General features: G+C 40.1%; 2 protein-coding genes across 5 annotated transcripts; one reads left to right on the top strand and one right to left on the bottom strand.

The window, feature by feature from the left end:
- Nucleotides 1-18,259: 18,259 nt before the first annotated feature.
- LOC137281765 (ankyrin repeat domain-containing protein 29-like) lies at nucleotides 18,260-34,654 on the bottom strand. 4 transcript variants are annotated; one of them, XM_067813368.1, is made up of 3 exons: nucleotides 34,595-34,635; nucleotides 22,597-22,773; nucleotides 18,260-20,541 (listed from the first exon to the last, which is right to left on the bottom strand). In XM_067813368.1, exons 2-3 carry the CDS (start codon nucleotides 22,720-22,722, stop codon nucleotides 19,375-19,377), a joined length of 1,293 nt encoding a protein of 430 aa, XP_067669469.1. In that variant the 5' UTR covers nucleotides 22,723-22,773; nucleotides 34,595-34,635; the 3' UTR covers nucleotides 18,260-19,374. The 4 variants fall into 4 exon arrangements, with proteins under 4 accessions (XP_067669469.1, XP_067669472.1, XP_067669471.1 ...); XM_067813371.1 differs by lacking the exon at nucleotides 22,597-22,773 and having other exon boundaries at nucleotides 34,595-34,654; XM_067813370.1 differs by lacking the exons at nucleotides 22,597-22,773; nucleotides 34,595-34,635 and adding an exon at nucleotides 29,180-29,272.
- Nucleotides 34,655-34,829: 175 nt separating this feature from the next.
- LOC137281764 (elongation factor G, mitochondrial-like) lies at nucleotides 34,830-67,972 on the top strand. Its single transcript, XM_067813367.1, has 20 exons — nucleotides 34,830-34,996; nucleotides 36,336-36,371; nucleotides 38,374-38,496; nucleotides 39,799-39,931; nucleotides 40,749-40,953; nucleotides 42,154-42,270; nucleotides 43,320-43,393; nucleotides 47,114-47,190; nucleotides 48,930-49,087; nucleotides 50,230-50,311; nucleotides 51,924-52,061; nucleotides 52,762-52,863; nucleotides 53,536-53,730; nucleotides 54,419-54,501; nucleotides 55,558-55,627; nucleotides 57,928-58,020; nucleotides 60,933-61,008; nucleotides 61,651-61,719; nucleotides 63,567-63,727; nucleotides 65,208-67,972. Exons 1-20 carry the CDS (start codon nucleotides 34,937-34,939, stop codon nucleotides 65,391-65,393), a joined length of 2,238 nt encoding a protein of 745 aa, XP_067669468.1. The 5' UTR covers nucleotides 34,830-34,936; the 3' UTR covers nucleotides 65,394-67,972.
- Nucleotides 67,973-72,089: the final 4,117 nt, after the last annotated feature.

Below are 72,089 nucleotides of genomic sequence, written 5' to 3'. Positions count from 1 at the left end.
TGTTGGGTTTACAACAATTTGTTAATACTCCCGTTGTTGTTTCAGTGCACAAGACACTGAACACGAGCAGAGGCATTGTGAGAGATGTTGCTCGCTGTCTTTCTGATATGAGCGAGGAGGAAATTGCTGTTGAATTAAAATCTCAAGGAGTCACACATGTAAAACGTTTTTCCAGAAAAGCACAAGATGGTGTCTTTGTTAGAACCAACACCTATCTTTTCACTTTTTCTCAACCTGTAATACCTAAATCACTAAAGGCTGGATATTTCAACATCGGGGTGGAGGTTTATGTACCAAATCCACTCCGATGTTTTAAGTGTCAAAAGTTTGGTCATGGTGCTAAGTTCTGCCGTAGCAAGATGGTAGTATGCTGCCGTTGCACTGGAGCCCATGATAGCTCTGAGTGCACAAATGACCTCAAATGTGCTAACTGCAATGGTGATCACATGGCGTCTTCTAAATCCTGTCCATCGTTTGAATTTGAAGCCCAAATCTTAAGAATTAAGCACACAAACAACATAACCTACCAAGAAGCAAAAAAACTAGTACCATCTCCTGCTCAAACATATGTAAAAACATATTCCGCAGCAATTGCATCCTCCACTCGAGTTTGTAAGACAGTCTCCGTGTCATGTCAGACCGACATCTCCTGGGTCAAGGATGACCAGACTGTACTGCACCAACCCTCTGACATATCTCAGAAAAGTAACATGAAATCAACCACTTCACAAACAGACAATCCTACTCGTGATGTACCATCTCACTCCATGGAAAGTACACATACCGATGATGCAACTTTAACTAGAAAAGAGAAAAAGAAAGTACAGAAAAGACGAAAGGCGCTCACTAACGTGGAGACGCCCACTCAAGTTCTTGCATCTGTTGAGGTTCATAACTCGTATGAACCTCTGGAGATAGACGTTCCTCCTTCACAACCAATTCATAGGAGTGAACACTCCTCCCAATCACGATCTCCAGTTAAGCCTCCATGAACACTTCCAATACTATTATTCAATGGAATTGTAGGGGACTGAAGAACAATTTTAATGATATACATTTACTTATACAAGATTTTAAGCCATCGGCATTTTGTTTACAAGAAACATATTTTAAAGAAAACGATCACATCGATATACGACAGTATACTCCATATCACTGCTTTTCTCCTCCTGGGCCGAAAGCAGCTGGAGGTTCTTCAATATTAGTGAGACAGGGCACCATTCACAGTCCTGTTCCTCTAAATACCCATCTTCAAGCCGTTGCTGTCCGTGTAACGATGCACATTGTTTTTACATTGTGCTCTCTCTATCTTCCTCCTTCCTTTTCTGTGCAGCCTGGCGATCTGCAGGCACTTTATGACCAACTTCCTAAGCCCTGTATCATCATGGGCGATATGAATGGACACAATCCCTTGTGGGGAGGTACACATACAAACAGCAAAGGTAACATACTAGAACATTTTATTTCTGCCAACAATATCTGTCTCTTTAATGATGATTCCAATACTTATTTACATCCTGGTACAGGAACATATTCTTCCCTTGACTTATCAATTACTGACTCTATTCTGCTGGGTGAGTTTGAATGGTCAGTCCATGACGACTTGTGTGGAAGTGACCATTTTCCAACTATTCTTAAAGCTATATGTCCATCTGACGTCCCTCCTTTGTCACGAAGGAACTTTACCAAAGCTGACTGGCTTTTGTTTGAATCACTTTCATCCAACAGATTGAAGCCTGAACTGTTTATGGGAGTTCCTGACCCCGTCCAACTCTTTTCTGATGAACTGAACAAAATAGCCGATGACTGCATTCCAAAGTCCTCTACGATTCCACACATACGAAAACCATGGTTCAACAACGACTGCAAACAGGCTAGGAAGGCACGGAAAAAGGCTGAGCATTATTTCCGTCGCCACCCTATGGTCCATAATTTGAACAAATTCAAAATATTAAATGCAAAAGCACGACGTATCTTCAAACAAAATAAACGTCAATCTTGGCGAAACTATGTGTCGAAAATCAATTCGCGTACGCCGATATCAAAAGTATGGAACATGATCCAGAGAATCAAGGGCAAGGGCTCTAAATCTAGCATTAAACATCTTAAAGACGGAGACCAAATATTAACTAGTAAATCTGACATTGCAAATAAACTTGGAGAAACTTTGGCCAGACACTCTTCCTCGTCGAATTATGTACCCCGGTTTCAAAAGTATAAAAACCAACAAGAAAGGACACCTATCAATTTCACTTCAGATAATGGGGAAGATTACAATGAAGTATTTTCGATCCATGAGCTTCGTACTGCTCTTGACCAGGCTCATGATACTGCTACAGGAGCTGATAACGTGCATTATCAACTCCTGAAGCACTTACCAGAATCATGTTTAGAAACGCTCTTAAACATTTTTGATGATATTTGGACGTCTGGAAACTTTCCCTCGTCTTGGCGAGATGCTATAATTGTTCCCATTCCCAAACCTGGACGTGATCATACTGATCCTTCCAATTATAGGCCCATTTCACTAACTAGCTGCGTTTGCAAGACCATGGAGCGCATGATAAATAATCGACTTGTTTGGTACTTGGAAACCAATAACCTAATAACAGATATACAGTGTGGTTTCCGTAAAAACAGAAGTACTATCGATCATTTGGTGCGTTTGGAGTCTTTTGTTAAGAATGCCATAATTAATAAACAACACGCAGTGTCAATCTTTTTCGATTTAGAAAAAGCATATGACACAACATGGAAACATGGGATTTTAAAAGATTTACATGATTTTGGATTACGAGGCCGTTTGCCTCAGTTTATATCGAACTTTTTAAATGACAGACAGTTTCAAGTTCGAGTGGGTTCTAACCTGTCTGACCATTATAGTCAGGATCAAGGTGTTCCGCAGGGTAGTATATTGTCTGTCACATTGTTTAGCATTAAGATCAATAGTTTATCCAAGGTTTTAAACGATTCAGTTGATGGATCACTTTTTGTGGATGATTTTAATATTTCTTGTCGTGGTAAAAATATGCATACCATTGAACGGCAACTGCAGTTATGTTTAAACAAAATAAATAAATGGTGTTTAGAAAATGGCTTTAAATTTTCAAAGTCCAAAACTAACTGCATACATTTTTGCCGCAAATACAAACCGCATAAAGACCCCGAACTGTATTTAAACAATACACTTATCAAAGTTGTAAAGGAGGCCAAGTTTTTGGGTCTTATTTTCGACTCCCACTTGACGTTTTTGCCGCATATTAAATCACTTAAGGCCAACTGTCTGAAGGCACTAGATTTGTTAAAAGTTGTTTCAAATTCTAAATGGGGAGGAGATCAAACTACCCTGCTTAACTTATATAGATCACTTATCCGTTCGAAACTAGATTACGGATCCATCATATATGGTGGAGCTTGTGAAAGCAACTTAACACTTCTAGACTCTATCCACCACCAAGGTCTAAGACTTTGTCTTGGGTCCTTTAGAATTTCTCCCGTTGACAGTCTCTACGTTGAGGCTGATGAACCATCTCTTGAGCAGCGCCGTATAAAGTTAGCTTTACAGTACATTACTAAATTATACTCTAATGAATCTAACCCTGCCTATAACTGTGTTTTCAATCCCCTTTATGAGGATTTATACAACAAAAAGTCTTCTCTTGTCCCGCCCCTAGGACATAGAATTAAACCCTTTCTTTCTTCTGCCGGCATTGAGCTGGAAAACATAGCTCCATCCCGTCTTCTTTCTTCTCCTCCTTGGCAGTTGGTTAGACCTCAAGTCGACCTAACATTAACTTCATTTAAAAAATCAGAAACTAATGAATTACAATATAAACAAGAATATAATCAATTAAAAATTAAATATAGTAATTATAAAGCCTTATTTACAGATGGGTCCAAGGACGGTGGAGCAGTGGCTTGTGCCACTGTCATTCGATCAAGAACAATATCTTCTCGAATTCCAAATAACAGTTCTATTTTTACTGCAGAAGCGAACGCCATATTAACAGCTCTCAAATATATTCAAAGACACCCTAAACATAACCAATATATTATCTTTTCCGACTCTCTTTCTTGCCTTCAGGCCATCAAAAATATTTCTTGTAAACATCCACTTTTAATAGAAATAATTGAATTAATTAATAATCTTGCTACTGGCCAATACGACATCGTCTTTTGTTGGTTACCAAGCCATGTAGGCATTTCTGGCAATACAATGGCTGATCTTGCTGCCAAGGCAGCACTGAAGAAACCCGTGACTCCACTTCTTATCCCATACTCTGATTATAAAGCTACAATCAGATCGTACATCCGAGACCTGATGCAAAAGAGGTGGGACACCCAAGTGGGTATGAATAAATTACATGCAATAAAACCTTATATTGGTTATACCCACTTGGGTTGTCAGTCCAGATTTGAGGAGGTCATTCTGAGGCGATGTCGTATTGGCCATACACGATATACTCATGAATACCTTTTGAAAGGTGAGGATCCTCCGTTCTGCATCCCTTGTGATGAAAGAATCACAGTCAAGCATATCCTGCTTGACTGTGTAGAGTATTCCATCACAAGGGATCAGTATTTTAACTCACGAACTATGCAGGATCTTTTTACTCATACCAGCTCTCATTTAATTATTGCCTTCTTAAAAGAATTAGATTTGTTATCAGAATTGTAAATAGATAAATATTTTATTATTGGTAGTCTAGATTAATAACTGAGATTGTTAGTGGCTGTGCCCTCGAGGGGGGTTGAAGTATTGTAAAATTATTGTCCTCCTGAGAGGGTACGTAAGTCCAAAACATTCTATGTAAATTTAGTACGACCAAACTTTTAATCGTAGTATATTTGTTGTTTTTAATAATGGCTAACTTTCAGTATAATCGCCAACGGCTGAGGGGATGGTGTAAATCCATCTGGGGTCCACGCAGGTAGCAAAGGTACTGTAAGTCCCCATGGCCCCTAGTATGGTGATCTACCTTCAGTTGTTGGCGATCTGCAGCCCGTATTTTATGTTGTATTGTCCGAATAGTGGTAATTGTTTTAACTCTCCACACTAGTTTTAATTGTAAATGTGATGCTCTAGTAGTTTTACTGTCCTTTGACGACAGGATTTTATAATGTATACATATTTCATTTCAGTATCAAAATGTTCTCGTCACGATATGGCTGAAATATTGCCAATGTGACGTTAAGTATTAACTCACTCACTCACTACTGAATGAAGACACACGTTTCGTGGTTGTTTATGTTTGTTTAAGCTTTTTCATCACCTTCATCACATCAATCACATCACATCAATAGATGTTCCGAGTGATATCTCATTGTTCGAATCTGAAAATGCGCACACATCTACAGTGTGATGAAAAAAATATTCGCGATTTTTTAGAAATGGCCGTTTGGCTTCGATTGCAACGTCTCGTATTTTGTCTCATGCTTTGCAAATGTTGAACCTATTTTCAAGTTTGATACGTCGCTCGAGAGCTTGATATGCAATTAGTGCACACGTGCAATGTCGTCTGCTTGGAATGCAGAAATTGTCTGCTGTAAACAAAACAAAGAAACGCAACATCAGTACGAAAGGACTAATTGTCGATTTGAAACAGAATGGAAAGAAACCTTCTGACACTGTGAGAATAGGCTTACCTGAATAAACAATTCGGTATATTTGGAAAATATATGAATCGAAAACAGTCGACGAAGTGGTAGGCCGAGAAAAGTGAGTATTCGTAGTGAACATGTTTTGTTGAGGATTGTCCGCAAGAATCCTTTTTCCGTCGGATTGTTATAAACCGCCTTGTTGTGAAGGAAATGAATAGACAGAAATGCCTTCAGTGGAAAGGAGAATTTGGACAGTACAAAGTTAGAGGAAACAGGTGATATGTAGTTATTGATCAGAATGGAAGAGCTTTCGCTTGGAGAAGTGCGCGAGAAGCTTATCGTCCCGAATACACATGATTAACTCGAATGCGAGTTTTTGATGTGATGTTCACTACAGACAGGTAGCTGTCCGGCCAGGAGACGTTGGGGAGTAGTTAACGTTGGAGAGTGACAGCACCAGCAGTGTCGCGTTTATTTCGGCTATGTTCAAACTAATTGAATGGGACCCCGATGAGAAGCATAATATGACGGATGATGTCACTGTTGTCTTCAGTTTGTGGCACCCGTGGCGAGTCACCTCCACGTGGTGGGTGCTGGGTAACGCCAAGAGCTCGCCGACACCCCCGTTGTGGACCCGGGGGGATATTTGGTTCACCAACCCGTTTGCCGTGGGTTGCGGCCCTGTGTCGGTGGAGGACGGGAGTCTGGGGGTTGAGGGCATTGGGAGCCTGTAATCGTGTTCCCTTTGCTCAACACACTCCTTTGACCCTTACTTCACCTAGACGGGTGGTTGAATGGGCCCGGTTCAACCAATCGGCTGGTCATGTCGAGCCCTGTGCATTATCTGTATTTGCACGACTTATATTTTTAAACCGTATTGTTAAATTTAGGCCTTGGCTCTTTTGGTTTCTCAAACACTCCACTCGATTTGACATATATCTTCTTTAATTACCAATCGGCTGGTCATGCCAAGCCCTGTGCATGAAGTACTTTTTATATTTATCAATGCACACATGTCATTTGGAATTGTTGTAACTTTGGACTTGGTTTTTTTATCTAGAACATTTTTGATTTTGAAATATGTTGTTCTGTAATTTGCCTAGAGTCCTATGCCAGAAGGCGGTGGCTCATGGGCCAATCTGGTGGAATTATTGATCTTTTAATTCTTCTGCTGGAGTATATCATCCGGGTATCCTTGGTGCTGCAAGCTGGAGGCCCGCTTGTTTTTAGCATTGTCCTTGTGATACTCCGTGGTGGGTGGGGAGCTCGGATGATGAACCAAAATAAACTAACCATGGCTTATGAAAATCCAACAAAAAAACCAAAACGTCCACTTGATATTGACCCTGTTGATAGTGACCATAGACCGTCTGCATCGATTGAGTATTGGCCGCGTTTCATCGTGATTGAGACTCCAGACAAGACACCGTTGAAGTTGAACCCCTTTGCTGTATCCAAGGGTATTCAGGGTATTGCAGGGGACGTGAAGAACATAAGACGCTTACGTTCAGGTGGCCTACTAGTAGAGTGCGGGAAAAAGCAACAAGCAACTAATTTTCTTAACATCAAATCATTCGTGGGCATTCCGGTCACGGTCTCTGCACACAAAACCTTGAACTCCAGCAAAGGTATCGTTAGAGATCGCGACCGATTGTTTGATGATATGTCGGAACTTGATATAGGATCGGAAATGAAGGATCAAGGTGTACTCTACGTCAAGCGCTTTTCAACTCGCAGAAACAACGAAACCATCAAAACGAACACCTATCTGTTTACCTTTTCATGTCCTAATGCTCCCAAATCAGTGAAGGCAGGCTACTGTAATATTCCAGTTGATACCTACATCCCCAACCCGTTAAGATGTTTTAAATGTCAGAAATATGGACACGGTGTGAATACTTGCACATTGTCTGTTGTGTGTGCTCACTGTGGTGAGAAGACACACACAACAGAAGATTGTGACAGTGATTATAAAAAATGCACCAATTGCTCAGGCGACCATTCTTCATTTTCTAAACAGTGTCCAATTTGGAAAGAACAAATGGAGATCAATAAAATAAAATTCACACACAATATCTCTTTTTCTGAGGCCAAAAAACTGGTAAAGAGATCTGATCTTCCAGAAAGTTATGCTACAATAGCAAAAACATCATCGGGTTCTAGCTCTAAAACAACATCAACCACAGGCTGCCAAACTACCTTGACTTGGGTAAACTGTGATTCTCCACAGCCTTTGTACCCTGCTATATCATCACAGACTGAGGAATCACTTCCTAGTACCTCAAAGTCGTCTTCTGATCACAAATCATCATCATCTCAGTCACATTCAAAGTTTCAATCAACAGCTGATACTCAACAAACGGTGAAAAGTAAACCGAAGCCAAAGCCTGATGCTTCAAAACAACAAAGTGGCAGACCTCCTAAAGGGTCACAAAATAAAGTTCAATTGTTTAATAAGTATGGGTCTCTTGAAGACATGGACGTTTCTGAAAACGTCCATTCTAGGGCACATAGCTTGTCGCCCTCCAAAAGAGTGCGGGGTAGATCCCCAATAAATCCCCCCAAAAGATAGTTTATTCCAATAATATTGTACAGTGGAACTGCAGAGGATTAAGGACTAATGTACATGAATTACAGCTATTAGTCCAAGATTTCACACCTTCAGCGATATGTCTCCAAGAGACATATTTAAAACAAACAGATATTTTTGACCTTCGTCATTTTAATGCATATCATTCTTTTTCACCTCCAGGTGATAGGGCCACTGGCGGATCATCCATTCTAGTCAGACAAAACGTTATTCAAAGCCCTGTTCCACTTAATACTAATATGCAGGCTGTTGCTGTGAGAATTACTTTACATGTAGCGTTTACACTATGCTCTCTCTATATTTCACCGTCTTCGGTGTTTACCAAAACTGATCTTCAAGCTCTATATGACCAACTCCCGAAGCCTTGTATTATAATGGGAGATTTAAATGGACACAACCCACTTTGGGGTAGTGTAACTACAAACACTAAAGGTAAATTGTTGGAGGACTTTTGTTCTGACAATGATTTATGTATTTATAATGATGGTTCCAACACATATTTACACCCTGGGACAGGGACCTATTCTGCTCTTGACTTGTCATTGACAAATTCAGAACTACTAAATGAATTTGAATGGTCAGTCCACGATGACCTCTGTGGAAGTGACCATTTTCCTACTCTATTAAAAACCGTAGCTCCATCCGATGTTCCTCCATCATCAAGACGAAATTTTGAAAAGGCTAACTGGGCTTTGTATGAAACACTGTGTGCTGAAAAACTTAAACCTGAACGTTTTATTGACGTTCCTGATGCTATTAAATGCTTTTCTGATGAACTGAATTCCATAGCTGATGAGTGTATACCAAACTCCTCTGTAGTTCCACACATAAGAAAACCATGGTTCAACGTTGACTGCAAACAAGCTAGGAAGGCAAGGAAAAAAGCAGAACATTATTTCCGTCGCCATCCTATGGTGCATAATTTAAATAAATTTAAGATTTTAAATGCTAAAGCGCGGCGTACTTTTAAACAGAACAAACGCCAATCTTGGCAACATTATGTATCCAAAATAAATTCTCGGACACCCATGACCAAGGTGTGGAACATGGTCCAGAAAATAAAAGGTAAAGGTACTAAATCTACTGTCCATCATCTTAAACATGGAGATCAATTACTTACTGATAAATCAGATATTGCGAATAAACTGGGCGAAACTCTTGCTAAACATTCTTCCTCTTCTAATTATATACCTAAATTTCAGCAATATCAAAAACAACAAGAAAAGAAAACTATTAATTTCAATTCTGATAATGGGGAAGATTATAATGAAACATTTTCTATTCATGAACTCCATACTGCTCTTGATCAAGCTCATGATACTGCTACAGGAGCTGATAACATACATTATCAACTCCTGAAGCACTTACCAGAATCCTGTTTAGAGACGCTCTTATCAATATTTGATGATATTTGGACATCCGGGAAATTTCCTTCTTCATGGCGTGATGCCATAGTAGTACCAATACCTAAACCTGGACGTGATCATACTGATCCATCCAATTATCGTCCGATTTCATTAACTAGCTGTGTTTGCAAGACCATGGAACGCATGATAAATAATCGACTTGTTTGGTACTTGGAAACTAATAATCTTATCACAGATATACAATGTGGTTTCCGGAAAAACAGAAGTACTGTCGATCACTTAGTGCGTTTAGAATCATTTGTGAAAAACGCACTGATTAATAAACAACATGCTGTGTCTATCTTTTTTGATCTTGAGAAGGCATATGACACAACCTGGAAATATGGCATACTGAGAGATTTACATGATTTCGGTTTGCGAGGTCGTTTGCCTGAATTCATTGCTAAATTTTTAAATAACAGGCAATTTCAAGTCCGTGTGGGTTCTACCCTGTCTGATCATTATAATCAGGATCAGGGTGTTCCACAAGGCAGTATTTTGTCTGTCACTCTTTTTAGCGTCAAGATCAACAGTTTATCTAAAGTTTTAAGCGATTTAATAGATGGATATTTATTTGTGGATGATTTTAATATTTCTTGCCGCGGTAAGAACATGTATACTATTGAACGGCAACTGCAGCTGTGTTTAAACAAAATTGATAAATGGTGTCTTGAAAACGGCTTTAAATTTTCTAAATCAAAAACTAATTGTATACACTTCTGTCGTAAATACAAACCCCATAAAGAACCAGAACTATTTCTCAGTGGTACCCCAATCAAAGTCGTCAAGGAGGCCAAGTTCTTGGGACTTATTTTCGACTCACATTTGACCTTTTTGCCGCATATTAAATCCCTTAAAGCGAAATGCCTGAAGGCACTCGATTTATTAAAGGTAGTTTCAAATTCAAAATGGGGAGGGGATCAATCTACCCTTCTCCACTTATATAGATCACTGATCCGATCTAAACTTGATTACGGCTCCATCGTCTATGGTGGCGCTTGTCAAAGCAACCTAAAACTACTTGATCCTGTGCACCACCAAGGCCTAAGACTTTGTCTTGGTTCTTTTAGAACCTCTCCTATCGACAGTATATATGTCGAAGCTGATGAGCCTTCTCTCAACTTACGTCGTATCAAACTATCTTTACAATACATTACAAAATTAGCTTCTAATGAGTCTAACCCCGCATTTAATTGTGTTTTTAATCCTCCCTATGAAGATTTGTATAACAAAAAGTCTTCCCTTCTTCCGCCTCTTGGGGTCAGAATTAAGCCATTTCTTGCTGCTTCTAGCATTGAGCTGGACCATATAGCTCCTTCCCGTCTTCTTTCTTCTCCTCCTTGGCAGTTGGTTAGGCCACAAGTTGACCTAACATTAACATCACTTAAAAAATCAGAAACGAATGAATTACAGTATAAACAAGAATATAATCAACTGAAACATAAATATAGCAATTATAAATCGTTATTTACAGATGGGTCCAAGGACGGTGGCGCTGTGGCTTGTGCCACTGTCATTGGATCCAGAACAATATCTTCTCGATTACCAGATAACAGTTCTATTTTTACAGCAGAGGCTAACGCCATACTAACAGCTCTTAAATATATTCAAAGACACCCTAAACGTAAACAATATATAATCTATTCAGACTCTCTTTCTTGCCTTCAGGCTATTAAAAATATATCTTGTAAACATCCACTTTTAATTGAAATTATTGAATTGTATAATACTCTTGCCACTGGCCAATACGACATCGTCTTTTGTTGGTTACCCAGCCACGTAGGCATTTCCGGTAACGCAATGGCCGATCTTGCTGCCAAGGCAGCACTCAACAAATCTGTGACACCACTTCTTATTCCATACTCTGATTATAAAGCTAGCATTAGAACTTACATCCGTGATCTGATGCAGAAGAAGTGGGACACCCAAGTAGGTATCAATAAATTACATGAAATAAAACCGTATATTGGTTACACTTACTTGGGTTGTCAGTCCAGATTTGAAGAAGTTATTTTAAGACGATGTCGTATTGGCCATACTAGATATACTCATGTGCACCTTTTAAAAGGTGAGGATCCTCCGTTTTGTATCCCTTGTGATGAGAGAACCACGGTGAAGCATATCCTGCTTGACTGTGTTGAATTCTCCATCACAAGGGATAAGTATTTTACAGTTAAAACAATGAAGGATCTTTTTACTAGCGTTAATTCATATTTAATTATTGGTTTTTTAAAAGAGATTGATTTTTTGGTGGAATTTTGAATGTTATGTTGTGTAAATAGATGTATTTTAATTATTGGAAGTTTGGATTAGTAACTTGAATTGTTGGTGGCTGTACCCTCGAAGGGGGTTGAAGTATTGTAAAATTATTGTCCTCCTGAGAGGGTACGTAAGTCCAAAAGCATTTACAGTAAATTTAAACTTTCCACTGTTCTTAATCGTAGTATATGTGTATTTTTAATTTTTGGCTAGATGTGACTAAATTGCTGACAGCTGAAGGGATGTTGTAAATCCAACTAGGGTCCATGCAGGCAGCAAAGGTACCGTAAGTCCCCATGGCCCCTAGTATGGTGATCTACCTTCAGTTGTTGGCAATCTGTAGCCTGATTTTATGTTGTATTGTCCGAATAGTGATATTAGTTTTAACATTCCACACTAGTTTTAATCCCAGTTGTGATATTCTAGTTGTTTTACTGTCCGTCGTTGACAGGTTTTTATAGTATCCATATATTTCATTTCAGTATTTAACGTTCTCGTCACGATATGGCTGAGATATTGCCGATGTGACGTTAAATATTAACTCACTCACTCACTCTTCAGTTTGTATATGTATACTATTAAGGAGGTGATGACTAGGATGACGACTTCAAGTCTGAAGTAGGACTTGACAAGGTCAGTCACGGAGGGTGTTGTCACTACAGGAGCTGGAGTGGAGGGCGTCCACACTAGCTTGTTAGGTGTGGTTGTGACTGCCATAGCGGTTATACCCCGAACCATGAGGTGGACTCGTACCATACCGATTCTGCGATTCATTGAGAAAAGCAGGCAGCCAAATACAATCAGCATTCCCCATACTGAAATGTTCAGATATGCGAATGAGTCTGACCAATCAAACACCGAGGAGTCATCGCCCAGTCATTTCATAAAGAGTGGGTCTGACGGGTCGGTATATATAATTTGGTTGGCCTTTGCTTTGGCGACCACGTGTTTCAAGTTGGCACTGAGTTGTTTGTCCGTCTGGGTTTTGCAATGGTTCAGCCGGGGAGGGATGGTTTTATTATTTGCTTGAACTGAACAAGAACAGTACAGCGGTAGTGTGCAGAAACTGCACCCTTTATGGGTTCTGATGCCGTACGGGCACATAGAGGCACTATTTTGGACATTTTGGAGGACAACCGTGCCTGGTCGCAGTTCGAACATGTCAGTCACCGTACCGTTAGGTACAAAGTGGAAGGTACATAAGTCATGGACAAGATCGATGTCATTTAGAAACAATGCTAAGGTACATGGGGGTGGGGAAAAGGTGGACTCGGGGGGCAGTATATCACAGTGTATATGTGATTCACCGTTGCATCTCTCGAACTGCTGACTTTTAAACACGACAAACTTTTTACTGTCTATGGAAACAGAAAGATATGGGGCCAAATTCCTGACGATAGTAGCGGGGAGTTGACGTGGGTTGGTAGGGAAATTGTTGTCGTCCTATACACTTTCATGACCGTAGTGTCCAAGACTACTGGTATTAGTAGTGTCACTAACATCATATTGTTATGACGGGCCAGATGTACATCAACGTCTGTGTAGCACATCGTGGCGTCGAAGTTGGAAAGCTGGATATGTAGAAGATAGACGGTTTGCAATAGAGTTAATTGTTGATAGCAGTGTCTGTAATGGGACAATGTTGGGCGAAAGGCGACCCCGCAGTAACTGGAACAGTCCTGATAATAATGTCGGAGATTGACTCTGCACTAATTTTCTCTTCCTGCCATGTCTGAGTTAGTACGTTGCCTACACACCCGTACTATGTCAAGATGGTGCTAACATGAAAGCTTATATTTTGCATGCTCAGTCATCCTGTTTATGACAAGATGGAATCTCATACGATCTGTTAGGAAGGTAAAGCTCTGGTGACTCTAGCGCAAATGTAAGGGTCCAGGATTCGTCGAAAGCCGTGTGGGTGTGGGTGTCTGGTGCGCGTGCGTGTGTGGTGTGGCGTGCGTGCGTGCGTGCGTGCGTGGCGTGGCGTGGCGTGGCGTGGCGTGGCGTGGCGTGCGTGCGTGGTGTGTGTGGCGTGCGTGCGTGCGTGGTGTGTGGTGTGTGTGTGCGTGCGTGTGCTGTGCGTGCTGCGCGTGCGTGTGCTGTGCGTGCTGCGCGTGCATGGTGTGTGCGTGCGTGTGCGTACGTGTGCACTCTGAGAGTGGTTGAACATATGAAGTAAAAATCACTGGCCCCAGGACAGAGCCATGTGGAACTCCATACATGAGGGAACTGGGGTCGGACCGCATAGAATCAATTTCAACTCTCTGTGTACGTCCACTGACATAGGATCTAAACCATGCTAACACTGTACCTCGAATGCCATATGTTATTTCCATGTGCTTTAATAGAATTGAGTGGTCTAGCGTATCGAACGCCGCACTCAGATCCAATAGAGCCATCAAAGAGACGTGTCTTTCATCAACCTTTAGTAGTAGATTGTTGACAACACCAAGTGCAGCTGTTTCGGTGCTATGATTCTTCTTATAAGCGGACTGAGTTATTTCCTGAAGCCCTGCATCACTGAGATGTTCCAACAGTTGTCTCAGAACAACTTTTTCTAGTACCTTTGAGATAAAAGGCACATTCGACACAGGACGGAAATTTTTCATACTGGTTCTATCCAGTCCAGCCTTCTTCAGGTGGGGTATAACAATTGCCTCCTTGAATTTTTGCGGAACAACGCCAGTGGAGAGATGTGTTGACCATAGCAGTTATCGCAGGAGCCAATTCAGCAATGTGCTGCGTTGTGATCGAGGTTGGAATAGGGTCTAAACTACACCTTTTGTTAGGCGACTGTAAGATGATATCCCGAACTGTGCTCTCCGGAACTAATTCAAACTTCGAAAACACAAGGCCATCATATCTTGAAAAAGTAGGTGGGTTGGCAGGAGATGAGTCAAGGTCTTCTCGTATCCGACTTATCTTGTCCGAAAAATAATCACAGAATCGCTGTGGAAGATCAGATTTTGGAAAGTTGTTGGGAAGAAATGTATTTTTCCTTTTTCCGATTAATTCATTAGTGACTGAGAACAGTTGCTTTGGTGACTTACTCCCTATGATTGTTTTTACAGAAATGGTCCTTCTTAGCATTTTCAAGCGCAAGTTTTGTAGTGCGCCTTTCATTTACCTTTACTTTCTTTACATTCAGCCTCTGCAAGGTTCTTGTTTGGTTACCACTGAGAAATATCTGGAATGGTTCACAATCTGGACACAGAGAGGAAACATTATAAGCTTTCTATTTGTGTTGGTTCAGTCGGAGACGCGATAATCAGCATTCCAAACATGTTGGTGTAATGAAACTGTATGTGGGTGTATGTGGCACTAAATAAGTTGAGGAGGATTTGCGTTGTGGTCGTTCTGAGTCTGGGTATGGTAATGCTGCGCCCTCCTGATTTACATATATACACGAATAATTGGTAGGCTTTGCTATTTACAACAGTGTGGGTCATGTGACTCGTGATCTCCCACACGTGATGAATGTTACAGTTTGGGCTTTGCTACGTCTTTTCGAGTACTTACTTTTTGTTTGCTTTTCAGAGTACACTGTGCATAGTTGTCTTCTATAATGTATGCGGGAAGCTGGATCTGCGAGACCCAGTGTGGGGTAGGATTGTTTAGATACTTCACCCTAAAGTGTTGCACACCTCTAATGCGTTTCAAGGACGAGAACTGTCCAATAATGGGTTCTGTGGACTGTTCGCCATTAGATGGGGACGTATTTGAGGCTGCCTTCAATGTCCGTCTGAGAACAGAGAGGGGAACGTCGTCCTCTGGGTCCCAACGCTGATCATTCAAGTCAGTTGTACGTGTTGGGGTCAGTGATTCTGTCGTGGACCGTTCATTCAGCATTCAGCTGACTGGTTATTCTGCATGTTGTCAGGGTTTGTGGGGTGGAGGGGAAGCTAATTCTAATGGGAGGGGCTTAGGTCGGCTCTCCTCTCCGACCAGGTTATCAGTTATGATCGGGGGTTCTTTAACTTGGTACCGTTTTTGTCGTGTTGATGAATAATGTGAGGTATCGTGAAATACTTGAAGACAATCTCTAGCTCGGCACTTCGACAACAAACCATAACGGTTTCAAGATGACAACACCCCACGCATTAATCAGGAATACAAGGTCTCAATTGCATGACTTGGCCTGCACAGTTAAATATTAACTCACTCACTCACTGTTATAAGGTTAAAACTGTATCAGTTTTACAAGAAACATATCACAAATCCTTTAATTAGATTGACGGTTATTTCGCCATGGAATCAGTGCTATTACTGTTTAGTGATAAACTAAAAAAACAGAAAACAGGACATAACTGTCAATAACAGGACTGAAAAGAGTCGTATGGAAACAGTTGACAGTTATTTCCACAGGGGCTTGTGTATTGCTGCAAATAATCACGAGGTACGACAGGAGACCATGGAATGATGTAATTGTTAACCAATCGGAGGGGTTGTATATGGTCATGTGACAAGGGTTGAGCAGGCTGGAACACCTGAAAAAGATACCATGAACAGTAGTAACTGGTGTGGGTTACAAATTCAGTAGACAGATCGCATTACGATCGGTAAGGTAAAGGCCCCGCCCCGCCCCGCCCCGCCCCGCCCCGTCCCGTCCCGCCCCGTCCCGTCCCGTCCACCTTGTAATGAACAGAGGTGTCGACGTAAAAACATCTGTGTGTGTAAGACCGTGTGTTGAGTAATGTGTATGCCAAAGTGCCAATACATGAATGCAGTGTTATAGTTAGGAGTCCCGGTCGTCAGATACCTCATTCCTAAATGTAGCAGCCCCGGACGGACCACGCGAGTGTGTAACTTTATCTGACATCACTCCTGACAATGTGGAATTGGTAACAGAGGCCACTAACACCCAAACTCCAGTTATGACAGCACGTTCCGATTATCAGTGAAACGGTAAAAGTTGTCAGTGAATTTGGATCATAGAAAGTATTTCCGTCAACCAACCATATTTCTCCTTGCTTAGGTGGTAAATTAAAAGCCGAGAATAAATTGCGCACTGTGCAAATGCCAAAATGGCTTCCCGCGCCCGTATGGGTATTAATGATGTTATCATCAAAGACTTTGTATCCACTGTATACCCAAGACTTTTAACAAAATCAAATTAACATTGATTGTCCAAAACACTTTCCAATCGAACAATCTAAAAGATGAAGAAATCCCAAATATGAAAAATGTTGAATCCTAAAGATGGTCAGCCATTCCCAAAAACATGAAAACATACTCTGACCTTATATCCACAAAGGATCACTCTAAAATCCAAATACTTTCGCAATAAAAAAGAAAAAAAACAACACATTTCTCAATAAAAAAAATATCACATATCCACCCACGGGTCAGATTATCATAGTTTTATTATAATAGCATATTATATAGCGCACATAACCATGTAACAAGGAGACGTTTAAGGCGCTGGTATTTTCTGGTGAATGGTTTTGATGTGTGGTGCGATCAAGGATGTGTTGACACTAGTACGTTTTGGTGTCTTGTGAAGTTTTGGGGTTATTTTTCAGAAATGGTATCATGATATTACTTCAAGTAATAAATTATGGATATGCTGTAATGTCAAATGCGAATTTGGAGTTTTACATTCAAACACCGTTGGGTATTTAACTATGTTACGAGTTCACAAATCAAAACTTGACCAGGTCTTTATTAAAATATTGACTAGCGTAATTGAAGATGAATACCACTTAATTTCAATTTGCCCCAGCATAATATACACCGAAAACAGCTTATTAAACCTTATCTTGAGAAGAAAACAAGTAAGTTTTGTATGAGGCAACTTAAGTGCTCAGACTCGCTGACTTGGTTGCCACGTCATCGTACCGCAGTTGCGTCGATCGATGTTCATGCTACTGGCCACTGGTCCAGACTGTTATTTACAGACCTCTTCCATTCAGATGTAATATTGCGCAGTGCGGAGTGAAACTAAACTCGAGGCACTCAAATCTACACGGCGACCTGTGGAGCTTTAGACGACCGATAACCGTGAATATGCGGTGTAGAATATGTCTTCAGCAACCCATGCTTGCCATGAAAGGCAACTATGCGGTGTAGAATAGGTCTTCAGCAACACATACTTGCCATGAAAGGCGACTAAGCTTGTCGTGTGAGGAGACTAACGGTACCGGGTGGTCAGGCTTACTGGCTTGACACATGCCATCGGTCCCCAAATGCGCAGATCGATGCTCATGCTGTTGACCAATGGACTGCCTGGTCTAGACCCGTAACATATGCTATATCTGACATTATTTACTCGATTATTTACAGACCGCCACCATATAGCTGGAATATTGCTGAGTGAGACGTAAAACTAAACTCAATCACTTAGACGACCGATATACCCCTCGTTACCCAAACCCCGTTGTAAGATAGAACATAAACGCATAACTTTGCTTTAAAAATCAGTTTTATTCACCATACAGTAAATATATGTGAACATGTAGCTCGTGACCTTTAGTTCAAGAGGCGCAAGAAAACTTCAGCTCCACAAGTCGGCGCGTTGTTCATGTGTACCTTCATTTTCTCATGTTTACATAAGCTGATTATAATGAAACTGCTGTACCCGCTGCTCTAGTCTGCCTTCCAGTCCCTGAAATGAATCCCTAGTAGTTGAAGCGTGCGCTCGTCACGCCGAAAACCCGGGTTCGATTCCCCAGATGGGTGTAATGTGTGAATCCCATTTCTCGTGCCGTATTATTGATTAAGTGTTGCTAACAGTGTCGTAAAACCACATTCACTCGCCTTAATGTAAGGCAAAAAGCCCTAAATGACATGAAAGCAATTTTCCCCAGGTTCTGATTCTCCCATCCCACTGGAGCTGCCTTCCAATTTACGAGAGCCCTCTGCGTCACAGGTCCACGTGTCATTGCCAGGATTAAAGATTTTTTTAGAAAAAAATATATAAAAATTTTAAGATGACTCCCGACTTAAAATGCTTCACAGTACAATGTATCTAGACATGGCCGGGCACTTCGGTGTGCCCCACTCGCCTGGTTTGAGGATCGGTACGCTACCATCGGATGCAATCCATTAAAACTTCATCAAAACATAATCATGGGTGACTGACCTATCGATCACCACACATAACGCATACCAGATCTTTATTGTTATTTCTACAAGTCGACTGAAAGCCGATTTTGTACTTCAACTAAACGATCTTGACACAAATGGCGGACCATAGCAAGGACAATAAGATCGCATGAACGGGGTGTGGTCAAAGCAAGCCTTCTCATTGGTTGACGCTTGTGGCACTTAAGTCTTCTATAACGTTATTTATATATGAACCTCTTTAAGGCAAGCACGTCATTAATATCAATGTATCCCAACAAACACGCATACTTCTATAAATATTTGAAACCGTATTCTTTCACATCACCATAGTTTATCTGTGACGACACAACATGCCACCTGTAGGAATATGAAACAATTCGGTGTTCCTTATCTTCTTTTGAGTAGTATACGTATGTCAAGTCTTTACAAACTGCATAGAGAGTCTAGCTTGCGTCAAAATATATCTTGTAATAAAATAATTTTGATTAGCATTGGTGCCACATCAAGCTTGGAGCTGGCCCATGCCACGTTCCGTCCCGATTCCATCAAACAAGAGCGAACCTTCCTTTTGGCTAAGTTCTGTAGAGTGAACAATCTAAAATCGTCGGGAAGAAATTTCTCGAGCTGGTCGACATGGTGAGGCGACAATAGGTAGGGGGAGCTTGACTTGGGATTCCCTGATATCAACGCCAACCTCATCAATATCGGTAGAAATAATTTCGGTTCAAGTGATCGAAATATGGACAGAAAGAGCTCCAAGTTTTCCTCGTCAAGTGTGTAGCCATGGGCTGATATAACACTTTCAACCATCTTGTAGTTGGCAGTGTCATTCTCCTTCGCTGCCGGGTGGCTTTGAGCAAGTTTGGAAATGGCGTCTTTCACGACACAGTGATCTTTGTGGTATGTCCTGGCGCCATAGTTGATGAGTTCCTGCACCATTGTGACCTGGCCCGCGTTGATAGCCTTAGATATGGGCAGTTTTCCTTTCCGATTGACCACGTCCAGCTTGGCTCCATGTTTGACCAGCTTCTTCAAGAGGGACACCTGTCCGTAGCTTGCTGCTACGTGGACGGGGGACAAACCATCGTTGTCCAAAACGTTAGTTCTTGCGCCAGCGGACAACAACCAGTGCACACATTTCGGCCGATTGTACACTACGGCCTTCAGCAAAGGGGTCCTGCCCCAGGCGTCCACGATTTCAACAAGAGCTTTGGCTTGCAACAGCAACAAAAGACATTCTGTAGCGCCTGCCTTGGCAGCGGTGTGGAGCGGAGTTTCAGAGGAACTGTCCTGGAGATTGGGATCAGCTCCTTTGCTGAGGAGATATTTGACAACATAGCCGTGGGCATTGGCAGCAGCTGCGTGGAGGGGAGTGGTCAGGGTTGTCTCGCACTGTATCTTAGTAAAACCTCCTCGAACGCAGGAGTATAGCTTCCGGAGTCTGCCGATGTCTCCTGTTTCGGCGGCTTTAATCACCTCCCGTGCGAAGGCGGTGTGGGTCTGACTAGGTACGGAGATCCGACCGCCCCACCAGAATCTTCTTTCCGTGAGTGTCTGGCTCGCATCCTGCACGTTCCCCATCATAGAGAGATGGGGCCGGGGGGAGTGCCACATGTAGGTCTGCAACAAACAATAATATAAGTTAGAAATCTGATTTGGAAAAATGATAATATTTAGCTCTGAGTTTTTATAGTCTGGAGTCTCGTTCCATAAAACGAGTTTAACCCTTCGACAGTCGTAAGTCTATGTATACTATGACCAGAAATTATTGAGAATTTAAATATTCAGTACGGAAGGGACCCATTTAACTAGTGTAAATTTCCATCCTATCCGTGCCGACGACCCCTTCGGTCAAACGAGTGTAAGCCTTCGTCGACAGGTTTTATCATATACATAGATTCCTTTTTTAAGAATGCTCTCGTCACGATGGCACCCGTGGCGAGCCACCTCCTCGTGGTGGGTGCTGGGTAACGCCAAGAGCTCGCCGACACCCCCGTTGTGGACCCGGGGGTATATTTGATCCACCAACCCGTTGGCCGTGGGTTGCGGCCCTGTGTCGGTGGAGGAAGGGATCCTGGTGGTTGAGGGTAACAGGGGCCTGGAACCGTGTTCCTGTTGCTCAACACACCACTTTGGCCCTGACTTCACCTAGACGGGTGGTCGAATGGGCCCGGTTCGACCAATCGGCTGGTCACGCCAAGCCCTGTGCATGGTGATTATATTTGCACAGTAAATTATCTTTTGGGTCTTGGACATTTTTGATTTGCAATGTTTAAATGATTCATAACTTTACATTGGTGCGTTCTACACTGTAATATATTTACATTGCCTAGAGTCCTGTGCCAGAAGGCGGTGGCTCAAGGGCCAATCTGGTGATGTTGACCTCCAGATTCAACATGTGTCCAATTTCTTGTCATGGGCAGAACCACCCTGGCAGTTAATATGGTATACAAATGTTGCTATTTGTGTCATACTCACTGGAGTATAACATCCTTGTATCCCTGGTGTCGGCATCTAGGATATCCGATGCTATTTGACACCGTCCTTGTTGACACTCCATGGTGGGTGGGGAGCAGGGGTGCTGAAACGTTTTTCTTTCATCATGGCACTAATAAACTCTGGTTCATCTCGCAGCGAAAAGAAAAGACGTCTTGAGGATTTGGATGTTTCATCTGGAAATACTTCTTTTAACAATGATTCATGGGCACGATTTCTGGTGATCGAGGCTGTTGATTTTTCACCAATCAAACTAAACCCATTTGCCATTTCCAAAGCTATATCTGGGATTTGTGGTGAGGTGAGCAACTTCACCCGTCTCCGTAGTGGTTCGCTTCTTGTGGAGTGTGCACGGAGACAGCAGTCTCTCAATTTGCTGTCAATCAAAACATTTGCAAATGTTGAGGTTGCTGTGACTGTGCACAGGTCTCTAAACTCTTGTCGAGGCATTGTTCGTGACAGGGCTCGTTGCCTGTCTGACATGTCTGAGGATGAAATCACTACCGAGTTGAAAGACCAGGCGGTAACTGCTGTCAAACGTTTCACAATAAAGAAAGATGGTGTTATCATTAACACAAATACATACTTAATGACTTTTGCTCGTTCGTCCCTTCCTGATTCCATCAAAGCAGGCTATTTTAACATTGGAGTGGAGGTGTATGTCCCCACTCCACTCCGATGTTATAAATGTCGGAACTCTCCTGTCTGTCATCGGTGTGGTGACAACCATGATGGCACTGACTGCCAGAAGGACCTCAAATGCTGCAATTGTAATGGCACTCATGCTGCGTCTTCCAAGTCTTGCCCAGTGTGGCAAACAGAATCACATATCATGAAACTCAAGTGTCAAAATAATATTTCTTACCTGGAGGCAAAGAAACTGTTTCAAACTCAGACAACACCTCCATTGACTAAAACTTATTCCGCTGCAGTCTCCCGATCTGTGGTAACATCGTCTGTATTGTGTCAGACTGACTTGACATGGGTCAAGTCAGAAAAACCCGTCCTTTCACCCAAACAAGCTACTGCCCAAGTTATCCTGTCGACGTCTGGGTCTCAGACTGATGTTCAGCCTGAGTCATCACAAACGCCTACCTTGCAACGTGCCAGTTCACAACCAGCCACAGTTCAATCAAAACGAAAGAAAGGGAAAAAATTAAATAGAAATCTCTCACTTACTGACTCTTCACCTTCAGAGGTTCCTCTCCAAAATTCATTTGGACCTCTAGACATGGACGTAACTCTGTCCCAACAGGACAAGCGGAGGAATAGTTCTTCTTCACATTCACGTGAAAGATCGCCCATTGAGGCACCATGACACAGTTGTCACATATACTGCAGTGGAATTGTAGAGGACTGAAAAACAATTTCAGCGAAGTGCAATTGCTGATACAGGACTTTCAGCCATCAGCGCTATGTCTCCAAGAGACGTATTTAAAAACTACTGATACCTTTACTTTACGACAGTTCAACAATTATCATTCTTTTTCTCCTCCGGGAGATCGAGCAACTGGAGGTGCTTCTATTTTGGTTCACCAGAGTGTGACACATAGCCCTGTTATTCTAAATACGAATCTTCAAACAGTTGCAGTTCGCCTGACTTTACACATTGTTTTGACATTGTGCAGTTTGTATATTCCTCCATCTTCAGATGTTTGCCAATCCGATCTTCAAAATCTATATGATCAGCTTCCAAAACCATGCATTATTATGGGGGACCTTAGCGGACACAATCCGCTTTGGGGAAGTGAAAATACTAATAATAAAGGTAAACTTTTAGAGGAATTCATTTCCGATAATAAGTTATGTATTTTAAATGACGACTCAGTCACTTATTTACATCCAGCCACGGGAACATATTCTTCCCTGGATCTATCACTAGCTGATTCCACCTTATATAATGAATTTGAATGGATGGTCCATGATGACCTATGTGGCAGTGATCACTTCCCCACCATTCTCAAAAACATAAACCCTGCTGATGATCCACCTGTATTAAGAAGGAACTTTGCCAGGGCTGATTGGTCTTTATATCAGACTCTGTGTGTTGAACACTTGAAGCGTGATCTTTTTAAGAACAGTGAAGATCCTATACAGTCGTTTTCGAGCATCCTAAACGACATTGCTGACAAAACAATTCCACAGTCCTCTCCAATTCCGCACATTCGTAAACCATGGTTTACTAATGAATGTAAACAGGCTAGAAAGTGTAGGAAGAAAGCTGAAAAATATTTTCGCAAACATCCTACTGTCCATAATCTAGACAAAGTCAGAATTACTAACGCTAAGGCTAGACGTGCATTTAAACAAAACAAACGTCAGTCTTGGCGAGATTATGTTTCCAGAATAAATTCACGTACACCAATGTCAAAGGTGTGGAACACGATCCAAAGAATAAAGGGCAAAGGCTCCAAATCTACTATTCATCATCTGAAGGACGGTGAGACTATATTAACTAACAAAACTGACATTGCAAATAAACTTGGTGCAACCTTAGCCAAGAATTCATCTTCATCAAATTATGTCCCTGAGTTTCAAAAATATCAGAAAGAACAGGAGAAGAAAAAAATCAATTTTAATTCAGACAATGGTGAAGATTATAACGAATTATTTTCATTATATGAGCTCCATACTGCCCTTGAGCAAGCTCATAATACTGCAACAGGAGCTGATAATATTCACTACCAGCTTCTAAAGCATTTGCCCATGTTTAGAAATCCTTATAGAAATATTTGGTCACATATGGACTTCAGGAGAGTTTCCACCTTCGTGGCGTAATGCCATTGTTGTCCCTATTCCAAAGCCTGGCCGGGATCATACTGATCCGTCTAATTACAGACCAATCTCTTTAACGAGTTGTGTTTGTAAAACCATGGAACGAATGGTAAACAGTAGGTTAACGTGGTATCTTGAAACCAATAAACTTATAACAAATATTCAGTGTGGTTTTAGGAAAAACCGTAGTACCAATGATCATTTGGTACGACTAGAATCCTTCGTTAAAAATGCAGTAGTTAATAAACAACATGCAGTATCGATATTCTTTGATCTTGAGAAAGCATACGATACCACCTGGAAGCATGGTATTTTAAAGGATTTACATGATTTTGGTTTGAGGGGTCGTTTGCCTCTTTTTATTTCACGTTTTTTGAGTGACAGACAATTTCAAGTCCGAGTGGGTTCTACCCTGTCTGACCATTATAATCAGGATCAGGGTGTTCCACAAGGCAGCATTTTGTCGGTCACATTGTTTAGTATTAAAATCAATAGTTTATCCAAGGTTTTAAATGATTCAATAGACGGATCACTTTTTGTGGATGATTTTAATATTTCTTGTCGTGGGAAAAATATGCACACTATTGAACGGCAATTGCAGTTGTGTTTAAATAAAATAAATACCTGGTGTCTACAAAACGGCTTTAAATTCTCAAAGTCTAAAACTAATTGCCTTCACTTTTGTAGAAAATATAAGCATCATAAGGATCCGGAACTATTTCTAAATGGCACTCTCATCAAAGTTGTGAAGGAGGTCAAGTTCTTGGGTCTTATTTTCGACTCCCATTTAACTTTTTTGCCACATATCAAATCCCTAAAAACTAAATGCCTGAAGGCACTCGATTTACTTAAAGTTGTTTCGAACTCAAAGTGGGGAGGGGATCAAGCTACTCTCCTACACTTATACAGATCACTTGTCCGTTCCAAACTTGATTATGGCTCCATCGTATATGGCGGAGCCTGCAAAAGCCACCTGAAACTTCTTGATTCTATCCATCATCAAGGTCTAAGACTTTGTCTTGGTTCCTTCAGAACTTCACCTATTGACAGTCTTTACGTTGAGGCCGATGAACCATCTCTTACACAACGTCGTATTAAATTATCCTTACAATACATAACTAAATTACACTCTAATGAATCTAACCCTGCATATAGCTGTGTCTTCAATCCCCTTTATGAGGATTTATACAACAAAAAGTCTTCTCTTGTCCCGCCTCTAGGACATAGAATTAAACCCTTTCTTTCTGCTGCTGGCATTGAGCTGGAAAACATAGCTCCCTCCCGTCTTCTTTCTTCTCCTCCTTGGCAGTTGGTCAGACCCCAAGTGGACCTAACATTAACTTCATTTAAAAAGTCAGAAACGAATGAATTACAGTATAAACAAGAATATAATCATTTGAAACATAAATATAGCAATTATAAATCCTTATATACAGATGGGTCCAAGAATGGTGGCGCAGTGGCTTGTGCCACTGTCATTGGATCCAGAACAATATCTTCTAGATTACCTGATAATAGTTCTATTTTTACAGCAGAAGCTAACGCTATATTAACAGCTCTCAAATATATTCAAAGACACCCTAAACGTAAACAATATATAATCTATTCAGACTCTCTTTCTTGTCTTCAGGCGATTAAACATATTTCTTGTAAACATCCACTTTTAATAGAAATTATTGAATTGTACAATGATCTTGCTACTGGCCAATACGACATTGTCTTTTGTTGGTTACCCAGCCATGTAGGTATTTCTGGGAATGCAATGGCCGATCTTGCTGCTAAGGCTGCACTCAACAAATCTGTGACACCACTTCTTATTCCATACAGTGACTATAAAGCTAGCATTAGAACTTACATTCGTGATCTGATGCAAAAGAAGTGGGACACCCAAGTGGGAATAAATAAATTACATGCCATAAAACCTTATATTGGTTACACTCACTTGGGCTGTCAGTCCAGATTTGAAGAGGTCATTATGCGACGATGTCGTATTGGCCATACAAGATATACTCATTCATACCTATTGAAAGGTGAGGATCCTCCGTTTTGCATCCCTTGTGATGAGAGAACCACGGTCAAGCATATACTGCTTGACTGTGTTGAATTCTCCATCATAAGGGATAAATATTTCAATGTGAAAACAATGAAGGACCTTTTTAACACCGTAAGTTCTCATTTAATTCTTGGATTTTTAAAAGAAACTGATTTCATCGTTGAATTTTGATTATTATGTTGTGTAGATAGCTGCATTTTAATTGATGGTAGTTTAGATTAGTAACTTGAAATGTTAGTGGCTGTACCCTCAAAGGAGGTTGAAGTACCATAAAATTATTGTCCTCCTGAGAGGGTACGTAAGTCCCAAAACCTTTCCTGTACGTTTAGACTTCCAGTGTTTTTAATCGTAGCATATGTGTATTTTTAATTTTTGGCTAGATGGGACTAAATTGCTAACAGCTGAGGGGACGGTGTAAATCCAACTAGGGGCCATGCAGGTAGCAAAGGTACTGTAAGTCCCCATGATCCCTAGTATGGTGATCTACCTTCGGGTGTTGGCAATCTATAGCCTGATTTTATGTTGTATTGTCCGAATAGTGATATTAGTTTTAACTTTCCACGCTAGTTTTAAATCAAATTGTGATATCCTAGTTGTTTTACTGTCCTTCGCCGACAGAGTTTATAATGTACATATAGTCCTTTTCTTTGTTAAATGTTCTCGTCACAATATGGCTGAGATATTGCCGATGTGACGTTAAATATTAACTCACTCACTCACTCACTCACTCTCGTCACGATATGGCTGCAATACTGCCGATGTGACGTTAAATGTTAACTCACTCACTCACGAGTGTAAGATATGTCTAACACAGCACACTGCAATAAATCAGTGGTCGTTTTAACAAGGAAGACTGTGGAGTGAGTGAGTAGGGTTTTACGCCGTTATTAGCAATATCACAGTGGTGGACACCAGAAATGGGCTACATACACTATACCCAGGTAAGGAATCAAACCCGGTTCGTCGGCGTGACGAGCGACCGCTGTAACCACTGGGCTACCCTACAGCACCTTGTGAAAGGAAAAGGTCGGTCGACAGAATCGGCAACAAACCTCGTCGTCCAGTATGTATATCTCCAAGATCACACATTTCTTCTTTCATATAGGGCTGTGGGAAGCCCAATTGGCAAAGCGTTCGCCGAAAACCCAGGTTTTATTCTCCAGATGTTTACAATGTGTGAAGAACAAAGGGCCGGATTTTCGGTGTCTTCCTTGCGTGATGACGGACGTATGAAGTCGATCATTATTTCAGTCACTGGTTTATCTGACGCAGAACCGATTATGTACAGTAAGGCGTTTTACAGCCGGAATATTCCTCAGAATGGCGTTACGCAGAAAACGACATTCTTTCCATCAGTCAAGACTACATACCAATCTTCAAGGGTTAACGTAAAGGTGCAAACATTACACAAACGTCACCTAAAACTATTCAACTCAGAGGTCTTGGCATGACAGGATATCGTTAAGAGTGATTTGAAAGTCATGCCCACAGTGAAAGATTTCTTTGTTGTTTATTCCAGGCTATTAGCAAAATTACAACTATCTGTAACTGGGATACATACAATGACAAATCTGCGAGCCTGACCACCCGATCCAGTTAAGCGGGTTTTACGACACTGGCGGGCTGCTGAAGACCAATATTATCACCAAATGTATTAAGAAGCCATATTTGGTCAGTGGATTAGACACCCTGAACTGTTACATAACCTCTCACCTCAAAACTCTGTGCTGTATTCGGCTACTCAAGTACACGCGATGAACTGCTATTATTTTCATCGAGCCTCGACGCTATGTTGAAAAGCTATTACTGAATTAAGTGCAAACCTAACAAGAACATCCTAGTTTTTGGCCCTGTCTATATCGCATAACTGTGTCAACCTGTGTCGCCTTTATCTCTAACGAGCTGGCATGAGAAGGCAGTTACCAGAAGCGTCCTATATTTTGAACTCTGTTGTTTATTTCAAAGCCCTCAGCAAATTTCAGCTGTGTAACGTCGGTCTGTAAACTTTTCAATACTCCAGCCTGTACCAGACAATCCAGTGATTGACGTCATAAAAACTGAATTACGCAGAAGGTATGACATGTATCAACCACATCAGAGAAAATGACCACCCGATCCCCAAATATGTCGTTGGCGAGAATCAGGAGTTAATGAAAGCCAAAGTCAACGCCAAACTAGACTGAACATATAACAGTTTCATTACAACCAGCACCACTGGCATCAAACGATGATATACGTTCTTGGCACTAGACAGCATGGCACTAGACAAAACAGCGAGACCACGTGATGAAGTACAAAGCATTAAATATTTAACTTCTTTAAGTGGCGTTTTAATAACTTCTTTATTACGAAAGTGCAAAGTTTCGACATAGATTCCTGCGCCGTACTGTTGCATTCCTTCTTGACAACGGTACAAAAATCTCTTTCGTAAGGTCGCAGTCGTAATAAAAATTGGTTATCCATAAAGTTGGTCAACTAAATATATACTCAAACGTGCACAGGTATTTTACCAACGTAAAGCAGAAACGAGATCAATACTTAGTCTGGTTAGTTCAGTACTGACTTATGCAGTGGAAGGACAAACAATTGAATAAAAACACAAGTGAGGATTTCCTTATAGCAATCTGAGACCAAAATTTGGAACAAAGTTTTAATTGGCTCGTACAGTAACAAATGACAAATGGACACGAGACAAATAGGCATATTAAGAACTTCACCATGTGCGTATTTCGTTTTAGACGACAAAAATTAGGAACAGTGATTAAATAATTGTTTTGTTCAGTACTGAAAAAAGCAATGGACGTACGAAAAAATAAGAACGCACGCAGGTGCGTGTTTTCCTTACTCTATGGCGAAATTAAAATCGATAATTAAATTGCATAAATTCTGTTAAATCGGAGCATCAAGTAAGTTAGCATACATCGGAAGACAAACCTGCATTGTTACATCCATGACGAGTGGTAGGCATGTGGTTCTCAGGCGATATAACAGTTACCTGTGAAGACTGGCGTGACCTCGCTGCATTCTGACGTCACTGAACATACGTGACCTCCGTGTGCAGCAGTGGGTCACATTTACAAAGCGGCCAGCATAGTTTTCCTTCTACAGGCAGTCGCCAAGTGACGATTGTCACATCTCAGTTCATTCAAGAAACTGCATCTGGTTTACACCTGATTTTTTGCAATGAAAACATATAAACTTCCCATCTGAAGATTCGAGCCACTTACAACACACAGTATTCGTAATGTATATATCTGGTTACATCAAACACTGATTTTTCCGCTAACTTGGCGGAACCACCTGCAAACCTTATGTAGATGAACAGTAGGAGGATCGTGCATCACATTGCTAAAATGCATGTGAAAATATCTTGATCAGCTAACTTTTTATCACTTATTTTTATTATCTGCTGAATTTGAGAATAATCTTTTCAACATTACGAACATTACGAATTTGTTTTACCGTACATCAGTTCATGTGTACAAAGTCCCTTTAAACACTATGGACTATTTTATTTGCAAAATTTTGTTTAGAACAGTTGCCTGAGATAAGTGGCTGTATTACATTGGTGAGTCTAAACCTTTTGATGGGACAGTATCATAAAACGTGACAGACCATATCTGAAATCAAAACATTATTTTCATTTGCGAAGCTAAATCGTTGTAAGGTACAGTCGTCGAATGTCTACGGAGACCTAGCGATATTCACATACAGACTTTGTCACGTACCTCAGTGTCATAGTGGAAGTGGCAAATATATGTATATATCTAAAACAAACGTAAAGAGAAAGGCTTGCAATAAGCCAGTCGTTTCTTATTTCCGAATAAGCGCGTTTGCTTACTGACGGAAAAGTTCGTTCACGCGATATGCAAATGAATCTTGGGCAGTAAAAACAATGCTGAGTCATCACGGCGCCAGAGTGTGCCATATTCAGGCCACCGTGACATTTTTGCACGTGGTCGATGATATACATGCATGTTTACACGACATGCTTTCTACTTAAGTAAACAAGTAAACCGTGTTCTCGTACTTTACACCCTCCATCTTATTATCGGTGAGACACAAATAAACCCGGCTGCACGTTGCCTGCCATGACTAACCCATTAGGATCCAGCCATGTGTTTAATCGCTGGTCAGACAGCTCGTCAAAACAAAGAAAAATAAATTAGCAACGATCCTGTGAACACGGGTATGAGAATCTGTTGCGGTCAAAACCAAATTTGAAAATCTTTCTGTTCACATCTCGTAAAGGTTTCGTTGGCTTTATTACTCGGCAGTTGTCATAAGTGTATGACGTCTGCAAACTATCTAATCTGGACCAAACAATCCGGTGACTGACATCATGACCATCGATCAAGTCAGTAAGTCTGAGTGTTGAGTGTACGTACTTTTTCAGCAATATCACGGTGGTGGACACTAGGCTACCCTACCGACCCCTGTGGGTCTGACCAGTTGGTTAGTTGAAGACGAAATTTAACCAATAACGGCATAGGTAAAACTTGTAACATGTGTGAGTTTAGTTTTACGCCGCACTCAGCAACATTCAGGCTAATGTGGCACCGGTCTGTAAATAAACGTGTCCGGACCAGACAATCCACTGATTCACAATGTGAGCATCCATACATACGCAGCTGGGATACGATGACATGTATCAACAAAGTCATGAAGGGCGGCCACTCTATCCCGTTAGTCGCCTTCTATGACAAACGTAGGTTACTAAAGATCAATTTTACCGAGGATTTTACGAGTCAACGAGCTTCATTTACGTCACACTGACGCAAAATGTGCGGGTTTTATCCACTATAAAGTTATAAAATTTTTGTCTTAGGTTCATGTGACATACTTTAATTTCATTGGTCAATGACGCTTGAACAAGTTTCCCTGTCACTACTTTCAGGAGGATGACAACACCCCAAAAATAATACCTGCTGCCACAGTATCCCTCTGCCGAGGAACTGTATTGCTAACAATCGTATGACGTCATTGTGTCACAGACGGGAGTTCGAAAACCGTTCTGTTAGCTGTGTTTGAGTTCACTATGTTCATATCGATTTTACCAACTTTCATAGCCTTATTTAAATTATTTTATACATTGAATCGTTTGCATTCCCAACTTAAACATAATTAACTATTTAAAGAAGCAAGCAGTTTTAAGCTTCTCAGAATATGTTTCACTGATTCTAAAAATCCAGTCGAGAGGCAGACGCCATTTTCTTACATGTCATACAGTCAGTACCGATATTTAAAATAAACTGATATTTTGTATTTTAACATGGCGGTAAGATAATTACGTTGTATGCTCATCCTTTGTGTAATACGGTCTGATGTACGCCTCGTCTGCCGGTAGCACTGATAAAAACAGGTGGATATCAAACCGTATATTACCCACCCAACTACAAGTTATAATCAACACTGGTTGCCTTTCGCGGAAGACACAAAACAGCCCCTAACCTCAACTACGATGGTGTCATGTTTCCTGTAATTTCATGACATGTGAAGCCTAGTACTCTGCTGATAACAGTGTAACAGTAGTCAACACATCTATACTCAGGAGAATATGCTTATCTATGAAGTAAATGGCACATCAGATATCATGGCTATCCATTTTGCTAATACATCCATTCTAATGTCATACAATTACATTATATATGTAATACTACCAAAAGTATCCGTTTGCATTGTCGATCTACTTAATGGAATAGTTTGATTCCTGGTGAACAAAACGTGGCGAAAATACTTTGTACCTATATCCTTACCAAATCCTCTCCTAGAGCCTTGTGCTGGGTGTGTCATATAGACATTCCTCTTACAACTAGCATGGGGTGCTGGAGGTGTATTGACACGCCTCTTACAACCAGCTTCAGTTGCTGGAGGTGAATTGACATGCCTTTCACAACCAACTTTAGCTGATGGAGATGTATGGACATGCCTTTCACAACCAGCTTCAGTTGCTGGAGATGTATTGACACGCCTCTTACAACCAGCTTTAGTTGCTGGAGGTGAACTGACATGCCTTTCACAACCAGCTTTAGCTGATGGAGATGTATGGACATGCCTTTCACAACCAGCTTCAGTTGATGGAGATGTATTGACACGCCTCTTACAACCAGCTTTAGTTGCTGGAGGTGATTTACATGCCCTTCACAACCAGCTTTAGTTGATGGAGATGTATTGCCACGCCTTTCACAACCAGCTTTAGTTGCTGGAGGTGATTTACATGCCTTTCACAACCAGCTTTAGTTGCTGGAGGTGTATTGACATGCCTTTCACAACCAGCTTCAGTTGCTGGAGATGTATTGGCACGCCTCTTACAACCAGCTTTAGTTGATGGAGATGTATTGACACGATGAAAAGAGACACTACAAGCAACTCTGGTTACACTGAACTCTAATTCCTGGTTTCATAAGAAATGGTACTTACAAATGAATCTTAATTTAAACATTAATAACATCACATTTCCATATTTGATATTGAGATTTCAGCAGCATACCTCAACTGAGTAATCACAGACTGACCCTGTTTGAGGAGGTCGTAACATTATTCACAATGCATCTGGCTCACTGTCTACACCTGTGAAGTGTTCTTTACGCTTATTCAGTGTCATTATGAAACTCACAATGAGACTGATGTAATATTAGTTCCGTACCAGACTGCCAAACCGTTCTAGTGGCAGAGCCACATTTTAAGGTTTCTACCATTTCCATTTATCAGAGCTCGCTGTGGGACAGAGCATGCTATATGACGTGTTTGCAAGGATTAGGAGGAGAGTAGTGTTGCAATCTACAAGTGCTTAGACGTATCAAGTCATACTGATATATATATTAATATTCATGCATCCAGTTGAATGCATTTGAATGAATTAGTCTAAAAATTCTTGACTGGTCATGACTCAAAGTTGCACAATAGGATGGATAGGATAGGTTTTGACATTGACAATGTTTCTACTATCTTCTGTTCAGAATATCATACATCATATATCATATATGGGCATGTTACACATCAATGATTAGTCTACAGTTGACTTAAACAATGTATATGATAAGTTGATTTGGCACGAGAAATGAATGTGCTGCCATATATATATATGGCTGGAATATCGCAGAGTGCGGCGTAAAACTAAACTCACTCACTCACTCACAAAGTGAAACAAATAATCAGTGGCAGCTGGACCAAACTTTAGTAAACTTATTGTAATCCCAAGTTGAATATGCTGTTGCATTAGTAATATTATAGTAGTTTGTCAGCTCTTGCTGGAAAACTTCAAAACTCAAATGTCCTTATTTGAAATATGATTTGAAAATGAGGTCTTTTACCACCAGAGTTACAGCACTTAACAGGTCATTGTTTTTAGCAGTAAATTTCAAAATACCATTCTCTTTATTGACAGATATTCTAGTTTCTGAAACATTGTTTATCCAATGTTGAATGTAAGTCCATAAAGAGCTGACATGTTTACAATACCAGAATGAGTGGATGATATCACAATCTAATTCTTTACATTTAGTACACACTGGTGCCTGTTTATATCCCATAGTGAATTTGGGATTATTACCCATTGAAATACAAAATATCCCATTAAAATTTTAACATGTGGAGAAATTTCCATTACTTCTGTGCATGTTTACGCTATGTAATAATATGGAAAATCCCATTGTTCAGATAAAGGAAGAGATTTCCCCATTGACCTTTTGCTCTGGAGTGATCCCGGCAAATATTCATATCAACTAGTGCAGTTCTTTCTTGCATTGTTCATATCATGTGACCATGACCACATCAAGTGAAAATTGCAACTGCACATGTACAAAAAAAAAGAAGAGAAAATTGTACATAAGCACTGATTACTTGTGACAGGTCCAATTCTACTTTAAAATTAAATAGCTTAGTAGCAGAGTTAATCTAATTATGTTTCATCGTCTGTCAAACAGCTAATTGCAATAGGAACAAGTGCGCTCTGTAAAATGCACTATTCTCACATTTACATAACTGTACATTCACATGACACAGAATTTGGAGTTAGGCCACTGACAAAATATGCCAGTCCCTCTTCATAAACATGGCGGAGTTGTACTGACATGTAAATCGAATAGCCCCATTTGGACACCCAACATTTGATTCAGGATAATACGAACTACGCCATGCAATGGGTTGAATGTCAACGTGATGAGAATGACATAATGATTAAGTCAAGGCCTGACACTGACAGCTTTAACATTCAACAAACTGGAATCGTATACAGACAGAGAACGGAAGTGACAACTGTGCTAGCACGTTAACATCAATCAAGATGATCTGACTGATTTAATTCCGTTTTGATGAAAGGAATGTACAGAACGAAGTTGTCAAACAAACCTGCACTATCTATCAGAGGCCCAGACCATCAACAAGAGACTGAGAAAAGGAACATCAAACATTCATGGCATGCTGCAATAAAGACGTATCACGTTTATTTTCATTCATGAGTTATATCTAACCTATCTTGGACCCCTTTATCTATGAACAAAGCGCAAAATTACCCGAGTCTGTTCGTTATGAGCGAAATTATCGCATTCAACTTTACATTCTAGCGACACGTACTGTTAACGACAATCAAAAGTGAAAACATTGCGCAAGCGTGTTGTTTACTTCCGGTACATGTGCATGGAGGGCAAATGAGTGTTTTGTAACTTTGACATTGGCTCCCGATTCCTTAAAATGCGTTTGCTGAAATTAATTTCCGTCCTGCGACAAGGATGTGTAAGGCAACTGAAACAGGTAAAAGAAGTATATAATATTTGGAAAGACTTGTAATCAGTGGTTTTCCGTTCGACACCTGATAAATCATGAGGTATGAGCACCGGTTCTTTTACCACTGCTTCATCAGCTGTTGACAGTTACTGGATCGAAACTCATAGCGTTGTATACCATTCACGTACCTGCCATGGCTCATCTCATGTTGGACTGCGTCCTTAGTAGCAATACACTTTACTGGGTTCACTTATGTCGGAACATCGAACTCACTTTGCTAGTGTGAAATTCAGCTCAGAGTGTATAAGTTGAAAGGAAACAAAACTTTCAACTTTTAGTTGTCCATCCAATCCTTGTAAAACAAACTCCCATAGCCACCAGAGGCCCATTATCTTCAGACACTCTACTCGGTGGTCTTTGGACTAGCTCCATTGGGATTACGTTGAAAAACAGGGGAATCCCCATCAGTTCTCATAATTATGCGTTCACCAAATCTTCCACCTTGCAAACTTATAAACAGGGTATGAGTGAGTGAGTGAGTGAGTTTAGTTTTACGCAGCTTTTAACATTATTCCAGCAATTTCACAGTAGGGGACAACAGAAAAAGGGCTTCACACATTGTACTCATGTGGGGAATTGAACCCAGGTTGTCGGCATGACAAGTGAATTCTTTAACCACTAGGTTACCCCATTGCCCAAACAGGGTAGGAAACTCCAAGAATTTCAGCCAGACCCTACATGGCTGGTTAGGTATAAAATTTGGCAGCCCTGACCAAAACTTACCTGCCTACAAAATATCTTCATATACATGACTGTCTAAATTTTAACCCGACTGTCAGGCACGTGAATTTGAGAATCTGTCAGTCTGTGTTGAAAATAACCCATCCAGGGCTGTCCGTCAGGCAAGTTTTACGAACGCTGTTATTAACATGATTCATGTGTATATTCAGGTATGTACATCAGAAATTAGTAACAAACAATAAATTTATGAACAGCAAACAAGTGTGTCATATATGACAACTTCAGTCAAAGTCTTGCCACAATATCTTCTCCCTCCCTCTTTCTTTCTCTTTCTTTCTTTCTCTCTCTCTCGTGTTCAGCAGCCACAATGTGAAATTAGTGTTGTTTTTCAGTGGCTATTTTTGTAACAGCAATTTAACCTTTATGTTTTGTTCAAATATTGATTTACACATTTTTAAACAGATTAAAGATTATCCAGTGTCGATTCTTCCACACGCCAGCTACTGTTTTGCATAGTGATAATGTCATCAGCATCAGGCATCAGCTCACAAGTTAGTAAATATGATATAACATGGCCATGTTCAAGTATGGTTGAGTCGGTTATAACTGTCTTTTTCTTTTTCAGTTCCAAGCAGTTGCATATTCCACGAGAAAACTGGGAGTAAGTGACATCTCTGATTTCATCAATCACATGTAAAATGACGTATTTTAGTGATATACTATATAAGGATGTCCATACTTACCTACAATGATGGGTTCTGTATTTTTCTCGGAAGCTGTGTGAGGATGACACTTAATAGTATATTCTACCATGCCTCAAGAAAATACTGGATTCTGATTGGTTGTTCAGAAAAATCAGACGGTTTTAATTCTGGATTGACGCTATCTGATTTTAGGCCGTTTCACCACGCATTATCAAGTCTTAATGTGAGAACTACTTCCATTTGACCACGATGGCAGGTCATAACAATGACATATCAATGGATTTTGACACTGACTCAGGACTTTGCCATATAGATCTATGCATTTCGAAATTTTTGGATTGAACATGTTTCTGATTTCACGGCGCTTCACTATGCGTGTATATACAAGATTGCCGTACTACTTCAGCTTGACCACCAACAGGACGGATATCAAGACAACAGACGAGATGGAAATGCTGATAAAAAACATTTATTCAAACTCATTAAATATGATATATGATATTTCCTCCTCTATTCTATGGGAATTTCACTATCATATTACCCTCTATTATAAAAACATTCAAGTACAATACACAGCCCCTAACATAAACAATATCTCACACATAAATCAGAATGCCTTGCCATCTATCCAAAATTGTGCAGCAAAACATTAGTAAACATTTACCTACCTGGAATATGGTATATTTGTTTCCATTTAGAATGGGAAATTCGCAAGATAACGGTTCTGGCGAAACACCAGATTTATGCTACTCATACTCCATAATGTCACAATAATATCTATATGTATATGTAAAAAATTGAACCACCAGAGTTCTGCTCTGCCATCATCCCCGTAAAGCAGTCACTGTTATGTTCGTACACTTTGAGAAAAGTTTGGCCTCAATCCATTCCCAAATGATGAAAACAAAGTTTCCAGGAATTCCAAGTTAGTCCCTTGTACGCTCATTTTGACAAAACGGCACTGTCACTCTTTTGCTGTATGCCGCATTGCCGGGTTGGAGGCAAGTACATGAAAGCACAATGAACACTTGCCAAGCGTAAAAATCAAGAGTTTTTGATGAGTCACAGATCGTAGGTCGATCAGAAAAGGATCTATTCTTTGATTTGGGGGGTTCTGATTCGACATCCAGTCAAGTATTTTCCACTTCACGTCAAATTTCAAACTTTCGCAAAATGTAAACATTGTCTCGACCGCCATTTCAAACTGTTGCATAACTCTACTTCCATGAAAATAAGTAGGTCAGACGATTCCATTATTGTGTAACCACGGGGGTAGAGTATCACAGCAAACAAAACAATAGGCTGGTTTCAGTCGTGTACAGTCGTGTAGAGTTGGGATTATGAAAACAAGCTCTTAGGCATCACATTATTGCATTGAATAAACAGTTGTTTGTTTTCTTTAGAAAGAATACTTTTTATTTTGAAATGTTTAAAAAAATACGAAAGGCACCAACCACTCCCTTCACAGACGACTTTAACTTGCCTCTCATCCATTGCCGGATCACACAATGTCTTCCGCAGAGCGAGGAAGTTCGATTTTAAATGGCTCTTGGTAGAATGGAGATAGACCTACTGTGTTTGAAAATCAGAGACATCCTGTATTGCATTGATAGCGACTAAATATTACAATTGAAACCTCACGCTGCATGTTCGGTTTCAAGTAGGTTCCAACTGAAATTTAGTCACCATCAATTCAGTACAGCATGTCTCTGATTTTCAAACACAGTAGATCTATCTCCTAAATATGATCCATTTCATACGCTAATCTGAAGACTTGATATGCTGATTTGTCCATTAACCATCAGTCTGTTTAACTTTGTACAAACCATCATCAGTACCATTTATCAGTATTCATCAAGTTTTGTGAGTCATATAATGATTAATACTTTCAACGATTGTGTATAGCTGAATGCAGTAGTTGTAGTTGTTGCCATGGTAACACTTTGTGTGTTAATGTAGGAAGTACAAGAAGATGTTCGGATGATCAGAAACATTGGAATCTCGGCTCACATCGACTCTGGGAAGACAACTCTCACTGAACGCCTTCTGTTCTACACAGGCAGACTAGCTGAGATGCATGAGGTAATTAATTGTCTCCTTCATAATAACTATCTATGTTATTGTATTTGCCTCATTCAGCACAGTCTTATTCAGTTTAGAGCGTTTTATTCAAAGATACCAGGCAAAATGCACCCCAGTCCATTGTGCTCACTTGTGATCTGCCCCCTCTCCCCAAAGTCCATTGTGACAACTGCCCCCTAGTACAAGTGCACCCCTATCAAAACTAAAAGTGACCCCTCCCATCCCCTAGTTTGATAGGATTGTTTTTGTAGTGTGATGGTTAAAAGGCATTTAGAGTTTGGTGTAGTAATACAGGACAAAGTTGTTGTTCATAAGATTTGTCCTGTATTATTGTTTTTATATTGTTTGTTTTTACAGTCAGTCTCAAATTAAATCCATGAACACAACAACACAACAATGTGTTGAGTTGTGATAAAATGAAATCAACAAATATTGTCTTTAGGAAGAAACTGATTTCCATCTTGATAGGATTGTTAAGGTTAAATTACATTAAATCTGTTCGTTTGTGAGTTGCTTCGAAATTAAGAACTTGTGGAGGGTCAGTTAGCTAGACCCCTTCAACAATATTGAATCTGTATAGTCTCATACAACTTTTGTCTCATTCACAATTCGGGGTCAGTCTAAGTAAACTTAGTCTCAGTGTATTTCGTTAAACTCCACCACTTAGTCTAACAAAACCTAGAAGAAGGTATTCAATAGCATTGAGAATCGTTCGACTCTGAACCTTTTCGAGATAAAAAGTTCAAAAGGTATGAGCGAATGTGCACTTTTGCGATTTGGTAAGCTGTTTTCTGATTGGTCAGTCTCAAAGGTTACCTGACGCGACCTTCCATAAGGTTTTGTTAGACTCAGTGGTGGAGTGTTACGAAAAAAACTGAGGATATGTTCACTTAGACTGCATATGGGGTGGGACCCAGGAAGGTCGCGGGGTAGAATAGGTCTTCAACAACCCATGCTTGCTGTGAAAGACGGCTCAGCTTGTCGTAAGAGGCGACTAACGGGATCCTAATTGTGCAGATCAATGTTCATTCATGCTGTTAATCACTGGATTGTCTAGTCCAGACTTGATTATTTATAGACTGCCTCCATATAGGTGGAATATTGCTGAGTGCGGTGTAAAACTAAACTCACTCACTCACTCACTCACTCACTCACTCACTCACTCACTCACTCACTCACTCACTCACTCACTCACTCACTCACTCACTCACTCTCACTCACTCACTCACTCACTCACACACTCACACACTCACTCACTCACTCACTCACTCACTCACTCACTCACCTTCTTGGCCTTGTCAGGTGAAAGGGAAGGATGAAGTGGGTGCCAAGATGGACTTCATGGAGCTAGAGCGACAGAGAGGCATCACAATCCAGTCGGCGGCCACCTATATCATGTGGAAGGACCACAACATCAACATCATTGACACTCCAGGTAATCCATAACTCCTACTAGTCCTAGGTCCAGTAACCCAATTAGTCAGACCACCACTAGCAGACACAGGTACATGCAAGACACTTCAACCCCCATTTCAAGGGGATCACAGTGGGAAATCCAGACTGGAAGAGGTCCTTAATAATACCTCATGCATACTATAAGAGCAACTGCAAATCAGTATCTGTGGTCCAGTTCAGTCACTTGATAACTGTTTGTCATGTTGGCAGAAGAGGGTGGCAGGTGCGTACACATGGTAGTGACTTTTCTGGAATTGCCAAGCTGATCATGTTAGAGCTAGCACTCCTCTTTTTGTTACAGAATAATCCCTGCTTATGGTATTCCACTTTGTAAAGAGATAAAGTCATGAAACGTTCTGTTTCTTCCTGTGAAAAATTGAGGCTTGTTTTTTTTTTTAACCAGAAGCAGCCAAGTTTCATGCCTGTACATCATCATGTACACTTGACCCCAAAACGCAATTTGATTGGCTGTGCCACATCTAACTTGCTAAATAACTAGAACTACAACAAGCTCCACACACTTGTGACACATGCAATGTTGGTTTGAGTGGGTGATCTGTACCATTTGTTGAGTGTGATTAATCATTCGGACATATCGATGAGATTCAGCAGACCAATTTGACCAGATTCTCATCTTGACTTCAGTGGTGGAGTCCTAAATAGCGCTGTGCTGGTGTCACTCGCATGCTCTAACAGACACACTGACTTTACAGTGGAGGTGGAGTGAATGCTTTGTATTGTAGATGTTGCTCTGCTGGTGTCGCTCGCATGCTCTCATAGACATGATTTTGTTGCAGGTCACGTGGACTTTACAGTGGAGGTGGAGCGAGCGCTGCGTGTCCTAGATGGCGCTGTGCTGGTGCTGTGTGGCGTCGGGGGTGTCCAGAGTCAGACATTCACTGTCAACAGACAAATGAAGCGCTACAGTGTTCCCTGTCTGGCATTCATCAACAAGCTTGACAGAACAGGCGCAAACCCTAACCGTGTCCTCTCTCAGTTAAGGTGAGTACGTGAAAACTGCTGCCAGCCTAGTTGTTTCTGTAAACATATATCTGTGCTGCTTCCAGTTGACAATCTTGATTTTCACTCTTGTTCCAGTATATACCTCACTAACTATATTGCCAAGCAAGAAGTTTGTGTAAGTGATGTAGGTATAGCCATTTGTTTGGAATGATTGATAAATTTTAGTTTTTGTTGTTTTCCTTAGGCATGTCAGTCCTAGTAGCAGTGATAAATTGTTTCAATGAATCATTCTCTGATTGAGTTTACAGGGCTCAATTAGTGCTTTGCCACTTGCATTTGTGCAACCCAATATTACAAAGTATAACCAAGTTATTAGTCTAACTTGAACCTGGTGCAAGTCAATTTTTTAGTGATTAAACTTCTGAATAAAACATCTAAATAACTGCATCTACATATTGCATCTACATATTGCAATAAATGCACTGCAACTGAAATTTGGCTGGTGCAACTGTCTTAGGTTGCACCGTGTGCAAGAAGGTTAACATCTCTTAAATAAAGCCCAGGTTTAGTTTTATGACATTTTTAGCAAAATTCCAGCAGTGTATGAAACTCCCGAAACAAAACAGGAAGCCCACACGGACGATAGCTGAAAAATGTTTCTGGCCCTGTTAACATATTGCCAGCCCTTATTGAAAATATGAAACTGAGGTAAGGTGTTAAAATACATGTGCAAAAGCAAATTAAAAACACATAGCTTGGTGGTTACTGTTGATTAAGTGAAGTGCCACTGCCATCTGGGTCAGGAAAACAGACAAGAACAACGTTGTTCATTGGCTGAAAGCGTTCTCTAGACCAGTCACATTTAGTGTTAGACAAATGGGTAGTGGGCTGCTGGGCAGACATTATTTCATACACTAATTTGGTAATATCATGGCAAGAGACTCCAGAAATTGGCTTTACACATTGTATCTAAGCCTAGGTCCTTGGCATGTCAAGCAAACACTTTAGCCATGAGGCTACCTCACCAACCAATATTTAATTGAATAGGGGCACCACCTGAGCCTAGGCATGTAATGCAGGTGTCTTGAGACTAAAAAATAGTAGTCAGCTGACAGAGGGATAAATCCTGGAAATGTTCCTCAATGCAGGAAAAGTTCCTTCATTCCAGTTCAACATGATTCAACAGAACACCTGTCATAATCTCATAGCAGATGATTTTCATTGTTACCATGGTTATAGATCAAAGTTGAACCACAATGCAGCGTTCCTCCAACTGCCTATTGGACTAGAGGCCAACCAGAAAGGAGTGGTTGATCTTATACACCAGAAAGCTATATATTTTGGGGACCCCCAGGGGTAAGTACATTGTGTGAACCATTTGTCTGTTCATTCATCATTTGTTCATTGCTAAGAGAAGTGGCCATAATTGAACGCCGCTTCTGCAGCACATGTCAGTAAGAAATTTTATATTGCTTGGAAGTACCTACTAGGTGTAGTTTTTTATCCCTGACCGTGTCATAGCAAAATTTTAGATATGGTACTTGCTTGTCTCTGTCTGGTGCTTTGCATTAATGGGTACCACAAGGGCTGGTGAGTATAATGTGTCTGAGTGCGGTATTCATGCTTAACTGCGGCTTGGTATATCACTGAACTAGCACCATAAAACCAGCTTAAGTCTGGGCTGGTAAAAGCAGCCACACATACACATGCATGTACATACACATACACATACACATACACATACACATGTAAAACATTCTTAAAGTACAATGTTTAACCCCATTTCACCTCATGTCATATATTGGTTGGAAACATCTCCTGCCCTGGGGTATATATGTATTAGAAAAATATTTTAAAAATACATTGTAGCAGTAACCTGAATTTTTTCTGAACAAGATCAGTGGGTAGTAAGAGGTTTTAATTTCCACAGTTTGCTGTGGAAATATGCTATTTTTACAGTGATCAATGTTTTCCACAGTTTGCTGTGGAAATATGCTATTTTTACAGTTAATAAATGATGTGTGTCTCTTGAAATATGCTTTGAACTGTCACCTTTGCTTTCGAATGCTTGTAGAACCGTGAAGGTCCTGGGTAGTATTGGCGGTCAGCAACCCATGCTTGCCATAAAAGGCGACTATGCTTGTTGTAAGAGACAACTAACGGGATCAGGTGGTCTAGCTCGCTGAGTTGGTTGACACATGTCATTGGTTCCCAATTGTGCAGGTCGATGCTCATGCTGTTGATCACTGGATTGTCTGGTCCAGCCTCAATTATTTACAGACCGCTGTCATATAGTTGGAATATTGCTGAGTGCAGCCTAAAACTAAACTCACTCACTCACTCACTCACTCAGAATACATGTAAATGTTTGGGAGTAGTATCATGAAGATTATGTTGTGTTTCAGAATAAATGTCTATGAGGATGAGATTCCAGCTGAGATGAGGGCGGAAGCAACAGACCGCAGACAGGAGATGATTGGTCAGTTGTAATACATGGAAATATAATGCATTATGGGAATTGTGTCCCATTAAGCTTTTAGTTAATGCGTTACCTCACCTTTCACACTTCAAAGCAGGGCAGTTGGGTAGCCTAGTGGTTAAAGTGTTCGCTTGCCACACTGAATCCCCAGGTTTGATTCTCCACATTGGCACAATGTCTGAAGCCCATTTCTGGTGTGCCTCACCATGATATCGCTTGAATATTGCTATAGGCGATGCAAAACCCCACTCGCTTGCTCGTTCACTCACTCTGTGAAGGACCATGTTAGCAGATCTGGACTTGAGTGGGTATGTGCTCCCACACGCTGTGATGATTATTTTCAAGGTCCTGCCTCACTTCAGGCTACTGGAGGCCGACACACATGTTTGACACATGTCATCGCTTCCCAGTTGTGCAAACCGATGCCTGTGTCGTTGATCACTGGATTGTCTGGTCCAGACTTGATTATTTACAGACTGCCGCCATGTAGCTGGAATGTTGCTGAGTACAGCGTAAAACTAAACTCACTCACTCACTAAAGCATTAACGAGTTTGGTCAATTAATTTGAATCATGTCAATTAAGCAACTGATTTGTGAATACTACCTGCAGCCAGTGTAATTAGCATTATAACCAGGGGGAAATGACTTTTGTTAAAAAAAAAAATCGGTAGGCATTGCAACCAGGACATTATGTAAGCAGGAATCCGTTCTGGCAAACACATCCAGGGTGGCATTTCAAGCATGGGAAATGACTTTTGTTCCAAAAAACATTGGTAGACATATCCAGGATATTATATCTGCAGGAAGTCTTTTCTGGCCAAAACATGGCATTACATGCAGGATGGCATTATAACCAGGGTGCACTTATCAGTTATTATCCATGGTTAAGGGCAGTGGGTAGCCATGTGGTGAAAGCGTTCACACACTAGGTGGAAAACATAGGTTTGATTCCCCACTTTTCACATTTCTGGTGTTCAAGACAGAGATATTGCTGGAATATTGCGAAGAAAGCACACGTCAGGTATAATGCACGGACACAGTGGCAGACGTGACTAAGACTATCTTCTTGTACATTCAGTTGACAGGCATTGATATAGGTGATTATAGTTCAGCAAGCTAAACGCTGTGTTCCTGCCAAGGCATACACCGACGTTTAGCGTCCCAACCCTATTTTATGAGGAGCACTTTCCCGGTGATTTTTATCGGGAAGGTTTTTGACTGCAGAAACACTGAAAAACGAAGCATCGCATGTATATTTGTACACGAATCGAAAGATCTATTCTTTAGGTACAAAATCCGATTGCTGTCTTACCTTGAAAAAATTTATTTAAAATTCAACACAATTATATTCATCACCACCCCGTATTTTCCACAGTCGGATGTGGCCATTTTGCCTCGTGACGTCACAGGGTCATGTGTACCAGTTGGGTTTGTTAAAACTGGGATCGGCAGGCAAACGAAACTTGAAATATTGATGTCCCTTTTGATGATTAAGAATTAAATAATAACAAAATACCAATGTTTGCATTTTATATTTTCCTTTTTGACTGTGTAAGGATATTGTTTAATACTGTAAAAACAACATCCTACTGTCTCACCAACGTTTTCCTTCCCTTTTTAGACATTGACTTAATTTTGTTGTAGCAGTTATCATGAAGTGTTTTTGGTAAGTATACTTTCTCTTCTTACCTGTAACTTTTTCAGAATATTTAAGATGTTTCTACATTCCAAGTCGGTTTGCACAGTGCACACACTCTTTTAAAGGGCAATTCAGTCCACATGTAATGAAAATAAATTTCAAAACTTCTTGCGAAAGATTAATTCCACAGACATAGCATCCACATGATTGAATAACACAACCTATTCATGGTGTGTGATAAGTGAGTGGAAAGCTTTAATCTGACCTCTCCAAATGGCCATTAATTTGTCCAGCACTGGTGTTGTACGAAAGATATTAAACCTATAGAATTCCACTTAAATTTCTACTCCACATCTATACTTAGAAAGAATTAATGGTTATGAACCTAACAAACGATGATATTGATGTTAATCTCATTTTACATGGTAATGCAGGTCTCTCAATTACTGAAAATCAGAATGTTTTAAGTGTGTACATATCTATATCTTTCAAACAAAACGCTTTGTTAGTTAACATCTGTTGTACATATCCTATCCTCTGTCTCTTGCGTATGTTGTAAGATGAATTTGCAGTTATTGGGAGGAGGCTTTTCTAAGTTGGATAACTTGTGCCCAATCCTTTCCTTAATGAATAAAATATGTTTAAATCAAATCAACGATGATATTGGCTCTTTATGTAAAACTCACCAGGAACACTTGTGAATGTGAATATGTGAAACAATTTTGGGAGAGTCTGGATGCCCACATTAATATAGAAGTAACTTTGGATACCAATGCAGTTCCTTTTGGCTATCAAGGCCAGCATAACCTGTTGTATCACTTAATCCTACTGAGCAAAAGGCATGTTTTTTTATGCCATCTGAAGGGCAATGCCTTATATATCGTTTAATAAGGTTATAAATAACATTAGACAATTTTATGCCATTGAAAGGTTTATTGCATGTAAGAGCAACAACTATAAAGCCTTTGAAAACAAAAGGCCTCCACTTACACAAAGATTAATCATAAATTTTATATATAGTATTTTCTTTCAGCCATAGTCACTTCTCAGTGTTAACAATGTTCATACCCTTAACTTTGCAGTTCAAACATACCACACAATCTTAACCATACAAATTGTTGTTGTAGACCAATCTGTCCCAATGAAGATGTTATTAATTACAACATGGAAAACTTTATAGCATAAATAATAGACAACTTCTCAGTTTAAATTTAATTCATCTATGGAAATGTAGTTAATATAGCTTTGAGTTGAAAAGTACTTAGGAAGTCTGTTCAGTTTGTAAACAGTTGCAACTATGATTCTCTGAGGAACTTTTATTTGCTGTGTACATTTAAACACTGTGCAAACCGACTTGGAATGTAGAAACATCTTAAATATTCTGAAAAAGTTACAGGTAAGAAGAGAAAGTATACTTACCAAAAACACTTCATGATAACTGCTACAACAAAATTAAGTCAATGTCTAAAAAGGGAAGGAAAACGTTGGTGAGACAGTAGGATGTTGTTTTTACAGTATTAAACAATATCCTTACACAGTCAAAAAGGAAAATATAAAATGCAAACATTGGTATTTTGTTATTATTTAATTCTTAATCATCAAAAGGGACATCAATATTTCAAGTTTCGTTTGCCTGCCGATCCCAGTTTTAACAAACCCAACTGGTACACACGACCCTGTGACGTCACAAGGCAAAATGGCCACATCCGACTGTGGAAAATACGGGGTGGTGATGAATATAATTGTGTTGAATTTTAAATAAATTTTTTCAAGGTAAGACAGCAATCGGATTTTGTACCTAAAGAATAGATCTTTCGATCCGTGTACAAATATACATGCGATGCTTCGTTTTTCAGTGTTTCTGCAGTCAAAAACCTTCCCGGTAAAAATTGCCGAGAAAGTGCTCCTCATAAAATAGGGTTGGGACGCTAAACGTCGGTGTATGCCTTGGCAGGAACACAACGTTTAGCTTGCTGAACTAAGGTGATTATATACCAAGACACTTAGTGGGCATAACACCAACTCACTCACTCACTCACTCACTCACTCACTCACTCACTCACTCTCTCTTCTGCTTCAGAACACATAGCTAACGTGGACGAAAATCTGGGTGAAATGTTTCTGCAGGAGAAGACACCAACGGAAGATGAGATACAGGTGGGATCAATTTTCTAGGACTTTACTGTATTCTTCTTTTAACTGGTTGAACCCACTCCTGTGGTTATGTTGTTGACCTTTGCTAAATGGGCTCCTTGTTTCAAGGCTTTTCAGTAGAGTTATCGAGGACAGAGCAGCTATGATATCTGAGGTGGAAAATTATGTGTCATAGTATAAGGTGAATGTGTGAGACCACTTTGTGTCTGGTGGATAGTGTCTACCATGAGAGCAGACGGTCCATTTTTGGTCCTCTACATTTTGTACTTGAAGATGATACTTCTGTTTACCCAGTCTGGTGGATAGTGTCTACCATGGGAACAGATGGTCCATTTTTGGTCCTCTACATTTTGTACTTGAAGATGATACTTCTGTTTACCCTGTCTGGTGAATAGTGTCTACCATGAGAGCAGACGGTCCATTTTTGGTCCTCTACATTTTGCACTTGAAGATGATAGTTCTGTTTGCCCTGTCTGGTGCTTGAGATGCAGGGATTAAACTGAAGTCACGGCATCACAATAAAGTTGGTGGTTGTGCAAGATCCTGAAGAACAAAGCAATCAAACCGACTAGTGAATGTCTGTGTGAGAGTTTGATCGCTTTAACGATAACATACCATCATGATCAAAGTGTAAAGATGGCTTTGTTCAAGTGTACCTAGTAGTCAAGGGCGTAGTTGGATGATCAATCTTAGCACCAACAACTATTTTAAGTCTATATTAAAGTATGGGAGTTGCGATCATAGCACAAGGATTGCTTTGCTCACCTGGTAGTGAAGCAGCCAGTTGCATTTAGCACTCTTAGTAACTTATTCTTCGCACCTACAGCTTTCTGAAGTCTGTATTAGAGTATTGGAGTTATACCACAAAGATCGCTTTGTACCTGATAGTGTATAGTTGCATAGAGTGTATGAGTTTACATTTATGCTGCTCTCAGCAATATTCCTGCTAAATGGCGGCGGTCTGGACATAATTGAATCTGGATCAGACATCAAGTGATCAACAACGTGATTATTGATTTGCCCATTTGGGAACTGTGTCAATAAGCCTGACCACCCATTCCCATTTGCCTCTTACGCCAAGCATAATCTCTGTTTGTGGCAAGCATGGGTTGCTGAGGACCTACTCTACCCCAGATCTTGAGTTGCATAAAGGAATGTTACCAGAATCACAACTCTGTGTGAGTACGGGTGTTACAACTGTCGTAGCGCTAAGATGACTTTTTTTGCAAGGGTAACCAGTGGTGCAGACTGAAATTTGCTTGACATTTCCAAGCCTGTTCCCTCAGGGGTCAAGCCAACGTTCAAAACAACCACTGTTCTTGAGGCCCAGTGTACTCGAACCAGGAACCTTTTCTTCTTCATCAGCATTCAGGAATCATCCACGATCGAGCACGTTATGATAACGTACAGTTACACTTTCTGGTATTTCTGTGCTTTGGCATAGGAATGTCAACACCTGTGTAACAAATCGAAAATAATCCATGTGTCATAGGTTTCACTTGATGTTTCTGAAACAGTGCAAAACTGTGTACAATGTAGCCTGTTTTGTTTTCATTGGTTTGCCTTGAATTAACTGGGACTGCAGATTTCATTCAGGGCTTGTAGATTTTAAAGCCTGCAAGCAGCAGATGGCCAGCAAATTAAAGTATTGCCAACACTGGGTCAGCGGTCAGCGGTCAGCGGTCAGGAGGTCTTCGTATCTTAGTTCACCTAGACATGAGTTATTCTTGACTGTTTTGCAGGCAGCCATCAGACGGACCTGCATCGCGCGGACGTTCACACCAGTGTTGCTGGGCACGGCGTTGAAAAACAAAGGTGTGCAGCCATTGTTGGATGCGGTCATCAATTATCTCCCCAACCCCTCCCAGGTTGAAAACACCTGCCTCGACAACTCCAAGGGGTAAGCCTCACCCCCCACTCTTGTGGATTGTTTAGCAATATAACGTTCTGAAAAAGTAGGGGATATTGGATTTACAAGATCGATAAAATGCAAATAATCAAGTCATTGAGGAATCAGATGATGAAGAGAACTCGAGGGAAAATGTGACAGTTGTTTCCATTCTTTTGGAAAAATTTTATCTGTTTGGATATATATTACTTTTTTTCTTTGGCATTGGCGAGTGGTATGTTGGTGAAATGGAATACAAATTCCCTACTTTTTAGCGGTATATATATCTGCTTCAAAGTTTGACGTAAACCCCAAAGACCAAGTCACAGATAACAGTGGGGAATTGTCCCAATAAGAAGGATCTTAATACTGCTGTTATGAAGCATTGTTGCTTTATTTGAAACAGGTTCAAATGTTAATGGTAATTTCCTGCTGACAGTCATTGTCAGTCATTTCATTAATTTGTTGTTTCTTGTTCCTGTCTTTCTGTGTTTTATTCCATTCCATGTTTTTATCTCTATCATTCACATCATCCAATAACTTGACCATCAGTTAATAACTGTAGCAAATTTTGTTTAATTATTTTCATAAATAACAGTTTTAGACATGTTTTTGTGTGACATGCAGAATTTCTCTCTCTTTTTGATCAGGCAGTCACGTGTATGAATGACCCCCCTCTCAGGTAGTCACTTGTACACGTAACGTGAGACTGTCTTGCGCACACATTACATCCATTACTGCCTATCATTCAGTGTTTGTCCCATTCCATGTTTTTATCTCTCTCTATCATTCAGTGTCTGTCCCATTTTCTGTCAGTCCATGATGTCTGCGATTCCATATTCTATATGATTCTGTGTTTTGTGTCATTGGTCTTTTTCTGTCACTCCTTTTTTCTTTCCTTCTTTCTTGATAGTCATTCCATGTGTTTTTCACTTCTCTATTTTTAATCATTCTGTGTTTTCTGTTTGTGGTATAGTGGAGTAGCCCAGTGGTTAAAGTGTTCACTCATCATGCTGAAGCCTCGGGTATGAGGCCCATTTCTGGTTTCCCCAACTGTGATATTGCTAGAGTGTTGCTAAAGGTGGCATAGAAACTATACTCACTCACTCTGTTGTTCAGTGTTATCTCTCAGTCCACGCGTTGTGTTTCTACAGAATTGAGAAAGCTGAGAAGCTGCTGATGGACTCATCCAGAACATACAACAATCCCTTCATTGGACTTGCGTTTAAGCTGGAGGTAACACCACCTTCTCTCACCAGTGTGGTAGAAGGTCCCGGGGTAGAATAGGCCTTCAGCAACCCATGCTTGCCATGAAAGGCGACTGAACTTGTCATGACTAATGGGATCGGGTGGTCAAACACACTGACTTGGTTCACACATCATCAGCTCCCAATTGTGCAGATTGATGCTCATGATGTTGATCACTGGATTGTCTGATTCAGACTTGATTATTTACACATCGCTGCCATATAGCTGGAATATTGCTGAGTGTGGCGTAAAACTCAACTCACTCACCCACTCACTCACTCACTCACTCACTCACTCACTCACTCACTTACTCACGCCTTCACAAGTTATATTTTTAGTTTTGGGGGTGGTGGAGTGGCCTAGTGGTTACAGCATGTCCATTAGTGGTGTCTACCTGTTTCCATATTGCTAAAAGCGGAGCCATGAAAGTCAAGTCATAACAGAAAGTTAAATGTAACTGATGGGGACATCTGAAAATATTACACTGCCTGACGTCCATCTGAACAATGTGATGCGTTCTAGTTACAAGTTATTCTTTTAGAAGTGATAATTCTACTGTTGTTTTGTTACAAATGGTAGAAGGTGCCAGATTCACTATGCAGAGTTGAGTCCCTTGGACACATCATTAGCAAATTGTGGGTTCAAATCCCAGTTCCATTATGTTTAGGGGCCTGTCAGTACCATGCCCATGCTCTGAATTCTTGGAATCGGTAAATATTTAATACCAATTATCACTTGGCATTTCTTCCCAGATTTTGCAGACGTGCCTACAAACCTGGAGGAAGTTGTGAAAATGTATAGAAAGCCATTCTGGTGCTCTTTGGTGTTTTGTGTTGAATAGGCAATCGTCATGGGAACAGAAACAAATCGAAGACTGAGTTGTTTCTCTGCTGCCATGACCTCTTTGAATTCAGTACAAAACATCCATCTGTTTTTATTATAATAATCTTGTGTTAATCTGTTACTTAATGAAACAAATCATAGCTCAGGGATACACATTTTCAAGCCTCTCAATAATTTCACAGTCAGGTTAGTTTGACATTATCACTCCATGCCGGGGTGGTTCACGCAACTGACCTAGATCATACATTCCTCCATTGGACATTATGAATTAACTCACACTTTCACAATGTACCATAGGCAAAATAATGACACCATTCTGATGAAATTCATTCATATCTTAATGCAGCTTGTGAGACAGAATGTACAAGCTTTTTTACTTTTAAGGCAATCTTGCCAAGCAATCATCCTCGATATCTCCAGGGTATATGTTCCGATAACTCGCCAATATACCCTGGATGCATCTTCAGCTCAACCCAATGAATTTATTACCTCCCTATGTTGGAGATATTGAGGATACCAAGCAATAAACATTTCACAAAGTCCCAGAATTACATGGGTACAGAAAATTGCAGAAAGTGCCCAGCTTCGGAAAAAGTAGAACCAGCAGGGGTTCAGTACATATCCGTAGTGCACCCCTGAGTGACTATCCTAAGTTTACATGGGTATATATAAAACCGAATTCAGTTCATTCAATTCACAAGCTTGACTGAGATTATTTGGGTCCTGACAACAAGTATCAATTGAATTTTATTTGTAGGCTGGCCGATTTGGTCAGTTGACCTACATCCGAGTGTACCAAGGCGGCATTAAGAAGGGGGACACCATTATCAACACAAGGACGCAGAAGAAAACCAAAGTGTCACGGCTCGTCCGCATGAATGCAGACGAGATGGAGGTAGGTTATGTCCGCCAGAGATTCACGATTGAAACTAAACCCTGTTAGATCCTTCATCTTAATATACCCCATTGCTCAAGGCTTCTATTGACCCATGATGGTTGTCAGTAACCCATGCATATAGCTGGAGGCCAGTAACAGGATCAGGTGCTCAGGCATGGTGATACATGTCATTGTATCCCAACTGCATAGATAGATGCTCATGATGTTGATCACTGGACCGTTTGATTCAGACAGGTTCATTTACTGGCTGTTGAATATTTCCAAGTGTGGCGTTTAACAACTGACAAGCTAAGTTAAATAATCTGCTGTCATAAACAGATGTTTGAGTAAGAATGAATTTTCCAAATCAATAAAAGGCAATACTGCCCAAGCAATGCTTTTTCTCGCAAAAAGATGTAACATGTCATTGTTGTACCTTAAAGGTGCATTAATTACAAAATCTGAGAAAGGCGATAAATTAATACTGTCCTAGGTCACTAGCAGTGTAAAATATAATGGATGTGAAGTTATTTACTATTTATTATTTTAAGTTTTTAAAAGTATGGATCGTTTTACCTGCAGCAGTATAAGCAGTATGTATGCTTAATCCAAGTTTTATGATTTTATTAAAGAATTAAAAAATCCTTGATATTTAAGTTCTTTTTACATCCGAAGGTGTCAATATATTCTTTGATGAACTGACATCACTCTCCTCCAGGATATATCAGAGGCTTACTCGGGAGACATCTGTGCCTTGTTTGGTATTGACTGTGCTAGTGGTGATACATTTGTAACCAAGGGCAACACCCATCTGTCTATGGTGAGTAGTGTTTGGTTTCAGTGGTCTGACCTATTTCTAGATGAGCAGCCCATCAACTACGGTGCTGCTGTTGTTTGACTCTACAAGTTTTTTTCTATAACTCCCGTATTCAGTGTCTGTTGTTTGACTCCAGGAGATTGTGCCTATAACTCCTTTATTCACTGCCTGTTGTTTGACTCTGGGAGTTTGTGCCTATAACTCCCATATTCAATGCCTGTTGTTTGACTCCAGGAGTTTGTGTCAATAACTCCCATATTCAATGCCTGTTGTTTGACTCTGGGAGTTTGTGTCAATAACTCCCATATTCAATACCTGTTGTTTGACTCCAGGAGTTTGTGTCAATAACTCCCGTATTCAATGCCTGTTGTTTGATTCCAGGAGTTTGTGCCTATAACTCCCGTATTCAATGCCTGTTGTTTGACTCCAGGAGTTTGTGCCTATACCTCGCGTATTCAATGCCTGTTGTTTGACTCCAGGAGTTTGTGCCTATAACTCCCATATTCAATGCCTGTTGTTTGACTCCAGGAGTTTGTGCCTATAACTCCCATATACAATGCCTGTTGTTTGACTCCAGGAGTTTGTGTCAATAACTCCCGTATTCAATGCCTGTTGTTTGATTCCAGGAGTTTGTGCCTATAACTCCCGTATTCAATGCCTATTGTTTGATTCCAGGAGTCCATGTTTGTTGCGGAGCCTGTCATCTCCATGTCCATCAAGCCCCTCAAGCAGCAGGATGTGGACAACTTCTCTAAAGGTATTGCACGCTTCACGAAGGAAGACCCCACCTTCCGGGTACAGTGGGACAATGACATCAAGGAGACCATCGCCTCAGGCATGGGGGAGCTTCACCTGGATGTCTACGCTCAGGTGAGGAAATATGTCCAGGGTTCTCTTCTGAGGTGAGACAGTTATGAGTGTATGTTAATGTGAGAATGGTGGAAGAGGCTATGCTCATGTCAGACTATGTACAGATATCTATGCTCATATGAGACCTATGTAAAGTGTCTGTGTTAGTGTAAAGCAGATACTCAGTAGAAGTCTATACTAATGTGAGACAACTATATTTATGTGTGTGTTTTCAGATGATAGCTATGTATTTGTGTCTGTGCTTGGATATATAGCTTTGTCCAGGTGTCTTTGCTCATGTGTGACAGGTAAATGTAGGTGTCTATGTAAACTTTCAGGTGTGTGTATGTTCAGATGTGTGATTGTTCAGGTGTGAGTATGTTCAGGTGTGTGATTGTTCAGGCGTGTGTATGCTCAGGTGTGTATACTTGGATGTTTATGTGCAGTTGTATGATAAGTTCTGTGAATGTTCAGGTGTGTCTTCCTCAGGTGTGTATGCTCAGACATGTATGCTAAGATGTGTGTTTCTTCAGGTGTGTGTGTGTTCAGATGTATGAACTCAGGTGATTTCAAGCAGTTAGTATAAGCCACTGCTGAGGTAAGTCAAGTTAATCCATACTTTGATATCTCTGTGCTCAAGTGAGGTTTGTCAGCACCAATGTTTCTTCTGTAAAGTTATTGTTTTCTTGAACTGTATGTTTTACTTCAGAGACTTGAGAGGGAATACAACGCCAAGTGCCAGCTGGGAAAACCTAAAGTGGCATTCAGGGAATCTTTGGTAGGGGAGGTTGAGTAAGTAATCTGTTAGTTTGATAACTGACGCATTAAGACTTATTCCGTCTGTAAAACATGAGGCTGAGCATGGTTAAGTCGGGGTAATGGGGTAGCCAAGTTGTTGAAGTGTTCGCTTGCCACACCAAATACCAATGTTCGATTCCCCACATTGGTACAATGTGTGAAGCCCATTTCACAGTGTCCCCCAACGTGACATTGCTGGACTATACCTAAGAGTGACGTAAAATCAAACTCACTCTCTATGATTACGCCTGATAAAGCAGTCCAATGTCTGATGTTATAAGCAGCGATCCACACTGTTCTTGTACATAGATGCATGATATCAAGTCACAGAGCATGACAACCCAATTTGTTTGGTGACCTCTGATGACCAGTGTTACTGGAGACTATCAGTGATGCCAGATCAGACAGTCCCTGCCAAAAGTAAAAGGAAAAGCTGTTATCCAAGTCCACTTGGATGTGTTTGAAACAGAGGCATGATAAAGACCATCTGAACCAATACATCTGTCAACCAACTCAACAGGAATAGGTGCCTGAGTACCAGTTCACATCCAGAAGCTGTGTCAGGAGGTCAGTGATTTACTGTCCGTTTAAGTTAAGCTGGTGAAACAGCGCCAGCCGTATCCTGACTAGTAGGGGGTTGAAGCACGTTGCACCTAAAGCATGTGTCTGTGCTGTGCTGTTCCACAAGCTGTTTGTTTGAAAATAGAACAATGTTACCTGAAAGTCTCTTGAACAACTATTTCCGTGATCAATCATGAAGCATCAGATTTCAGATCCTGCTGGTACAGAGGTTTCCTCTGTCTAATTTATGTTTAGTGCACTTATTCCTGTTTTGAGCTGGTTAATCAATCATCATTCTCATTTGAACCCAAACAGACTATATTTTGCTTTGTGTCATCATACCTTCAATAATATATTACACATTTGCCAGTTTTTAATACTTGGATAAAGTCCTGTGTGTTTGTGTTTTCAGTAATTGTTGGTCAGACTTAAAATCTTACTGGCATTTGAAAATAGTACCTAACACCTGTTGTTGTTTTTTGTTATCAGATTTGACTACTTTCATCGGAAGCAAACTGGAGGTCAAGGTCAATATGGTCGGGTCATAGGACTCATGGAGGTCAGTGCATTTTAAGTTTCACTTGATTGATCAATTACTGTCAACATGTGGGTGGTGGTTAGAAAGTTCCTGATCAATTACTGTCAACATGTGGGTGGTGGTTAGAAAGTTCCTGATCAATTACTGTCAACATGTGGGTGGTGGTTAGAAAGTTCCTGATCAATTACTGTCAACATGTGGGTGGTGGTTAGAAAGTTCCTGATCAATTACTGTCAACATGTGGGTGGTGGTTAGAAAGTTCCTGATCAATTACTGTCAACATGTGGGTGGTGGTTAGAAAGTTCCTGATCAATTACTGTCAACATGTGGGTGGTGGTTAGAAAGTTCCTGATCAATTACTGTCAACATGTGGGTGGTGGTTAGAAAGTTCCTGATCAATTACTGTCAACATGTGGGTGGTGGTTAGAAAGTTCCTGATCAATTACTGTCAACATGTGGGTGGTGGTTAGAAAGTTCCTGATCAATTACTGTCAACATGTGGGTGGTGGTTAGAAAGTTCCTGATCAATTACTGTCAACATGTGGGTGGTGGTTAGAAAGTTCCTGATCAATTACTGTCAACATGTGGGTGGTGGTTAGAAAGTTCCTGATCAATTACTGTCAACATGTGGGTGGTGGTTAGAAAGTTCCTGATCAATTACTGTCAACATGTGGGTGGTGGTTAGAAAGTTCCTGATCAATTACTGTCAACATGTGGGTGGTGGTTAGAAAGTTCCTGATCAATTACTGTCAACATGTGGGTGGTGGTTAGAAAGTTCCTGATCAATTACTGTCAACATGTGGGTGGTGGTTAGAAAGTTCCCTCACCACACCAAACTTCTCGATCAATTCCCACATGGATACAATGTATGGAGCCCATTTCTGATGTTCCTCACCGTGATATTGGTCACTCACTCTCTCACTGACAAAATTTTATGTTGTGGGATGAGAACTGTATGATAGACAGATTCTCTGACAGGAGAGTGGCGGGTCAGTTGTTCAATCCTCAGCCATGTTATATCAAAATACTTCAAAAGATGGTGCATGTTAGCACCCAGTCTGGTGTTTGACTTCAGGTGGATAAAACAAGGAATGGTCAGTAGTGCGTCAGTAAACTCTGTATGAGTAGGGCATCCATGATAAAACTCAGGCATGGATAAAGATGTTATTGTATTTAGATAAATTAGAAAAACTTTTGATTGATTAATACTGTGTATACGAAACTGTATTCAAAATGTCACATGGAGTATGAATCCGTCTCACCTCCTTCGATCGGGTGGAATGAATGAATAACAGTTTGTGACCTTTGACATTGAAATCCAACTCACACTGATGTATCACACTGTTATAATTAAAAATGTTTAGAATATTCATATTTTTATTTGTGAAGTGCACAACAGGCGAACAAGTCCCTCGGATCATTTTTTTTATCTTGCAAGTGTTTTCTTACTTGGAAATCATTTGATAATGTTTGTTTTGATAACAATAGTGGTGAGCTTCCCATACCATACTGTGGCAGAAAGAAAACAGTTCTGGAAAACACAGGAAGCACTTTTCTTAGATACTCCACCAATCCAGATATGAAACACACATTGCGCCTTCCATGCGGACTCTCTTGCTTACGAACATCCTCAGTCACTGATATACTCAATCGGTCAGCTCTCTTGGTTCAGATGCACTGAACAAGTAGTAAGATGCATGGACCATCATCACAATGCATACTGCATGCTGATATTAACAGAAAAGTGAGTGAGTGAGTGAGTGAGTTTAGTTTAATGCCACACTCAGCAATATTTCAGCTACATGGTGGTGGTCTGTAAATAATCATGTCTGGACCAGACAACCCAGGGATCAACAGCATGAACATCAATCTGTGCAATTGTTAAAAGAAAAGAAAACCAGACTAATCTGTTCTGGTGATGCCACGGGAGAGAATGAACAACCCGGCTTAACAAGTCCTTAAATACTCCTGTTTAGAAGTGCCCTCTACCAAAAATGACCTCCCTTAGATCTGGCTTACTGCAAAGTAAAATCAATTTCAATCTAATTTACCCTGCTCAACTGAATGAGGTTTCATTTTCTTTCATTTTAAAGGGTAATAAATTTGTTGGATGGCCCTTTGCAATGTATTATTTCCACAGCCAGTTGCCTCGGGAACTGAGTACACAATGCCGTATAGAAAGTGGTCAGACATGGGGGTTGCACTTTCTCTGAGAGTGGGGGTTCAAATCCCACACTGGACTCCTGCCGACACAAGTACGAGAATCTGTACTTGACTGGGAAAGTCCAGCAGTTTGAGACATTCCAACCTTTGTGCTTCAGCCTCTCCCCCCAGAAGAAAACACCAAGGTAGAGTTTGAAGACCAGACAACAGGGACCAATATACCCAAGCAATATATTCCCGCCATAGAGAAGGTAAGCAGAATTCTGTGTATTTATTAAAGACAATATATATGTATGCAGTAAGCTTTGGTTATATAATGACCAGAGAGGAACCACTAATATTAATTTGCTCTAACATTTGTTTGATCGATGCGATTAGAAAATAGAGATAGAGGGGGACAGAGCTCCAGAAAAACTGTACATTGGCGTAACATACAGCATGAAATATGCAAGAAAAATAAATGCCAGCATATGAAAAAGCAGTAAATAGTTGTTTAACTTGTGTCAAAATAACAATGTGTATTTGCCTAATACATCAAAATCATGTTGTGTATCACATCACTTCAAGCCTGTCGAACATAAAGCTTTTCCATCTCTAGGTAATCAAAATTACTTCTAAAGGCAAATGAAATGTGCAACAGAGATAGAATTTATACCAATTGTGGTTGACCTATCTATAAATAATGACCAATCAAATAGCAGCTGTCTGTAAGCAAATTAAAAATGGTGAGCAAGTGGCCTAAGCTTCCACATGCTCCATCTTTCAGTTAAGTGGTAATTACCAGGGGTTTGTATTTCACTAAAATATTTGTTAATTTTAGACTCTCTGAGCATGTGAAAATATCTACTGGCGAACTTCCGCTTTGGTCGTATTCGTTTGTTTTACATTAATTTTTGACTCTCTGTGAGCATGTGTAGAGCGTGTAAAAATACCTACTGTCCAACTTTCGCTTTGGTTGTATTCGTTGGTTTCACATTAATTTTCTACTTACTGTGTGCATGGACAGGGTGTGTAGAAATATCTACTGGTGAACCGCTTTGGTCATATTCTATTTTTTTCACATTATTTTTAGTCTTGCTGCGCGCATGCGCAGAGCATGTAAAATTATCTTCTGGCAAAACTTCTGCTTTGGGCTTATGTTTACCAATAGTGCAAATACACTCAGAATAAAATAATGAAATAAATGATTATTTACATGTGGCAACTATTCATAGCTGACTAAATACATCCATCTGCATATGTTTTTCAGTTATTGATGTCCTATTTAGGTTGCAGCTGCATCAGAAATGTGTGTTTTGTTAGTTGTTGTGAGTAGGGGATGTGCAGGAAGAACGGTGGTGGTGAGATGTATTTATGCAAGAACTTGCTGACCTATTTATTTCACTACTCTCGGTTCATAAAAAGTTAAGAAAGAAGTTGCATTCGACCTAAAACTATATGTTTGTTTTGATTTTTTTTTTTTCTCTAGAGCATGTACACACCATTGGTAAAGCATACGACTAAAGCGGAAGTTCGCCAGTAGATGCGTACAGCAAGTCGAAAATTATTATGAAACCAACAAATGCTTTACCGACAGTGTAATTCCAAGAGGGGTTTCCCACAATATAAACATTACTTGAACGGCATAGGAGCCCTGACATTTGAGAAATGGCGATCCAGGATTATTCGGACATGTTCCCAGACTTTTCTACTCTAGCGCAAATAGCACTCATCATCCTTGTATCGAGTGTGCCGATGGAGTGGGGATTTAGCCTGCAAACTTGTATACATACAACCAATCGGAATTATCTCAGCCAAATCAGACTCAACAATCTCATGATGTTGAACTTGCATATGGAGGATTCTGACCTGTTTTGTTTAACAACGTTATATGTACTGGTAAAAGGTTGTCTGGACCGGTAAAAAATTTTTAAAAGTTTTTATAACTCAGCAGGAACACTGTGATGTTTTAAATGAACTTGTAACATTAGCTATTTGCAGTATGGATGTGAAACAAAACAATGGGAACAAGATTTTGACCAAAAAAATGATATCGTGAAGACATGGCTGTTATGTCATGAAATAGCCATCTTGGTAACTTGTATTACACCGAAACAGATGCAGAATAAGGCACATAATATTTCTTACAGCACACATGGGTAATGAGCGAGTGATTGAGCGAGTTTATAATCACAGCGGCAGTATTTCAGCCCTATCGTGATTGATATATTGATTATATATTCATATATTCATGATAAATGTGCAGATCCTATCACAGAAATAAGAAATAAAAGGAGCATATATCTCGTAAATAGGATTTCAAATTAGGTCAATACAATATGAAAAATACTGAGGATCGCCAACAGCTAAAGGTAGATCACCATTCTAGGGACCCTGGGGACATAAAGTATTTTGTTTTTTCCCGCATGGATCCTAACTGGATTAATCGCCATTTGCGATTGTACTGATATTTAGCCATGATAAAACAACAAATATTCTACAGTTAAAAAGGTGTGTAGAGCTTTTAAAGTTTTGAGACTACACATGGGTAAAGGTGTATTGGCTGTAATTTGTCATTGTTGGGTGGATTTTGTCTTATTTTATTATTGAGTGAGTGAGTGAGTTGAGATTTTAAGTCACATTGGCATTATTTCAGCCATATCTTGACTAAAACTGTTTTATGATGATTGAAAAATAAGTAATGAACACCTGTCACTGAAGGACAGTAAACCACTAGATTATCACAGATAAGTAATTAAATCTAAAACAGTGTACATATATAGAGGACAATATAATATAAAATTTTATTAATGAATTGAAAAACGTATCATCAGTTATACTTATTTTAACTAAATACTCACACTTTAAAATGATGGTGGGTGGTGGGTATCAAGGAGTATAGATACCCAAATGAAAACTGGAAATACCCACTTACTTTCAAAAGTATAGGTATAATACCCACATGGTTAGAAGGTGTATCTGGAGCTCTGGAGGGGCCAGGTCAAAAACAAAAGCAATTTATTATATCCATCAGTTTGTTAAAATGTGTTCGCTATAAACCTGCTTACTGTATTCAGGCATATCTCGGATGTTATTTTAATATTTTTTGAAAAATATTTGGCTTGATTATTTTGTAACAGAAACACTGTCACTCTATATATGATGGTCTGACTGTTTGCTGCAGGGTTTCCGGAAGGCGTGTGAGAAGGGTGGACTGACAGGACATAAAGTGTCTGGGGTCCGTTTCATACTCAAAGATGGTAAACATTTGATGCCTGTGTGTCAGACTTTCTGCATGTTAAGTGGTAGAGTTTGAAGAAAGCTGTCTTTTGTCTGAAGACCAGAATTTGATTCTCCTTTGATTACATTACCTGGTGCCCACTCTTTAGTTTCTATGAAAACCAAAATCACTTCAAGCTTTCTTTCAGCATTCAGCTGACATACTGTGATAAAAGTGAAACACTGTTCAAAGCCACATAAAGCTTGCTCACTCACTCACTCACTCACTCACTCACTCACTCACTCACTCACTCACTCACTCACTCACTCACTCACTCACTCACTCACTCAGAATGGCTTGTAAGTTCCTTGCTTGAAGGGGCAGTTGTGTAACCAGTTGGTTTAAGCATTCACTCATCACACCAAACACCCGGGTTCTAGTCCCCAAATGAGTACAATATATGAAGCTGGAATATTGCTGTAAAGTTGCTAAAAGTGGGGTAAAACTACACTCACTCACTCATTACTGCTGGGTGACTCTATTTGTGATATGGATGCAGTGTTCATGGTAGGATTTGTAAAATTAGAAATATGATTATAAATATGTAGTCCAAATCTTTTGCGCGTGACATTTTCATTTCCTCGCCCAGTGAATGATGCCTCCATGTTGCCCACTGTTACAGGTGCTCACCATGCTGTAGATTCCAGTGAACTTGCCTTCACTACGGCAGCTGAAATGGCTGTGAAACAGGGTGAGTATGCCAGGTAATACAAGTTGCACAATTGTAAAACCAGGACAGATACAGTCTAAGTAAACTTATCCTCAGTACTTTTCCTTATGGGAGGTTGCGTCAGGTAAGCTTTGAGATTGACCAATCAGAACACAGCTTACCAAATCACGAAAGTGGACTTTCGCACATACCTGTTGAACTTTTTATCTCGAAAAGGTTCATACCCGAACGATTCCGAATGCTATTTAGCGTACGCTCGCTTCCGGGTGATACACATGTCGTACATACAACCATGACAACGGTGAGTAAACAGTCGCTGAAAATGGTGTTTTTTGGCAATATTCAAGGATGTTACCTTGCAGAAATATTAGCTAATGGTAACCATGTCAACAGAAACCCCATAGCGTATATACTGCAGGTCAAATAACTGTGTTATATGTGGATTTTTATTTGTGGAGAGATCTGTGTCAGTGACCTGAATATTTTGACAGTCCCTCTGATCCCTAAATAGTAGCCGTTGTATGATTGGTTAAATCTATTTAACCGTCTCGCGTTTGATTGGACTGTCATTGGTCGCTCAAAGGTTACTTGAAACGACCATATACTAAGTTTTGTTACTCAGTGGTGGAGTGTAACGAAATACACTGAGACTAAGTTTACTTAGACTGAGGGCAGATATTGTGTACGTAGAAGGACTAAGTGTTGTTCATGTGAGCAGCATCCTCCACGTTGTCAAATCTGTACCAGACAATCCAGTGATTTGCATTGTGAGCCTTGATCGATTCACACACCATTGGCATCATCTTGTGAAACATGCATCCAAATCTTGTCAAACCAAAATTATTTGCTATCAGGTAAGTTTTGGTCAGGGCTGTCAAGTTTTACATCTAACCAGCCCTGTGGTCTGGCTGAAAGATTTTGGAGTTTCGTACCCTGGAAAAATGTGTGATCATTGATACTTGCATAAACTGTTGCAGTGAAATTAAGTTTTGATTTACTCAGATGATACACAACAATAGTTCTTTCATTACAGGCAGCTTCTGAGTTATATTTAGGACGGTGTTTTGTCAGCAATACATATATATACTAAGGGAAAAAAATAAGTGATCACATGAAAGGACAAATGTGCCTTTATTTTTTTCCAGTTGTCTTTACAAGTTGTAAGATATAAATCTTGTTAAGAAACTTGAAAAAAAATAAGGGAATACTTCTCCTTTCATGTGATCCCTAATTTTTATCCCTAGTATATGCTAATCAGACCTTTGGGGGCATTTTAGCTGAAAGTTACTTCTCCAATATCAATAATCGATTATTATTCAAATAATTCAACAATTATAATCTCAGTGATCTACATTGATACCCAGCCTGACTGGGGACGGGATAAAACCTACACCAGGATGCACTAAACCCACATAGATACTGCACTCTGCAACATCTGATGTGAAAACATGTGAAAACATGTACACATTCAGTCTAAGTAAACATAGACTGAGTATTATTCGTTACACCACTATGACATCTTGGAATAGTGACAAAAAATACAATTTTCAGCGACTGTTTATTCACGGAGAATAATGGTGTCCTCCATGTGTATGATAACTTGGAAACGATCATGCAGAAATTAGTGTTCAAAATCGTTCGAGTACAAACATTTAGGGGTGAAAGTTCAAACGGTATGTGCGAATGTCAAGTAGTGTGATTTGATAATCTGTGTTCTGATTGGTCAGTTCATGGGGTTAGCTGACGTGACCTTCTATTAATGTTTGTTGGACTCAGTATAACATTGTATAATAATACTGAGCCTAAGTTTACTGAGACTGGTACAGATTCAGCCCAGTGAACCTATTTAATATTGATGCCTCTTCCAGTGTTTGCGGACGGGAACTGGACTATTCTAGAGCCAGTCATGACGGTGGAGGTGAATGCACCCGGAGAGTTCCAAGGTTCAGTCATGGCAGCCCTCAGCAAGCGCCACGCCCTCATCACTGGGACTGATGCTATAGAGGGGTACTTTACGCTCTATTGTGAGGTAAGGGTGAATTTTTAGTTACCATGGTGATAGGAACATGATAGTGAGTTACGGATTCATAAGCTGCTGTTCAGAGTTGATTGTTGATTGTTGTTCAGAGTGGAAGCCAGGATGGTGTGCCATCACCTCACATTTGTGTGTTATTTTGAAGGTATACATTATTATGTTGTTTATTTAACATTTACAGTTAGTTGACCGTTTTCTGTAAATAAGCACATCAGAACTGGATGATCCACTGGCATGGGAAACATTCTATACAATGCCATTTGTCAAGTCAGAAGGCCGAAGCCCCTGACCCTGCTAACTGCCTCCTATAAAAACACTTGACTGAAGACCATGGGATTAAGTCCCATATTGGAACTGATTTCTGGTTTGCCAATGTCCATCTTTGTTTCACTGAAAACCAAGACAACTTCAAGATTTCATCACATATTCAGCTGACTCTCTGTGATAGATAGAGGATACTTACTGCTAGACACATATTAGATGATCCTGCGCACTAAACGCATTTGTGACAAGAGAGGTGGTACAACGAATTGGGCGAGTACACTTGGCTGCTCCAGGTAGCTTGACGATTATGCACATGCAATACATGCTAACCGTGACATGAAATCAACACTGCTACTGATTAACACCTGTCTCGATGCTGTTTTACACCTGCTATAACAATTCATGCGTGAAACGCACGGGGAAAATGAACTTCTCGACATTTATCAGACAACCTGTCTCCCTCTTGTTTCAAGTGGATCGTTCTGTGGGGCGTTCCCAAGTATGCAAATTGGGGTCATTTGTCAGGTCGTGGATCATCTTATATGTGTTTACCAGTAATGACCCTCTTTGTAATACCAATTTCATTTCACGAGTTGATGATTTCTCTCGCTCGATAATACAAATGGTATTTCAGGTAAGTGGGTCTAGTATTCCGTTTATTACTTTCCGACATAATTTGATGGAAACAGCTTATACTGTGATGACTTTCAGGTTTCCCCGAGTCAAACGTCAAATACCATTGTGACAGAGGCATTTGTATTATGATGTCATAACTGTAGCCATTATGATGTCATATATCTAGTGTAGTATTGCCATAAAAATATTACAATGCAATATCTTCCAAGGGCAAGAGTAATAACACACACTCACTCACTCACCCACCCACCCATTCTGTTGAGAAGTTTCTGTTGCAGCCTGTCAGTCGGCTAATCCTACTGCCTGTATGCCATGATTATTCAAGACTATGGACTTCTTCTGTGCTGATAATTGTGACATTAACTGTTTAAGTTGATAATTATTTTCAAATTTGTGTCAAATTTGGGGGTGGCTGTTGCAAAGTATCCTCAGTTTATCTGTAACTTGCCCGCTTAACACTCACTCACTCACTCACCCACCCAGAGACTGATTTTGCTGCATGTAGGCACTCATCACATCCACTTGTCAAATTGCTGTTTCAAGTATTCTGTAGACATTCACTTTTACCTTACAGGTTCCTCTGAATGAAATGTTCGGCTATGCAACAGAGCTCAGGTCGTTGACCCAGGGCAAGGGGGAGTTCACCATGGAATACAGTCGCTACTGCCCCGCCCTCCCCGAGACCCAGGAGGAGCTGGTGCTGGAGTATGAGCAGGCCCAGGGGGGACATGGGGACAAGAAGAAAAAGAAGCGGAACTGATGACTTGGCTCTAGGAAATGTATATATGTATGTGTGTGTGTGGTATGACAGTACAGACCGAGATGATGGACTTTGGAAGACCAGACCAGACCAGGTCAGGTGGTGTGTTGGGATGGAGTAGGGACGATTCACGGACTTGTAACTGTTCTGTGTTCAGAGACAGCTTTGCTGTTGACTTTGTACAGTTCTCCTTTTACCAAGTCATACTGGCAACTGTGGACGGGGTACATATTACCTGGATATTCTGGAAACATGAAGAATGGGCAAAAACTGTGATGACCATTGACGAGACATAACTTTTCTTTATGTATGTAAGATATCTTAAAGAAGAGGCACAAATTATGTGCTAGTGACTTCAAGTACCTGTTCTGAAGGTATTCTGGATACGTATCGAAGAGTCACTTGTTACACAGGCAGTCTGGAAAGGCTTAGAAGGGGGCACCTGTTGCACTAGTTCATTATTTTATGTGGAGAATGGTGGATAAAGAAACGGAGTAAATACAGAGGACATGACGTGGCAGTTGGAGATGAGCTCTTCCAGACAGAATCCGTTTTCTACACAGAATCCCTCTTTCAAACAGAATCCCTCTTTCACACAGAATCCAAACAGATCAAGTGTGGTCAATAAATCAAGCGTGAAGTGTTTACATACATGGACAGTGTATTGTGATGTGAACCGACAACAGTCAGCCTTGAACTCACTTTCATAATGATCTACACACAATATTCTTATCATATACTGGACAGCAAAAGAAACGCATATGTTTTTGTTTTGTCAATTTTTTTAATAGAACTCTTAAACATTAATGTTTACTTTACTGAGGTTTCAATTATTTTTCCATGTTGCATTTATTTTGCTGTTCAGTATGTGAACCCAGTCTCAAATTGATGTGAAAATGCATTTGGTCATAGACTTATCTCTTATCTCCTGTAGTCAAGAGTGACGCCAGCTGATGAGGTCAACCAGTTCTCAGACTATCCATTCTCAGGCCTGCCATACAAACGAGGGACCAAATTGAGCAGAATTGCAAGCCTGACACTGAGAAGCATGAACATAGGTTTGAAGCTCAATACAATAGGGAGTTGATGCACTACATCCCAATATCAAATTTTCAAGATTAGACTCATGGTGATGAAAAACATTAAAGCCTGTTCATCTCCACACACCGCCATCTTTGCTGATATTTATGCTGTTTTTGGATGTTATGGTTGCTGTTTTTGGATGCTATGACTGCCATTTTGTATGCTTGGTGACCATTCTCGGGCGGTTTTGGCTGATTCGCAAGTTTTGTTTCCATTTCAGACGATTCGTTTTCCATTACAGAGCCTTTGTTTCAGTTTTAGTGGATAATGTTGCAGTTTATTTTTTTTCAATTTGATGATTTTGGTTCTGTTTTGGTGTATATGAATTCAGTTCTGATGATCTGTTCACCGTTTGTATGGTTGGCCTGATTCTTATTAAAGAAGCACACCTAGCTGGAATTTCATCATTTGTTTGAAGAAAAGTCATAATATATTTCGGCATGCTGCTCCATGAAGCATGACATTGTGTGAATATCTGCCACGTCATTGCTGCTTGGGAACCCATGTTTTCTTTCACTGCATTACACTGAGCATCGTTACTTAGCCTGAACATGCCAGATATCCGTGAGCAGGGGTACAAATCCAGTTTCACCACAATGTTTGTAAGCGCCATATCCATACTCTCAAACATTCATTAAGTTGGGAAACATCCCAGACCTACATTAGCTATGACCTCCCACCCACATTAAAGTGACAAGCCATAATACTATGAAGCACATAGTACCACACAGTAATAGGCCAGGACCTTGAGGAGGTATGTTTCTGTATTTGTGTCTGATCCCCTCATTATGACCCTAGTCATTGTATACCATGTCACAAGACTGCTGACATGATGCAGATTCTTCGACCAGTCCTGCATTTCTTTGCTCCAGTTGTTTGGTGTGTAAATACCAAACGTATCAACTCATCCGTGAAGCACCATATTGCTATCAGTGTGATAAAGGTCACTTTCATTTTCAAACCATGATCATAAAATTTGCTTAACATCTTTGAACAGTTGCTAGGAGAGTAGTATATCTCGGAAGGATTTGTAGATGGTGATTCAGTATGTTCCTTTAGGTAGGACCATACAGTATTATAATCACAGAATTCATGAAATGGTTTACTTTTAACATCAGGGGTTGAAAACAATATTTGACTTTCTTACAAGGTTTTGAATACTGAAAACAAAGTTTTGTTCATGTTCAAGATGATTATGCATGAATGTAAGCTTCAGTGTTTTCAATCCTATAATCACATCGTCATCCTGGACATTTATGAAATCAAGTCTTTTCTCAAGCATATATTCGTTTACAAATATGAAATCATGGACATTGAGGTTCCCATGAAGTTTTTGAAGAAATGACTTGTGACTCGATGAACAAGTTCATCACTATCCTGACATTTTGTCACAGTGTGATTGGTTGCTTGTAAATATTACAAATCATGTATGAAAAGATATTTATTAACTCTGAGCAGAATTTTACTGAAATAAAATATATGTGCATATCATGAAAGATTTTTTGTTATTGAATTCTGTAATTGTGTGTTCACTCACAGGCAGACAGTAGCTAAAATGGGGTTGCGCAGCATAGAGAAAATGACCAGTCTTCTTACATGCCATCGAAGCGAGCAAAGGTTTGCAACGTACTTACCTCGCTGCAGTTTGAAAAATAATTTGCATGTCAAAATAAAATATGGCCACCATCAAAGGTATACACCCGTTTCTTCACTTGGTTGTGGTCTCACATTTCCAACCCCATGTTGAACAATTACTCATGTGAAAGATTTTTTATTCAACATTTTAAGCACAGCTCATATATCAGACCATTCTTCGCCTCCATTGCCCCTTCCAGCTTCCGGTTCAACAGAGTGAAGGAACAGGTGGGTATTATTCCATTCGTAACTACTCGTCTCATTCCATGACCTACAAGACGACGCCATCCAGCTTGACTGAATGACACAAGTAGATACAAATGGGTATTATTCCATGTGGAACACTTACAGCTATATCCCCTGCTTTAGTCACCTCATACGACATGCATAGTTCCCTTTTATGCCAAGCATGGGTTGCTGAAGACCTAGTCTACCCTGGACCTTTACAGGTTGGAAAGTCAACTGGACACCGGTACAGCCAGATACACAAATTTGCTTGCCCGCCAGAAAAACCACTAGGCTGGGATGTTGTGCGATGGGTTATTCCACCCCTGAATATTGTATCAGTATGTCACTCCGTGATTAGTATGTCACAATCCACTGGTAAAAAGACATTATCATTTAAGTCACTGGCCATAAAACACTTTCTTGGAGTATTATTAGATACATGATTAAAAAAAAATACATTCACCAAGCTTAATAATTCAATCATTTATTGCATTATAACCTGCATATACCTTACAGAGCAAAACATACAGATGAAAACATCCCAACAATATACCCTTAGAAATCCAACAACATTGAGTACATACATACCTGGAGCAGGTGATTTCACTCTGATCAGTACTGGGTACAGAAACCTGTTTCTCATTGTCACGTTGAAAATAACAAAAATACATTTGTGTGGAAATTATGCCGTTCTTTCATTTTTAATCATAAACCGAAAAGAGGTGACTGTCTAGTAATAAGTGAGATTATGAACAGGTAAGAAGGGACCAGTCAGTTATTACTGGTTGGATGCTTAAGGAGATCATGCACAATGCTGAATCACCCCTTATGGAAACCCAGAGTCTTCCATGAAGTCTTGGAAAAGACTTACTATTGTCACATAATGTGTTTTTGGAGAGCAATGTTTTTCTGACTATAACGAGACAAATATTCAAATGATGGCTTATGTTTAAAGTAAAGTTGTCTGAAGACCAGACCAATATTACTTCTTGTTTTACACATTCGCTGGCGATATTTCCACACACAAACAATAAAATCCTGAAGTTAGTGTGATATAGGTGAAATGTTCTTGAAATCAGTGTTAACCGTAAACTCACTGAACTTATTAGCTGATGTGAACAAACCAACAGAGTTAACATGGAATCTCATGTGGGGTTTTGCTTTGGTGATTCCATCCTACTGTTTTTCTGAGGAAAACAATCTGTAAAACAAGAAATAAAATTGGTCTGGCCTTAACAAGTTACTGACGTGTTTTACAATTGTTACAATTATGATAATCAAGAAAACAATGGTTTCTCTCATGAAAACCAATAACACGAGGACAGACGGAATATTTTCAGGACCCTTCTGAGCCACCCACCCTGACATCCAAGGACAGGGCCCCGTTTGACAAAACTCTCGTAAACTTAGCATCTCTTACCTTTTCTCGTAGCTTTCATACCTGCTATACTGTAACATTGGAAGAAGGAATGCTACGAGAAAAGTTATGAGACGTGAGGCCTGTGAGAATTTTGTGAAACGGGGCCAAGATCCCTTAAAACTTTCAGTAAACATTCAAATTGATCATATGGCAAACATAGAGTGAAGATTTCCATACCATCAGTACAATCAACCACATGCAATTGACCCAGGGGGAAAGCCAGATCAGACACAGACCTGTTGAAGATTCAATCCATTTGTAAGTTCACAGAACCATGAAGAGAGCAACCTTGTCATCAGATTCTGGCACAAATAAGGGAGGCAAATCTTGCAACTTTGCCCAACCAAGCCAGCCATACCCATTGATGTGAATACAGATGCATTCCTGTCATTAGGGCAAGTCTCTGATGCCACTTGAGCTCTCTTGTCCCAGGTAGGGCTGCAGCAATTCACCCAGACCTATTTTTCACTCTTTGTTATTGGAGTCTCAATTTGATCATTTTCAATTCCATTCTTCACACTATTAAAAACATCAGACATCAGACTTCATTTAACTGAGTCAGCTTTTTGACTGTGAAATATATCACAAACTTGGCAATATCTACTAATAACAATTATCACTGGATAATTAGACCAACAAATCACATTTCATCCTAATCTGACCTCAAAACTGCTCAAAAATTAGGTCTGGGCTGTGTGGAAATAACATGAACATGTATTCAAATACTGAATTGAAATAGTGATAATGTATATCGAAAATCAAAACTAGGGTGTCAGATTCGATTTTCAATGAATCAAACCAAATCATTGCAACCCTAATCCCAGCTGGATCAAAACTGCAGACACCATAATGGAGCAAGGTGGGCAACAGTAACTGGACTTCTCTTCACACAGTGACCTCAAGTGGGACTTATAAAATACAATTTGGTCAGCTGGATATGTGCTAATAAGAAAACAATACTAAACGGTAACTTAAGTACATGCACATTAATACAGAAAGACTAAAATAATTGAACATCGTCAAGATTCTCCAGGTAACATGTAATGGACACAAGTTTCTTCGCTCAAGGGCATGTCTTTTTTGTTCAATAAATAAATGCTGAAGTTAAAATTATTCAAATTACTGTATTCACCGAAATAAACAGCCTTATTATTTAATAAATTTGGCAATAAGTGGGGAAAGCTGTGTGAATTGACTTAAATGTCATATTTCAGCAATATCATGATGGTCATGATGTATACTGAGAGACAAGGGGTACCGGGGTCCTGTTTCAGAGATGCCAACCCCAAAGCGTCATGCAAATAGTAGGGTGGGTGAGTGAGTGGGTGGGTGGAGTGGAGTTTTAGGCAATATTCAGCAATATTTCAGCTACATAGTGGTGGTATGTAAATAATCCAGTCTGGACCAGACAATCCAGTGATCAACAACATGAGCATCAATCTGCACAAATGTGAACCGATGACGTGTCAACTAAGTCAGCCAGCCTGATACGGTTGCTATCTGTTCTATACTGGAACACGCAGGGAGACAAGAGTTACGAGGGACCACTTCTATACTGGAACACACAGGGAGACAAGGGTTACTGGTGACCTTTTCTATACTGGAACATCCAGAGTGACAAAGGTTACTGGGAACCCAAAACTGATGATACTTGAAGGTCAAGTTTGAGAGCACAAGATTTATTGACATCAATCTTATATTCCATCCACATTCTCATGGACACAAAAAACCAATCTGGGACAAAACATAGAGATTCAATCAAAAGAAAAACGAAACAGCACCAAAATAATACTGCAAAAGCAAAATACAGCAAAATATAAAATAACATAGATTACCATGGCTACAAAAATATGCATACATCCATCATGACAACATGACATACAGCATGATTCGAACATGACAACACAACGTCACACATCATTGTGACAAACAGGGGGATGGGGTCTGTTCCACCCCAGAATTAAGAGTGAGTGAGTGAGTTTAAATTTAACGTCACATCGGCAATATTTCAGCCATTTCATGACCCTGAATTAAGAGCATCTCACCCAAGTGTCTACTAATATCAAATATATCAACACGAGTTTAATAAGTAACAAATATCGAAGACTTGCCGATACCAGTAGACACGAGGGTGAGATTCTATTTATCATCCAAAATCATTCTTTATTAATTTTCAATGAAAAATGTACATGAACACAGCACTGGCTTAGATTTGCAGTGAAACGATGTCATAGCATTGTGACGTCATCAAGTTCGTGACGTCATAGCACTGTCAGGGCATTGTGCAAAATGTACAGTCAAAGCGATATCTCCTAGGAGATATTGTCTGA

This window comes from Haliotis asinina, chromosome 4, assembly GCF_037392515.1.
Source record: "Haliotis asinina isolate JCU_RB_2024 chromosome 4, JCU_Hal_asi_v2, whole genome shotgun sequence".
Lineage (NCBI taxonomy): Eukaryota > Metazoa > Mollusca > Gastropoda > Lepetellida > Haliotidae > Haliotis > Haliotis asinina.
Note: the sequence above shows the minus strand (reverse complement) of the source record. Positions and strands in the feature narration are given on the sequence as shown.

Bases quoted from the DNA above. Each gene is read 5' to 3' on its own strand.
- LOC137281764 (XM_067813367.1), top strand. From the start codon at position 34,937: ATGCGTTTGCTGAAATTAATTTCCGTCCTGCGACAAGGATGTGTAAGG. The intron at 38,497-39,798 runs GTAATTAATTGT...TGGCCTTGTCAG, and splicing joins GACTAGCTGAGATGCATGAG to GTGAAAGGGAAGGATGAAGT. The intron at 55,628-57,927 runs GTCAGTGCATTT...TTTGTGCTTCAG, and splicing joins GGGTCATAGGACTCATGGAG to CCTCTCCCCCCAGAAGAAAA.
- LOC137281765 (XM_067813368.1), bottom strand. From the start codon at position 22,722: ATGGGCGATCTTTCACGTGAATGTGAAGAAGAACTATTCCTCCGCTTG. The intron at 20,542-22,596 runs GTAAGTGAGAGA...TGTTTGTTGCAG, and splicing joins CCTCTGAAGGTGAAGAGTCA to ACCTACATGTGGCACTCCCC.